A 61,953-nucleotide genomic window follows, 5' to 3' on the forward strand; every position below is an offset into this window, starting at 1 on the left:
GTGTTGGGACAATACAATCTCGATAGCAACTTCATAAGGATATATCATAGACAACAATGTGCCTTTTAGAAATACAATAGCAAATTTATTGTAGTAAATGTCTCAGACTATGACTTGTCCATCAAATGTAAAAAAAACTGTCTATTTAAGGTCACATGTTAATATATTAAGTAAGAGAAGATAATTGAATATTTTGACTTGATTTCATTTTGTACATGTATGTTTACAATATCAAATTGCAATAAACTTAAAAAAATATTTTGAAAGCTGTAACATTAAACTGTGTAAGTTTAGTTTTAAACTCCTTTAATTAAATCATTGCATTATACTTTAATTAAGAATATATTTTGTTACAGTTAGAAGTCAGCTTGATCTGGCCATATAAAATTGATACTCTTCCGTTGAGATGGTCCAATGCCCTTGATATAAGAGGGAACAATGTCAGATATATATGATAGATGATGGATTAGACATTGACAATTATCTACATTGTATTACATTGTATTATAATAAAAAACAACAACATTTATTGAAGATTAAGACAATTGTATGATACATCACGCCCTGCTTTGCAAAAAGGGTAAAAGAATCGTGCATGATTTCTCTCAGTAAGAGTAACAAGCTGCAATATCTGTCAAATCTAAAACATCTTTTATTTAAGTTTTTAAATCTATCTTAACCTAACTTTTGTTCATTTTTTTGTTCAATTTTCTATCAAAATACACAGTCTGATACAATAATTATTTGGTTCCAAAATATTCTGATTTTGTTTAAATCACATAATAAAACTCCATGAAAATGAACAAAGGGCAATAACTATAATATTAGGTAAGGCAGAGTTACAAATCCTGTGCATGACACTTGTACGTAATGAGATATATTTACCTACAAAGTTTCTTGTTGATTACTCTTGTAGTTTCAGAGTTATGTCCCGACAAAGTTCACAGTGTTGAATAGCAAAAGGGCAATAATTCTTAAATAAGGCAAGGCAAAGCGGTTCTTTTACATTGCACATATATCCAATGAGATCTATCTACTTACAAAGTTTCCTGTTGATATGTCTTGTAGTTTCAGAGTTATGTCACTGACATAGTTCAAAGTGTAAAAATGAACAAAGGGCAATAACTCAGATTCTGAGGCGAAATTAACAGTGATATTTAAAAAAAGTCAGGATTTGGTACTCAAATAAAGCTACTCTCTTACTGAAAGTTTTGCCCCTTTATTGTTATTAGATTACAAATTTACTTTGGAATATTCAGTGAAAAACCTGTATTTCACGTACAAGAGAAGCAAAAGTTTTACAAAGCCATGCTCTCGGACGCTATACATGCCATATTTTATTACTATTACATTTTACACCGCAATAAAAAGAATATTGATTCGCAATATTTTACAAAATATCATGCAATTTCTTTCTTAAGTTCAGGGCACAGCTAAGAACTTTCGTTAAATGTACTTACTCTGAGAGATGCATTCATATAACAAATATCCTAGAACGAATATCAGAATTTTTACATGAATTAATATAATATGTAAATTAGGCGGCTTGTTAACTAAAAGGATCAGGATCAAATGATCCTTATCTTATTTTCATTGTTTTTTTTTTAACTAAAATTGATCGTGTTTGTTTCAATAGAAACCAGAGAAACTGCAAATTACTTGACAGCAATATATAACTCAATAAGAATAATTGTTTTTCCAGCAATTCGCACCGGAGATCGAGTTGACTCAAATTATTTTTAACCTTATTTGACAAAAACGTACTTAATGATTAAGCTAACGAACTATCTGATTTAATCTCATTTATATTTCCTTCCTTTCAAAACGGATTAATAAATAAACTTCAAAAGAGCATCCATCCGAAAGTTTAAGTACATATATATATAATTGTTGTGGTGTCATATTAATTATAAACCTTAAACAACTATTATAAAAGAAAAAAAGCATCGTAATTGTCATGTTTCATTCCGAAATCCACATCTACATTTCTTGGATTGATTCTATGAAAATAGTATGCAACCTTTGATGTATAGTCACTTATGTAACGTGTACCGAGCGAATGTACAACGAATATATAACAAATTTTTCTTTGGGCTACCTGCCGTTTGATTAGATACAAATGATTATGAAATAATCGTGTATCATAAACAATTAGCTTGAATTAATACTCAGAAATACACTATTAAATTCTCAAAAGTCACAATATAGTAAATATGTTTACAATACAACACTGAAATAATTCAAAAGCTATAGATATCAAGCTGCAACCCGATAATTTCCTAAAGTCCAGCAGCTACCTCTCTATCTATGAAGCGATGCTTCTATTTAGATAGAAAGATAAGTTGCTGATAGGGATTAACAACACAGTTCCAGCTAGAATATATAAAATATTTATATTGTTTATACATGTCTGGATTTTTAATACTTATACGTTACCAATTCCCTGATAGCGAAGCTTTAAGAAAATGTGGAGGTCTACAAGTACCCAGAGTCAAATGCAATTTCACAAACTTGTATATAACGACACTATATCCATGAAGCGAGGCTTCGATTGGAAATATTTACTTTGGCTAATTATTCTTTTATACCTATATACTATGAAGCTAGGCTTCAATTAGATATATACCTCTATGTATGAAGCGAGGCTTCTGTTACATAGAATAACCTGGTCCCGGTAAATTCCTTTGCAGACTGAATAATTTTGCTCTAATCGTCGTATTAATACCTGCTGAAATGATCGCTCAAGCATGACTTTATTTTCATTGCCTGATTAGAATGATCATAATCATTGAGACGATTATTACATTATATAATATCAAACGTTTATTGAAAATACGTATACCAAACACATATTTTAAAGTACCGTAAACTAAAATATATTGTCGCAATATAAAGAAATAACGTAATAGATAGTTAACACTAAATCAATTCAGTGAGAGATAATCTCCATTTAAAACAAGCTCAGTAAAAATGTCTAAACCTCACACTTAAATATGTTAATTTGTCTCTTAAAACTTAATACATGTAATGTACAAATGAATATTTACCTTTATCCATTAAAGACTGAACAGGATAGGTACATGAATTACATATAGTCAGGCTTTTTCAATATGGGCTTTACATTTATTGCTTTTTTCTGTTAAATTGACAACAACAGTCTCTGTTGCATCAGTCTGATTAAAATGAGCTATTAATTAACGCTTCACGTTAGGATCGGACGAACACAAATAGGTGGTTACCTTCTATTCACATATCAAACAGACAATTATTGGCGAACTTTCTTAATTTTGAAAGCGATGCGATTTCTAATTTTAATAGCTGGAAAACCAGGCTATTTTCACGATTTCGAGAAACAAACCTGGCGTTGTCCATATAGCCGGCAGGTAAACTGGCAAAACAATCTTGCTCGTTAAACATTGAGTGTACTATTTCCAATTTATCAACAATTTGTTTTACTACCATCGATATTTTAATACTTCGTCTAATGCCTATCTGAAAGGACGGTTTGATTGCATGGCTGAAAATAGCTTTCTCGGCTTTCGCGGTAAATTCGAATCACACTGAAAACGAAACAAATACGGTGGTAATCAGATCTATATGCAAGAAATAACTAAAGTAGATCTGAAATTTAGTCATATTGTTATTGCATTTTTTTTAAAGTTGCTGACAATATGGCTTAACCTTTATTAGGCGGTTTAACTAAAATATATACATAAAGCAGACTTAAAAAATAAATATATATAAACATTATTTGAGATAAATCCAAACCTTGCATATGCCAGTTTGAGTGTTGTCATGTTTTTTGTAAAGTAAAAGTTAAACCACAGCGGTGACAAAAACTGTCAAAAAATCCTTTTGATTATCTATTGATCTTTTGGTACAATTAAATTGTGTTACACGGAAATAAAATCAGGTACATGTAATTAATATCAAATTTCTAATTACGGGCGCATCAAACAGTTCGTAAAGTTTAAATAATGAATTGTCTTTAAGATTAAAACTAAGTCTGATATTCTCCTTTTTTAGTTGAATAAACAAGAATCAATTTCACATTTAAATTAAAGTTACAAAATTTTGCATGGACAGATTTATATGTTGGCTGATTTGGTCCACTGCGCGTTGCGTTGATGATAGCGACAACACAACCTATATCGTTATCGCCCTTTCGTCTTGTCGCTAGCGACAACACGACAAAGCGCCAAACGGCGCGTTGTCGCACTGTCGTCCAGTCTCTAGGGAAGTGAGCCAAATGACGCGATGTCGCCTTTCGCTTGGCTTATAAACCAATCCTTCGATTTGAACCGAGCGACAATGTGACATTGCGACAACACGTCGCACGACAACGCGGCGTTTGGCGTTCATCGTTAGCGACTTGACGACAAGACGATAACACATAACAATAGTCAAACATTTCCTGAACAGATGATATCGAGAACAATAACGTTTTTAACAATGACATAAACAACAATTACAGACTAATTATGGCATTCTGGCTTTGTAAATACAAATAAAAAATTTGACTGAAGTATGACAAGTAAGTAATATTCATCGTTGTTCCTATTGAAAACAAAGCAGTCTGAATGACGGGTTATCCCCTTCTGCAGCGGGCATAATGTGTACTTCTTGACCTTTAATTACCAAACCATGACCTTGATGTTGTGACATGTATATCATAAGCACATAGTCTCATGATGGTGATTATTTGTGCCATGTTATTTAAGAGCTTCTATAAAGTCAAAAGTTCTTTAAAAACCTTGGATTGTCAATAAGTTTTAGACAGGGGTCATAGACAGGACATGAAAAATAGATGTTTTATCATTGGACTTTTGAGTACGACCCTGATATTGATGGTATTGTCTTGATTGTTGAGCATTGCACATGGTGTCAAAATGGTGATCATATCTGCCAAGTCAAACATTGCAATAAATGTTATGGAGCGGACACGAAAAGTAGACTCCTTAACACTTGACCTTTAACTGTAACCTTGACTTTAGGGGTTGCAACCAAATTATTGAGATCTGCTCATCTTCTAATAATGGTTATTACTTGTGCAAAGTTATTTAAATAAAATCAGCGTTTTAAAAGTTATGGTGCGGACACGAAAGTGTTACGGTCGGACAGATGGACTGACAATATACGTCAATGTTATGTTTCATTATATAAAATGATATCAATATGAACCAAAGAATTAATCAAAATGTATTGAGCAATATACATGATATACTACTACCATTAATAAGGTCGGAAATACCATTCAAATTAAATGATTATATTACAGCCAACAAAAAATGTGTCCTTTAACGACCAGATTGCGTAACAAGTGAGAAAAACATTTAGCGGGCACACACATAATGACATGTCTATCGATATGAACATGTCCAACAAGTGTGGTTTAGTTTAATTTTTTATTTAAGTCTCATCAGATACAATTCATAACATCAATACATAAAATTTATACATATACATTGCACATAGCCATTCTAAAATAGAATTGTTAGAGACTATTAAGCACTATTTACGGATTTTTAAAATATTTCTACACCAAATCTTTAAAATGAAGGCTAAATATTCCTTGTTAATCTCGTAGCCACTATATTACATTACCAGTTTGGAATGTTATTAATTGTTGCGTTAAATTTTGTGTAAAAAAATCCTATCACCACATGAAACTTTGAGTCTAGTAGCAAACAGATTAGCAAGCAATTTCTAACACAAAGTAAAACCTTATTTAGCATATAGACAAAATCAAAACGTTAAGTAAGACTTATACTTTACAGGGCATACAATACAATTGTGACAATGATAAAATTCAGCATATAATGTACATAAATAATTTAAACATTACGTAATAGTTAAAGACTTACTGTATAGAGGATTGGTTTTTACTTTTCAACATATTATAACAGGTTTTTGCAGTTGCTCTAACCATATCAGGGTAGGAGAACTTAAGTTTTATTTTTTCTGAATCATTTAACACATTAAAATTATAGTGAATATTACAGGTTTTATCAAACATTATTTGTCACTCCCTTACAGACATTGGGCATTTTAGCAAAACAAGGAGCCCTGATTCAATACAATTATTACACAACTGACATATTTTTTTTTGATTTCTGAAAGATTTTCATAACGACTTGTCTATACCCTTATTGGTGACACACCGCACCTAAATTTAGAGAAGCCAGATCTAAGAAGCAATGGTAAATTAATTTTACAATAGTGTTCAACAGTGTATTGGCATATTAATAACATTTTCTTTTTAAATATTGTCACAAATGCAAATACATGTCATATATGTTTTTACCAAATATAGAAATTATTCCATTCAGTATCAAGACTGTCAGAATGTATATATATGATAACATTCTTAAGACTGTAAATTAACTTCGATACAAGGTATCAACATTGTGTCGTATATAACTGGTGTGCATTTATATACATATACCTTGAATCGAAGTTAATGTACAGTCTTAAGAATGTTATCATATGAAGTGATTTGGAATTTGTGAAATTCTAATAGAGGTATTCTATTTTTCAAATGGTCAATTATGAATTATTTGACAACAATGCCATTCGGTTAACTCATGCTGTTGTTAATTCCTTTGTTAATATAAAACGCTAAGATGTGAATAAAAAGATGGAAACGAATTTCTTTTCCTCCTGTATTAATTTTGTCTTTTGTCCTCTAAGCATATATATCAAGTTGAACGGTTCTCACACACACAAAGCATTCAATTGGGGAATTTCTTGGATTACAGAGAAGGCGTGATTGATCATTTCAATTGAGATTATGGACAACCAAATAATGTCAAATCTCAATTGCAAATTATTAAGCAAATTGAAATCTGATCCTTTAACGGCTCTTAACTTTTTAAAGACGGAAATATTTAGTACACAGTGCAATATTATAAATGTGTACAGCCGGTGAATGTGCCAAAAATTTTGATTTCTAAAACGATCGCAGGCTAGCGTTTATATTTCTGTTGGTCCATCTATTAAAATATGTCTTCTAACTGTGAACAAGATTTAGATTTTTTATTTTTAGAGAAACGAATTAATTGGAAGAAAAGAGGAGAAATTGGTTAAATTAAATCATTCACTTTGCATACCATGGTGTGTATTATGTCATGACTAGATTGCCATTTCAAAGATATATGATAGTAAAATTCACTTTCAGATTTTTCTTTGGTATGAAATGAGTTATAAAAAACTTACTAAAATCAGTTTTACTACTGTCTTTATTGTTCAATCGCTAATGGGGCTTTACATTTTGACACCTGTGAGAGATTTGTACTGATCAGAATGAGATTGGGCTCGAAAATTTGTACAATTTTCTTATTAAATGCTAGGTAATTAGGTGAATTTTGAAAGCAAGCATGCATTCATAAACCGCTTCCCCCGGTCTTCTGTCCCCTTCCCCTTTGTGGGCCTATTATTCAAACATTTATTTGTTTTCTTTGAATTCCTAATCAGTTACAAATTATTTATGATTTAGTGATTAACCTGTCCGTGCTCTGTCTTTGCCCTGTCCTGTTTTTGTTTGGGGTCCGCCTGGGCTCCGTGCCACTGGTTCTTGTTGCTGGGTCATATGGGGGTTGCATTCATTAAACGCCGCCTTTCCTTGTTGATCTTGTTTATCATATTTTAACACCATATGCAATAAATAATTATGCAATTCAGTTAAATGTATGTTCAAACTGATTTCTACAGTGAAGATAATTATGCATCATAACAAAAACAGGAAAACTATGCAAAATAATTTCACTAAAACATCAACGTCCAGTGACCTACGCATACGCACTTGCTCAATGGAGCTACCTGCACGATATATTGATACACTTGCTTTGTCTTTTAAAACATTTTTATCCGTAAAGCCCATCTCACACAGAACACGGTGGGCACACGGTATCCATACTCGGTTATACACGGATTGACTGGTACGACTATTTATCTGGATTAGTTGGCACGAGTTAGACTCGAATGTAGCACGAGCATGTACGAATAAAGGACGGAGCAAGGTTTGAACACGATTTGCATACGAATTCATACGATTGTTGTACGGTTCCAAGTACGGTCTAGTACGGTCTTGTACGATTAAACACGACATTTACTCGATTTATTCGACTTTCACAGGGTTTACATAAGGTCCCGCCGACTTTTGTTCTGATGGCTTGGCTTCATAAATTATCGAACTTCGAACAAAGAACATCTATAAATGTGAATATTGTTTATATAAATCAATGACAGATGCAACAGATGACAGGAGAATGGAATTAGAAATCATGATAAGACTGATACACTGTCGGGTACGTGAAACGGTGCAGATTTACCGTGATACGGTGCTTCCATCCAAGATGGAGGAATGTAAACAACAAGAAGGTACGTGTCATTTTATTTCTATATATTTATACAAATCTGTTTAATGTTGTAAAAGAACAATATTTGCATGTAACGTAAAACTAAATTCACTATAAGATCGATAAGTTCACAATGTATATTACATATGATATATATATAATTTTTACTAAAAACTTTTGTAAATAAATGTACATGAAATTTGAACCGATAGAACTGGTAAATTTTTTACAAGAGGCACTTGTATTGAAGTGAATACTCTTATTTATTACAGTATATATGTAAAATCATCTGTGCAATTTCAACATTTGTTCTGTCAATTTGTAATGCCGAACTTTGTCTACTTTCTGTTTCGTCTCGACAACGGTGCAGACACCTAGCAACAGTTACGGAAAGTCCGTTGTCGGGTCCCCCAGTTCATCAGGCTCAGAGTCAGCAGGTTGGAGTAGTCTGCGTGCCTTGAAGGCTCTTCTTGTATTCTGTGCGTGAGAACCTACTTCTTTTGATGTATTCTAGTATGATGCAGCAAGCACTCTGGGTAGATCTAGCAGTTGAGGGTGGCAGCAGGTAGTTGTGGTTTTCGTTGTACAGTTCGTGCTGACGAAGAAGCCGTGTAAGACCGTACGAGGCCGAGTAAGACCTTGTACGTGTATACCCGTTTCATACCGTGCCTGCCATGTATGATTCGTACTTGAACCGTATTGGTCTTATGGCGATCGTATGAAACCGTGTGTGCACTCGTGTGAATCGTACTGTGATCCTGTGAGATTCAGGTGTTAATGGGATGTTTGATGTAGGTCTTGGGGACGGTCTCGAACGATTCCATACGATTTATATACGATCTTTGCACGGTTGGGTTCACTCGTGGAGTGGTTTTCAAATACGGTTATATATACGGTCTCACACCGTCTCTTACGGTATTGTACGGTCGTTTTTACGATTTTACACGGACAATAAATCCGTACCAGTTTTTTTAAAGTTTTAAAAATCATACACGGATACACTCGAATGGCCCAAGTGTAACTTGGATTAACTCACGGTTGGTTCGGTTGATTGTACGGTTTACACGGGTGGCTAACCCTTTAAGCCATGTGTTCTGTGTTTAAGAAAGACGCTTTTGGGCTTTGTAGCGCCATATATATTGAGATATTTCATTAAAATTAACAATAAAATTGGAGAAGATAGATAGATAGATAGATATTCTTTATTTCCTCCATTTAGAAGAGCATATCATAATTATGTACAAATATAATATAATCGTGACATATTTACAAATATTGCAGTTACATATATAACAGTTTTATATGATATTAACATTGTTTCAAACATATTCATACATCCTGTAATGGTATAAGGTTTAAGAAGCGGATATTTACAACCATTATGAACAAATGATAGACGTAATTACTACACGTAATTCATATTTGTAATCTTTACAAAATGAGTTTTAACATGCTTAGCAAAGATAATCACCACATTCGTAATTCTACCAAACGCAAAACGTTAACAATTGTTATCTACAAAAAGATTGTTTTGTTGCATTTATATAACAAAACATAACATAACATATTTATTGCGCATAAAACTCTTTTACAGGTTTATAGCAAAAAAGATATAATTGTAGCATGTACATGAAAACGTATTTTCAGAAGAGAAAAGAAAACGTGTTTTCAGAAGAGAAAAAAACCCATAGAAATAGTTAAATAGATTTTATGAATAATTTTAAAAAAGTTCAGTGTATTTATTCTATCATGTCAGTTTTACATATTCTTTTGAACATTCGTCATCTGATGGTGTATAAGAAAATAAATAAGACAGTGATGAAGTCAATTCTTTTCATTTTAAATACAATTTAAAAAAAAACATATATTTTTTTAGTAATTATTTCACGCATTTTGTTTGTGTTCGACCATTTATGATGATATCATGACGAAATAGATTTACAGGAATTAAAGGCAACTTAACAAACCGACCGCTATCACATTTTCTCCTAAATAACTGAAGAGTTCTTTATGATGACATACTTCACTATAATGTCGTTATTTGTCCTCGAATTTCTAAAATATGTAGAGAACAATGTAATTTGACTCGGATCTATATACGGTAGCAGTAACTGTTCATTTTTGGGGATATATTTGTTTGTTTGTTTGTTTTTCATTTGTGCATCCCTGGATTAAAATACAGGGAGAACAAATCAGACAAAAATGCTACACATTTGCTTTTTAGTGTTAAAAGTGCAATAATATGAAAACTTGCATGTTTGAAAAAGTTGGACGTTTTTGTGTATACATTCTACCGATTTAGGAAAATTGTTCACAATAAAGTATTACGTTCAAAATACTGATTCTTATATGAAACCTTTACAGGCATTATTCTACCAGGAATAATTGGTGGAATTATCTGAACTTTTTTTTTGATAGATCAGTCTCCTTCACGAGTAATTCCCCAGGCCGTGTTTTATGAGACTTATCAATACAAAACCTCCACACACAGCCACAAAAACACGCAAATAAATCGGCTTAATAGAGTTATTTCAGACACCATTTGTAATAAATATAATGTAAATTACATACGCCGCACAAATAAAAAATAATATAATTTACCGTAGGTGATTTAGATATTTGTATCAAATACATTGATTCTTACTCAATTTTAATGTGTTTATGTCAATGTTCAGCAAAGTTGTATATTTAATATTTTAAGCAGCGGTTAAAATACATAAAGATATACAATAAAATCAACTAAATCGGGACAGGAATTTATAATTTTAAAATAAGCACGCCTGCAGAAGATAACATGAAGGTTAACGATATACTTTTCTTCAAACCGTCTCTTCAAATACGTAAATGAATCAAGAGAAATAAAAAATTGGCTTCGACTTCAATTTCCTGCAATCTGGACCGAGCTTCTCTTATTATGTAACGTCATTCAATTCGATTATATATCATCCTGACTGATGACATGTATGACAATAGAAGACTTTCTCTCAAATATTGTAATAGTACACACTTACCATTATATACAGGCAATTTGATTATCACACCAAACGATGTCTGTGATATTGTAAGATTGATTAAACTATGAAATTTATTGTCCGTGAGTAACAATGTCTGCGCATCCATATGATTCATGAAGTTCATAAATCAATCGAGAGAGAAATATAAAGAAAATTCAACATAAAAATTGCTGGCAATCAAACGATTTATCATGTTTCTGGTGCGCCGAATCCATTTTTATTTTGCTTTACAACGGATGTTCAAGAAAGTCACTGACCTTGAAGCAGTTCAAGTTTTATGATATTTATGGCATATATGAATATACGTCACTTTTACATAAACATTTCTACACAATAAGGTTGTGCAACATTATTTTGCAGTCTTGAATTCGGTTAACATACGTATGTGCATGATAATAAGTTCTTAACATGCCAACAATACAAATAGGTTAAACCAAGGATGCGAAATTCTTTCATTTTCGTTATGTTCACGATCTTGCCAGTTTACCATTTTTACCAAATTTAGTGTTTTCCATTTTAGAATGTTGTATTTTACCAAATATTATGCAATGAATAGCTCTTTTATTCTCATCAATTTCTAGTGCAATGAATTATCAATTTATTAGAATGCTGTTAATCGCAATACAAAGGAAGTCAAATTTTGTAATACAACAACAACAACAACAACATAAACGTTTATTCATGTCAGGCTCATATACAGAACAACATGACAGAAAATAAAGTTTTAAACATTGTACTGGTAATTTACATGGGGACAGTGATGAAACATCTAAATGTGCTCATGTAAATGTAAAACAAACAAAAAAAGACAAACAAATAAAAAATACACATTGACAAAGTTAACATAATAGTTTACTGTGAGTGAGAAAACGTTAGCGTTATGATTTGAATCCGATTTGCATGACAGAAACATAAATGCTATATTGAAGGTAATGAAAGTAAATATTTGTCAACACAGGTTAAATCAGTCAATGTTGATTGGCAGACAGTATGTTTACATACGCTATATATAGTAATATAAAAACTACTTAATTTAGTGCACTGAAATAGTAAATAAACAATGAAACGTCAAATTCGTATGTGACAATTTAACAAGATCAATATGTAAATGTAGTAGTGAGGTTGTTTTTCTAGATAAATAAAGTATCTTTGTATATAAAAACAAATTGAATAGGTAAATTCAAATCTAACGGGACAAACTGAAAATAATACACCGTTGAGAAGTAATTTTTATAATTTTTACTATAAATGTCCTTGGCGCACGGGAAGCACGATTTTTCATTCATAGAAAGTTCATTCATTCTAAAGTAGGCGTGGCCAGGACTGAAGGTCTTTCGGCGTAACCAAGCAACGGTGTGGTCGAAAATCGAGCTATAAATCAAAATGCTTGCGTACTAGTCAGAGTGAAAATTAATGAATGGATTTATTGTTCATAGGAATATTTTGTAATAAGTGGATGTGTTTGCATCGGTGAGTAATAATGATTTACAAAAATAATAATAATAAAATAATAGTAAATAGTAAAGCTCAACGAATAGCAATTTTATCAGTGAAATTTACTGAAATGTTTTTAGAATTATTGTAAAAAACTTAGCGATTTGTTTAAGGATATTATATGAATTAGTATTTAGTAATTCTTTGAAAAGTAATGTATTTGGTCTTGAATAAAATCGACGAGGTATAAATAGTTGCCTGGATTGAGAGAAAAAAGGGCAGACTAGGGTATAGTGATATTCGTCTCCTAGATCATTTAAAGAGCATAACGTGCATTTCCTAGACTCGAGCGGAACAAAAGATTGCCTCCATCTCCCCACTTCGACCGGTAACCGGTTGTTCCCTGTCCGAAATTTAAACATTGATATTCTTAATTTTATTGGGAGTATGGTAAGGTATTTTTCTAATTCAATGTTATTTTTAAAAAGCCGATAATTTTTTCCTTTCGAGGATATATTCATTTTGCTGTTCCAATCTTGTAAGAATTGATCAGTTAGTGTTTTATTAATTAAAATATGAATATTTTTTAAGTCTAAGATTTTTTGATTGTTCCAAATAAAAGTATTTCCCGTCTGATCTAATATTTTCTTTACATAGTTTATCCATTTGAAGTTTGGAACTGAAAGTAACATATTTTCGTAGCATATTCTTGTTAGTTTAGAGTCATCACTTCTTAAAATTTTGGCCCAATACTTTATCATTCTAGTTTTAATTATGATATCTAACGGATGGCGGCCTAATTCACCGTATAACATATAAATGGGTGTACTTTTTTTTGAATTAGTTATTTTTCTTAGAAAATCTGTATGAACCCCTTCTATAATATCATTATTTTCAAAGCCCCATGATTCACAGTTATATGTTAAAATTGGCAAGATAGTTTGATCAAAAAGTTTCAGTTGAATGTCTATTGGTAGGTCCAAATTAAAAATTTTTGCGTACAGAGCATTCATTGCTTTATTTGCTAGTTCGACTAGATGTTTTTTTGCATTGATGAAGCTTCCAGACGAGTAAAATAGTAAACCTAAGTATTTGTATTCTTTGACCGTTTCAATAGGTTTATTGTTCAATGTAAAAGAGTAATGTTCGGGGCGATTTGAACCAAATACAATAACCTTTGTTTTACTCATGTTAATTTGCAGTTTCCACTTAGAACAGTAGCTATAAAAATCATTGAGCATATTTTGAAATGAGACAGGATTGTCACTGATGACAACTGTATCATCTGCATAAAGAAGGATAAAATTTTTTAGATATGTTTCTGTGTCAATATGGGGTTGATTGAGTTCAAGACCCGGGTTTCTTTCTTCTAAGTAAGACTCTAGATCGTTCAGATAAATAGAAAAAGTATCGGCGAAAGATTTTCGCCTTGACGGACGCCACAGTTACTTTTGAAAAATTGCGACATTGTGCCATTTGCAGAGTAACAGAGCACATGTAATAGATACGACGTAATTTGTATTTTCGTGGTTTCGTGATTTTATCTGGCGGAATTAAAGGCGAAAACACGAAAATACCACAAAGTAACGTACAAATTTTTGCAAGGCCGTTACTGTAAATACTTATGTGTTAATATATTATACTTGTTCGTTCTTTTCGAAATGAGATTCCTATCTAGGTGTATTTAACATATTAAGAAAGATGTGTGTAAAGTATTATTTTGACTGTCAATTTAATAGTTGCTTTTATTTGTTTAATATCATTATGTTCTGGCTCTTTGAAGTCATTGATTCCAACATGTCCAATAATTGGTAGTTATTAATTAAGATTAAATTTTCTTAAGCAAAACGGTCGTGACAGATGCTACATGTTCCATATATCTCATCAAAATGATTAAATTCTGTGATGTTCATTTATCATCATTTTTACTTGCTCTGAACTGACATATCCTTTTTACAGTGTTTAGTTTGACTATCATGCATATTTGTATGCAATTCATTTTGTTAAAAATGAATACCTGAGGACCAGTAGGGAACGCAATTCTGCGTTAAAGATTTTCAAATATCACATTTTTTAGACGGCATTTATGAACAACCTTGTTTCTATTGTTTGACAAATGTAAAATGTCACCTGAAGAAAACAAGCTTACAGGAATTCGTTCATTTAAAAGCGCCCTTTATGGTTGATCTTTGTTCTAAAGAGAGCGCTGGCCTAGCGGTTAAGGTGTCTGCCTCTCAACCCTGGGTTCATGGGTCCGAGCCCTAAATGGATCACGACCATCTTTCTTCATATGGAACCAGTACTGGCTTCTTCCAGGAAACGGACTTGAAAACTATTAATATGCAAGAACTTTTTTCGCAACTGAGCTTAAATAAATGTGTTTAAACGATCTTTGCTCTCATATTTTATTACTCCGCGCGGAGCTGTTTGTGTTTACTATTTTTTTGTCCATGGACCCGAATTTTATGAATTAATCCCTTCGATATACTGCTAAAAATAAATTCGGAATCAAGAATTTCTTCCGATTCCTATTATGTAAAGTCATATATTGCTTTCCGCAGCATGTTATATTAATAAATGAGAACGGGAACAAATTTCCCACTGTAGTACATAGTGGGTTATGTATGTATTTTAATTCGAAAGCTATAAATAGGTGACCTAAAAATTGTGAAAGTCCGAAAATCTATTTATAGAAGTACAAAATTTAATGTAGTTTTAGTCTGAACGAAACGGTCATTCGTGTCGCACTATGGTAATAAATAACGAACTGGAGAATATTTTGCAGGAAATGAACTGCAAACATATTCAACAATAAATTGCACTCTTTAAAAATTTATCGAAAAAAATTAAGTAGGCAATTTTTTACGAATTGTTATATCATTTTGAAGTTGTCTTTACCGTAGGTTCTTTTCGGTAAATTAATAGCTTTTTTTCTTTTTTACGGCCCTGATTGCACTTCTGACAATTTTTACCGTGAATATTTAAATCGACCCTGATTTCATAAATTTTTGCTGTAAGAGTTGATTCTATTTTGTTTGAAGGCAATCGGTTTTATGATGATTTGAGTGGAATGTTGATTTGCCGAATATTGTGACATTTGAAGAACAGAAACTTTCGTCTGCAGTTTGAACATGAGGTGTTATTGTTTTATTGATAGGAATGTAAACACATTGAAATAATTCAACAAAATAGTAGATTGATCTCCCAATAAATCAATTAACAATAATTTGATGCTTCGCATCAATGCTTTACTTGTTATACCATGATATATCATTTGCCGCGAAACATGTTAAGGACATTTTGAAAATAAAGTCGATGAAAGTTTTTGTTTTGGCTTATTTACATATGAATTTTTATATATCATACCATGAGTAGTTGTTATAGAAAATGAGAAACATTATAGGTGAAAAAAGAAAATGTACATGCTTTGATATTTTTATCATGTTATATTACAGAGCAGACTACAGTAGTGACACAACAGAAATGTTGCACTACTGTCACGCCACATTTCATTTACAAGTCTAAGTCTTACCAGGTAAGCATTAGTGAAAGCACATTTTTTTATATTTCATATCTGGCCCCTCTCTCATGGACAGTGCATACGATAAGTATAATTATGCAAAAACTCATTTACAAAACATCCGGAATAATGTACAATTGTACTTAATCTGAATATGACATGACCTGTGCGTAGGAATGATGTGATGAGCGCATTTCTTTGCGCGGAACTTCTCAATTGATGCACTGCAGCAACATTTGCACTTGCACGAAGATAAGTTTTATGTAAAAAAATTCAAAATACAAAGAGGTTGATTGCAACAAGTACGAATTTTAAGATTAAACAAAATGTTGTGATTGTCAAAAAGTGCATATAGGCAAATATAATGATAAATAGCCCACAACTTGTTGATATCTCTTAAACTATAATATTTTTCGAAAGAAGTCCGGCTAAAACAGTTTGACTTCTTGTAAAATATACATCAAGGTAGGGTTTTCATTTACAAACTGTAATTAAGGAATCCCATTGGTCATTTCGAAAGAAATGGTAACATAATCTAAACGATTTTTCGGAAACGAGTTTAGTTTCGAAAACAAAGTTTCTATATTTAAATTACTTGAATATTTAAGAACTGTGAACCGTGCTTCATTTACACTGCTTTTAAAAATCTCATTAAATCTATAGTGAAGAGCTTATTATTCAATTAACTGTGATATAAATGACATTTTATAAGTTTTGTCTAAAATAACGAGAAACCAATAATGCACATGATCACGGAAATTCGTGTGCATGGATGTACCGAAAGAAGACCCTCATAAACAAAATTCCAACTATTCTGGTACTCTCAGAAGATTACGTTTAGTGTTCATCATGATATAATATGATTTGGACGTCAATGATGTGTTCAATTAATTATAATTTAATGTTTTCATACATGTATATTTGCATATTTATAAAGCACATATCAATGTGTACATGAATACATCAGTGTAAGGTACACATTCTGAAATAAGACAGTTTCATTTAGAAATATATTTACAGTGTTACCTACATACTGGGAAGACTTCCAACTGGATCAAACTGTTAAATGCTATGCCAATTTGCAGTAAAATTATTTTCAGCAAACGAGAATCTGTACACGTAATAACTGTCATTAAACAAGCGCCTAGCTGTAGTAAAAAATCCCAATTTACCCTTGCATGTAAAAGCAGGTTTTTTCGATAGATATCGAAAGTACCGATGATACTTCTTGATTTATGTCTTCTACGAGAAAGGGTCTGCGTGTACTTGTTGGCCTGTCATTATTTTCACAAAATCAGTAAGGAAAGTTTATGGAGCTCTCTATGAAATTATAAGTCATCTAAGATTGAATGAAAATATCAAAAGCTACAATGATTGAATGTGTTGTATCTCATCTTAAACGTAAATTGCTTTTTGAATAGTTGAAAGCGCTTGAAGCCATAAAAGAAATTGAATATTTCGTAGCGTCTCTTCAATATCGTTGAGTATCATATTTATGATTGAATCAAATACTGACCGCGCAATGGGGTTATACATATGTTACTTATGAAGTTGAATAGGAAGAGGCGTTTGAAGAACGTAAAATGCATTCACCGTTGTTTAATTTATGATTTTTTAACTATTATTATTATTATTATTATTATTTAAGAATGTTAATATAGATGTAGCAGTAACAGAAGTATATAAAAATGCTGCACTATTCAATCAAACCGAGTCTTCTAAACAATTTATATGTTTAATGTCCTGTCAAAGCTCTCTTTGTGTGCTATTTTATTGATATCGTAAAAGTACAGTTTACGTATATAGAGAAGAACCATTCATGTCGCCTTGCAATATCTCTCAAAGTTTTACCGCTTTAGATAAATCCAAATATAAAATTATACTGAAAACTTCTATGTGTAGTTTTGAGTTATATCTTTTATAATGATAGTTATAAAATATTTGGCTGTTAACTAATAATTACTAAATAACATTACAATATCAAAATACGTTTGTTTCATTCGAACGTTTATCTTGCTGGAGACTATCCCAGCTTGAGGGTCAATTCACTTTACCAGAGAGAGTTTCTTCATTCATAAACAAATAATGAGTAAAGACGTTCTACGGTAGTATAGAATTTCCTTTTACCCGTGATAAATCGGGATATGATTAGCTACATATTTTCATCTACTTTAGTTCTCCTTATTTCCTTACCTTATTACAGGCTATATTGCAATAAACACATTGTGTAGCATTTAAAAATCTTCAGATTAAGATGACATTAAATTCAAACTCATTGAATTACATTCTTTCACTGACCTGTTTATAAAAAAAGATATTAATAGACAATTTACAACAGAACATACATCATATTATTGAGGCAATATAGGAATATGTTCAAAGAATATTTTTCATAAAAAATAATTATGTGTTCATATGTCTAGCAAAAAATGGGATATCCCTGGCTAAAATAATTATGAGGAAAATTTAAACATAACATGTTGTTCAGGGTTAAAATTCCTTTATGTGAATGAATGTGTAATCTCTTTTACGTTATTAATTCTGTATCAATAGATTACAATCTGATCTGATACAAGTCAAAGCTTATTTGATAAAAATATATTTATTTAATTGTCGTATCACAGCTACAAAAACAATTTCACAAAACTATAACTTGACAAGATAAAGTATAAGTTAAGATAAAAACAACCTATTCAAATTAATATTATGTTCTTTTGAAACGCTGTAAATTTTATATGACGTCACAGTGTAACTTGTGGTAAGAGACATTCGTGCACCTGTATAATATCACAATCCTTCTATAGCCTAATTGAATATTTTTTGACAGAAATAATTCGAGAGCCACTGACGAGATTCCACCTTATAGTTTTTCAGATGTGATATTCAAGTAAATATTACAAAATTATATCTTTTAAAACTTTCTCGTCTGATTAGTAATAAATATAATACCTAACTCTGAAAATTACAAAATCGAAATTCTCCCAATTCGAAGATTTTCTTTAAATGCAATTGAATTAAACCACATGCAGTTCATATATCTAGGTTCATTTTTAGGCTCAGAATAAAATACATTAACAATTTTTTTTTCCGGTATATAGTCTAGAACATTTGCCAATTGAAGAGTAATTGATTTATTTATGTCTTGTCTACCGGTCTTGATGAGATAAACCCAGCATGAACTTTATAAAACCAATCTGAAATATAGGAAATGGTGTGCGAAAAGATAGATATCATCTTTGTACGTATTTGTGATGATAAATCTGAAAAAAGCACGAATTGTTTAAAGTATGTCTTATGGTTCTAGAAACAATTCAGAGGTAGCATAATATTATATGATATTACATTTTGCTCTAATCATGTTACCTTGTACTGGATCTTCATGGTTTTACCGTTTATTATCGGTTTATGCATTTTTTTTCCACTCACAAGCCTAGACAATTTCAATTTAATATTAATTTGCACGTATGATACATACAAAATTCTTGCCGAAAATAATTAATTCGTTCAGTTAAATAGGCGATAATGACCTTATTAAGTTGACGTTATATGAGCAGAACAGAATATTTATTTTTATTTCACTTGTACAACATGTACATCGTGCACATAAATAACATATTTACACTCACATGATCTATATTAAACAAAACAAATGTTATATTAACCAATGAGTAATTAAGAGGATGATTATGATTATATATATCTTGACTCATTTGTTTATTTCTACGATTAAAGGCAATCTTAATGAATTAACAAAGATAACCAAGTGTATCTTTTTCCCTGCCATTTATTAATTCGATAAGTTTTTTTGCATGATTGGTCTAATATAATAATATCGATCAATATATAACCGTCGGATATCATTAAAACAATGAGGTTGAAGATTAGGGTTAAAGGAATTAGTAAAAGAAAAAGATTTAGTTTACTTTTACTTAGGGACCATTCAATTGCTATAACGTGTCACATTGAAGGTTCTGGAATCACCGCTGCAATAACACATCTCATAACATGTTAAAATGTTGAATACTACGGTGCTAGGCGGGGGTTGGGATGTGGACGATATCTTTCACTTTCCTTGCCGTCCATGAATAAGCACAATTAAATTGAGCATGCAATATTTTCAATTTCGCCGTTTTTGGCGTTCCTTAGGGATCTTGTTTTTATAGATTTTTGTACTGTGTACTTGCAATAAAAGTTTGCCCTATCCTATAAAACAATGTTGTTACATTTGTCAGGTTTTTTGGGCTCGTGGATTCTGAATATTTAAATACATTACTGTATAATGCAAAGTGAAGAAGCAATTGTAAATGATTTTGCTTCTGCTGTAATCAGAACAGACTCAATAATAATTGATTATTGCTTCCATTTCTCTGACAGGATCTCCCTTTTTTCATTTTTTTCCAAACTGTTCTCTTAGAAAACAAATCACTTAATGTATTCCTGTGGGTACATGTCTCAAAGTTACGGCAGCTATCGTGTATAAAATAATGAAAAGTATTTTTCAAAAAAGAAGATAAATTTATTTCATTAAAAATCATTTATTCACAACTAATCATAAAATGATGTTGTCTTCACTTAATTTCGACTCAAACTTTAACATAAGATAGATAACAATAACTCGTTAACTCGAATTAGCGTGTATAGTTACTAAGACATTATACTTCAAACCTCATCAAAAATATTTCCATGAAGTTGTTAATTTCAAGATCATTCGTGAAAATAACGACCTGACTAGCGTGTAGATAGTTCCCTTGACATATTTAATAATAATTACATACATAATACTTTATGATTCTTTATATTCCGTGTACCTGTGTTACACCGCACTTTGGGGTCAAACGCACTTTGGGGTCAATTTCTCGATTTTGACCCAAAAGTGCGTTGGACCCCAAAGTGCGATGCGAAGTATAACGCACTTTGGGGTCGGACCCAAAAGTGCGTTTGACCCCAAAGTGCGGTGTTACAGTGTTACTACATTTAATAATTTCACCACTGAAAATCAAAATATAACACATTGTCATATTGTCATATTTTAGTAGCCTACTGAAAACACGCAAAAAAATAATCGTTCTGAAATGTACCTTTTAATACAAGTTATGTAGGCTGCCGGCGCGCTGTCAGCTCTTGATTGCATGACTGTTAAGAAAAATCAAACAATATTTGAAATAAAACGGCACTCTTAAATATTTTGAATTCTCAGTTTGCAGGTATTATAAAGAACGTAGTAAGTGAACCGTTCTTTAGTTTGGATATTAAAATTTTAAAGCGAGGCTACCAGGAGCTGAAGGCAGCTTAAAATGTACAGCATGATTGTGGTTATCGTACTATTTTAAACAAGTATTAATCTTGAAAAAGATTCTTATCTTTTTTCTCATAATGGAAATATTTGTTGTCTTGACATTGCTTTCTTGCTTTGCTATTTAGGACAATAGCTAATAAATATATATCACATCCCTCAATTACCAATTTAATATTGCTTACTTGTTAGATTATATGTAAATAAGTTATTTAAAGTCAAACATTACGTAATACAAAAAATAAGGTTACTGCATATTTTCTACAATATGTTCTTCCATCATAGCTCAAATGTCAAGACATTGATAGCAAAGTTTTGTTTTATTATCTACTGTTTGTACAGTATTGACATAAATGAAAATGAATTAAAATCTACTTGCTGATGATTCCTTATCAACAGTAAACGATTCAATAACCCTGTCTTTTACATAGATATATATTTAGATTACAACGTTGAAGAAAGATGCTGATTTTTTATGGAACAAATGCATATTTGTTTTCACCAGATGGACAATGAAATAATAGAAAAACAAGGACATGTTCATTAGCCCACTACGAGAGCAAAGACCTCCTAGCACATTTAGACGTTACAGGCTAAAAAAATTGAAATAAGCTATTATCATTCTGTAAAAATGCCTGAAGCAAATGCACCCACTTGACTGTTTTTGACAATCGGAACGTCCTCGGCTATTATCTATAATAACCTCGGTAACAATACGAAGTAGAAGTAGTTCTACCACGTGGTTTCAGATGTAAACATGAAGAGAGAGAATAAAAAACGAATGTACATATAATTGACATCCAAAAGAAAATTAAGTCTGCTTCGGTACAATTATCATTGAAAATATGTTTGACAACCAATTTTAATTTGAATATGCCCACTGATATACAATTTTAAACAAATGCTACTAAATGTCAACGGATTGGCATTTTGTACTTTCGGTCTCTACAACCATAATGTATTTTTTGCTTTTGTTTCTTTGTATTCACTGATTTAAGGTGGACATTTACTTGATATATTGGAAATAGACTTATCAACAACTCCCAGCATTAAATTATCTAGTTTCTTAGCATAGGTTAGACCGAAATATCGTATCCTTTCTGTGTATTCATACTGAATTGTGTTCCATGTCCTTATCCGAAGACTGGCGGGAAGGGCCGAAAAGTTGCGGATTGGTAGCACAGCAAAATACTAGAATACACTTATTTTTTTAATCAGGTCTGGAGCAAAAAAATCTCAATATGGACCTGTTAAGAAAGACGATTCGATCATACTTACAATGAAACAATTTAAACCGTTTTAAATTCGTGTTATTGCTTATCGTATGTGTAATCATATAGCTCTTTCATATTTCTGCAATTATAATCATTATAACAATACTTTGAGGATCTAAACAACACTTGAAATAAAAAATGCACCTAGCTAGTTCTTTATTAATTAAACATAAGAATTTATAACATCCATATTCATCAAAATTTTTGGCAAAGTCGGTTAAAATCATGACCTGTTTGCTTCGAATTATGAAATTAAACAGTTGAACTGATCATAGTTAGGTTATATATGACTATGTTATGATCGGACACAAATTATCTTCATGACAAGATCAACATTTTGGCCGGCTGTATTCCTGAAAAAGTTACTCTATTGATGCAGACCCATTATTCAAAAACAATTTTTGAATTGTGTGATTGTACACAGCTATCATCAATATGCAAATTAAATTCAGCTTACAGGCCAATTGAAAGAATGGTTCCACTGATATTGTTATATTATTCTAAAGATTTCGTATTCTATACTCTGGTTTCGTTTAATTGAGCAGTATATATTTTAAGCAGACGAAAGAGATAGGAGTATCGTTCTGTTTATTTTCATTGAGACTGAATTAAACAAAGAACTATATATTAAAGGTGATTGATTTTAATTTAATTTAAGCTTTATATAAAAAGTTATCATGTTATTATAAAAATCATGATAAATAACATGATAATAAATTCAGATAAAGTACTTCCTTACATTAGTGTACAAATAGTTTAATGGAACTTCAAAATGTTCCCATTTTCTTCATTCTGTGGTTTCTGATAAGTTTGTATATCAATCGAAGAATTAATTAAACGAAGAGTTCACTGAAGATTCTAGGTAAGCCTTTTCATAGTTTTATCTTTGTGACAGTTACTCAAAACACCTTGTGAATATGACATGATTTTTAAAAATTGGCTGAAACCGCGACCAAATAATTACAAAAAAGAAAGAAAAACATAAATCAATGCGTTTTTCATGCATGAGTTTTAATTCAGGTTATATAAAGCTTAATCATTAAATGAATGTAGATTTGTTTTCAATCTAAAGTTACGTAAACAAGCCATTAACAACTTTGATGAATCATAAGCAGCGCTTTTGTATGGCTTTGCGTCTGGGAGCGCCGTTTTTGAACAACGTAAGTGGTCAAAGGTGTTTCTTAAGATGGCATGTGAATGGTTTCTGTTAAAACAATAAGTAGTTCTAATACATATACTTTCCTTGTTTACACTAATTGATCACCTTGGTGCATACAAAGTATCATTTTGGCGAGACTGAAATACTATCAAAAATGGTTTTGGATAGACTGTCTAAATATTTTTATGATATACGAGTACTAGTGCAGTTTTAAAGTACAAATATAAAAGGTCTATCCTCCTACTCAGGATACCATTTAAGCATATTATAGATAAATTATGAATTTCATAATCTCTTTGCAAGATTTATTATGGGTTCAAAGTATGCATGCATATGTTATTACTGAAATATTCTTCCAGAATTTATTTCAAGACTATGAACTTGTCCAGAGTTTTATAATATAAAATAATAAAAAAATGCGGATAAGAACATCTTTAAGTTCTTTTTATAACATTATCATAGTAGTTACTATTAATCTACTGAATATTCAAATAATATTTAAGTCAATCAGAAGAGTTGCTTAAAATAAATATAGACAATATGTTTCTGTTTCACAATTGAAAAACTGTTTTTTTAAGTTCGTCAAAGGAGCATTCTAGATAATTTAAATACTAGTAACCAATTGTCATCAAACAGCGCCAGCCTGCTTTATTTCCAACCAGATGTCCAATAGTTACTATTTATATTAAGTTACTTGCTTAAACTCATACAACAAATGACCAATAATTAGTCTTTATTTCGTATAACTTAAATACTGTCTGAAAAACCTTTTTCTTTTCTTTCTTCGAAAACAACAAGAAGTATTTATTACTTTGCTTTCCTATACGACATCACATTAACATATGAAAAATATTAAAACATTTCGTAACGGTACTAAAAAGAAAACATTCTTTGCAATTTTCTTGCCTGTTAAAAGGCATCCGTACACCGACATTCTATATCATTTAGGAAAGAACAAATATCGGTCAGGTTATTGAAAGAAACATAATAGACATTAAACATGCTTATTATGGAAATGATTATGAATGACGTCACCATGAGCTCAGTTCACAATATTGATAGTTGCTTTGACCGCGGCTTCTATGTTTCCTTATTTTTGCAACATGTAAATTAGACAAAACAACTCAAACAAATGAGTGAAATATTTTAAAGCGTGTTCATTTCATTCTCCAGTTTTGAACCTTTAGATATATAAGATAATCTATAAGATAAACATATTGTATTAATGATTACCATAACATTGCAACAACTTACTTTAAAGGGCAGAAATTGTACCTCATCCGTATGAAAAGATTTATTTTATATCGACGTTTTGTGCATCTGTTTTTTTAAATAAATTGTTTGTTTTTTTTCTCAACTTTTGAATGACGATATAAATAAACTGTTTCAGGTGAGCATTTTTTATTATTAATTGCTGTACACATTTTCTCGAAATAAATAACTTTTAAAATAAATTAAATATAAAAAAAAATCATCACGTTTTCAGAACGGTGGCTATGTCGTGATTAGATATTAATTTAATTCAAATTCGTAATTTCTTAGGAAGCTATCAAACTTTTCCGACATTCCGAATTTCGAAAAAAAATATAGGAAATAAACTTGTTCAGTTGGTGATTTCTTTCTGCACGCAAGTACTTAATTATCCATAAAATGAGCTGCGCCGGTGCTCGTATGTCATGTTTGTTAAATGTGCGTTATTTGTAAAATGGTATTAAATTTTAAATATTAAATTTCGATATCAAATAATATCATGTTATCATTGTCAGATATGTTGAATTGTTTTGAGATCTCCACTTTATGACAGTTATGAGTTACTTACTTTTTCAAACAAATCATTATTTTGCAGCAAGCTTATGTTTCATTTCTATAAAAAAAGAAACTGAGTAAACCTTCAGTATAAACCAATCTTAGATCTCATGAAATTTTAAAGGAACCATCACTATAATTTACTGTAGACAAAAAAGACTTTTTTTTTAAAGTATCTTACTAAATGGTATTTCAACAGACAAACTAAATAGTATTTATCAAACGTGATGCAAAGAAATGCTATTTGTAAAACTTAAAAATATAAGCGAATAAGTAAAGTAAAAACACATAACCTCTCTACTATCCAAGATAATTAGTATGTATTCAAAACATTTTCAAATAATAATAATCATAAATAGAATTTGTTTATTTGTTAATTTTTTCTTATATTCCTATAGCAAATTTTGAACATTATTTTTGTAGAAACTATTCATTTTAGCATGCTCTTCATCTCCTTTTAAGCTTACTTAACGTTCTTCTCTTGACAATTCTTTATGGCCTTTCGGTCAATTCTGTTTCTCTAGAGTGCTTACCAGGTATATATTGGCAATTAATATAAAAAATGTTGTAATTTGTTCCTTGCAAAAACATTTAGTGACATGATTATATGGATAATAATTTTCTAAAACTTTTAAAATAAATTAAATATAAAAAAAAATCATCACGTTTTCAGAACGGTGGCTATGTCGTGATTAGATATTAATTTAATTCAAATTCGTATTTCTTAGGAAGCTATCAAACTTTTCCGACATTCACTTTGCTGAATTTCGAAAAAAAATATAGGAAATAAACTTGTTCAGTTGGTGATTTCTTTCTGCACGCAAGTACTTAATTATCCTGTTTAATAAAATGAGCTGCGCAGGTGCTCGTATGTCATGTTTGTTAAATGTGCGTTATTTGTAAAATGGTATCAAATTTTAAATATTAAATTTCGATATCAAATAATATCATGTTATCATTGTCAGATATGTTGAATTGTTTTGAGATCTCCACTTTATGACAGTTATGAGTTACTTACTTTTTCAAACAAATCATTATTTTGCAGCAAGCTTATGTTTCATTTCTATAAAAAAAGAAACTGAGTAAACCTTCAGTATAAACCAATCTTAGATCTCATGAAATTTTAAAGGAACCATCACTATAATTTACTGTAGACAAAAAAGACTTTTTTTAAAGTATCTTACTAAATGGTATTTCCACAGACAAACTAAATAGTATTTATCAAACGTGATGCAAAGAAATGCTATTTGTAAAACTTAAACATATAAGCGAATAAGTAAAGTAAAAACACATAACCTCTCTACTATCCAAGATAATTAGTATGTATTCAAAACATTTTCAAATAATAATAATCATAAATAGAATTTGTTTATTTGTTAATTTTTTCTTATATTCCTATAGCAAATTTTGAACATTATTTTTGTAGAAACTATTCATTTTAGCATGCTCTTCATCTCCTTTTATAGCAATCTGCTTTGTTGCATAGCAGTTATGTGTTATACTTTCTACTCCGCTTCCTTCACGTTAAATTTTGATTCTTCCCTTTAGGTATTGTTTGGTATTATAAGCCTATGGTAAAACTCAAACTTTTTACTTTATTAACAGTTTTACTTAAACGTTAAGCTTACTTAACGTTCTTCTCTTGACAATTCTTTATGGCCTTTCGGTTAATTCTGTTTCTCTAGAGTGCTTACCAGGTATATATTGGCAATTAATATAAAAAATGTTGTAATTTGTTCCTTGCAAAAACATTTAGTGACATGATTATATGGATAATAATTTTCTTTTTAGATAAAATATCAACATCAAAATAAAAAGTATATTGAAAGCTGTTTTATTGCTGAATAAGCTATTTATTTTGAAAGGATGACTATCAAAGTGGTAATTAACCAATAATTGATAATGAAAATTGTTTAGGATAAAATATAAAAACTGTCTAAAATATAAAAAGACTGACCCCACATATTTAATCACTTGAACATTACATGATAACTTCGAAAGAATACTTGTTTTGATTGAAATTTCAGTGTGTCACATAGGTTATTGTTTATTTTTATGAAGCATCATATAAAATCTTAGACATAACGTACTTACACACTCACTATTTACGCGTGTGTGTTATTTCACTTTAATATTATAAATACAAAACAACATTTCACGCCACGAAACAAACTGCAATTCTAAATAAAGTGATTTTTGCTCTCATTATATTGAAAATTGAATGCCATATATTCTGTCAGATAGAAACCTTATTCCAATTACCTTGTTGAATAACACTTAGATGGTTTTATGCAATCATATATATATTGGCGAATTCATTTATAATTTGAGATATTACCAAATGTCATCTTTTATCTATGTACATGTTTCCATGTTATATACCTTTTTCGCCTACAGTCTTAACAAAATGTCACACAAAAGTCTTCATCAGGTATAGTTGTTTAATGAAAATTGCGTCAACGCCATACCATGTCAAGAAAAACGACGTCAATATGTAATACATAACTTGGCTTACTAATAAGTTATAAAAAAGAGTTAAAATGATCAGATACTTTGGTACTAGTGTCATCAAAGAGTTCTTTATCAATTGTGTGCTTATTCATAATTTTACTACATTGCTTGACCAACATATTATTTTATTTTTACTTTGTTACACTAAAACAACAGTTACTGTTAATATTTGCACTAGAATGCGAAGCTCACATGTAAATATGGCACACTATTCAAGACAAGTACAAATGTTACTGCAATATGCAGCAATTGAGAAGCTCCGCGCAATAAAATGCTCTCATTACAGATACCTTACCAAATCATTCCTACGCACAGGCCATTTTTATTTAGATTAAGTACTGTTGTACATTAGTTCGGATGTTTTGTAAATCATTTAAATTTGCACATTTATACTTATCGTGTGCACTTGTTCATGAGAGAGTGCCCAAGTACTAAATTTATAAAATGCTTTCACTGATGCCTACCTCGTAAGATAAGTAATTCCAATACAAAACAAGACTTACAAGACTTGTAATGTGACATGACAGTAGTGCAACATTGTTCTGTTTGTATCACTACTGTAGTCAGTAATTAAGGGTTATAAAATTATCAAAGCATGTACATTTTGCATTACAAATATCAACAACTAATCATGGTACAAATATCGATATGTAAATAAGCCAAAACAAACACTTTCATCGACTTCATTTTTCAAAATGTCCGTTACATGTTTCGTGGCAAATGGTATATCATGATCAAAGGGCGTCCAAGCAAGAAATGTAGCAAGTGAAGATGAACTTATAGACATCTGATGACCAGATATTCTTATAAACTATTCAATGGTTAGTTGGGGTTTATCAGAATTGTGTATCATTTATGAATGGGAGGACGAAAGACATTGTTCATCCTGAACGTTGGTAGGCATGCTAAGGTGAGAATATTAAATTTATTTTCCACAGGAACTTGAAATTCGATCAATATTAACGATAATAATAATATCCAAAATGTACCTATAATATCCAAAATATACCCTCTATATAGTATATATTGTATAAGTTTATTTATACAATAAAAGAGGTATTTTTGGATATTATCATTAATGTTGGTTCAAGTTCCTGTGGTATTTTCTTTGGAACATACAAAATAGTAGTCAAAATGAACAAAGTCTGTTAATTGATTTATTGGAGTAAATGGCCGCCATATATGGTCTATGTTTGGTCCATTAAAATAGACTTTGACCGAATATATTGTTGTTTCATACAACAGAAAATACCTATATGTTACAATATTTCTGCAAAGCCGAAACTCTTTTCAAAAAGCCGAAAGACAATTAAAAAAGAACAACATTGTTTTAACAAAACAAATTACACATACAAGAAAAATCACACAAACAAGAACACACTCCAACATACATACAGACTGAAATAACACAAAAGCGTGGCACGTATATCAAAGTATTTAATGTAACTGGATTTTGACCTCCTGACTAATTTGTAACGCCACATTACAAGCACGTATTGACCGAGTCCTATGACAATTAACAGAGAAACATCGATAATATAAATACATACCACTAATTGTCCAATTAAGGATATACCTAACACAATCTATTAATAACATTTCATACAAAACTAATTGCATATCTTAACGATTGATATTGAATTTTAGGATACCTTCTACTTTTTGAATTACATTTTAAGATTTTTTTTACAAAGTTGGGTACTGTATATATGAAAATGATAATTTTTAATTTCTTAAAAAACTTTTCAAATTGTATAGATAATCTTTAGACATAAAAAAGGCGATGTTATGTTGGTAACGATAATTATGGTAATTAAAGATATCAAAAAGACATTATATGGAGTATATTAGAAAAGTTATATTTCAACAACAAAGCAGAACATACTTCGATCTTGCCACTGATTCCATAATCCCTATATATCCCCACTTATTTAAACATTAAAATGTATAAATTATGTAGGCGTTAGTATATAACTGATATGCTCATCAATATCAAAACGTCTGCAACAAACATGCCAGACATAGATGACAGACATACTGAAGGAAATTAAGCGCATACTTGTGTTGCATCTTTCATATATCATTATATATTTCATTAAAACTTTCTGGCAGAGTAATACTTGTAAACATTTGTTTTATATCTAAAATGAGCACACGAACGTTATTACTCACTTTTGTGTAATTGTCTTCTAAATAGAAATTATTTAAATGTAACGGTTGCAAATTTACGAAATATAATCATATGAATTCAATGGATACTTTTAGAGACATAAAAGCGTAGTTATTTTACGCACGCTATCATTTCTATACTTATAAATCAAATGTTCATAAAAAAAATAGTTTGAAGCAGTGCAGATTCTATCAATATATCTGTATTGAAAACTCTAGCATCAAACATTACATCGTAGTTATGTTGTATGGCCTGTTGTTAGTAAGGTTATTGTTAATATCGCATTCGGCGATGCAAGTCGTCATTATTTGAAAATCGGAAAAACAGAGCAAACAGACGTTCGTTTTCAGAAGTATAGGAAAAAGCAAGAAAAGTGTTTGGTGGAGGCGGTGTTAACAAGAAAGTGTGTAACTGTGAAAAAATATTTTCAATAAAATGTTAAAGTGAAATTATCGTGCCTTCCCTTCTGATATATTTGAATTCTTTGTAATCCATTCATAGCTCTTTAACAAAAAGAGATTCTTTTCGATGGAATAGAAAAAATGGAAATGATTTGAATTTAAAAAAGAATAATATGCAAAATGATTTCAAATACAAGCAATATTTCATTTGACAATTTAACAGATAAACTATTTCAACAGGAAACTGAATTTCAGCATACCCCGGATTACATGACAGTGTATTTGACGATAGTAAATGTGTTGATTTTATGCGTTGGCTTGTTTGGAAATACCATGGTTATAATGGTTGTATGTCGCGTCCGGGAAATGAGAAATCCAACAAACTACTTTCTTTTCACGTTAAGTATTGCTGACTTTTGCGTTCTGCTTGTATGCCAACCTGTTGCAGTGATGGAGTTCTATGCCAAGGAGATATGGTACCTTGGTCATTTTATGTGTAAGTTTCCTGTTTTACGTTTCAAATAATATTCTTTTAACCCTTGAAATAAACATTTCTTTAACTTTAATACACTTTACAGTAATGCGTATAGTGTGTTTGATAGAACTTTACTAGAAATTTGAATAAAGCTTTTAGTTATTTTTGTAATTATTTTAGATTTCTGGCAAAATAGAATTTTCAGTTAACTGTCAGTGTTTTTTTTACTTTGAATAAGTGCGTTTTATTCCGAAGAACAATCAGGAATAAAGTTGCTGAATTACATGGCTGGTTGTAAAAACGCTTCTATGTGGATATTGTTACTTATCTGAATAACATTAGCTTTAATTACACTGCTTTTAATGCCGACATGTAACTGTAACCGACTCTAAATTCATTTTCGACATCATACTGTTGTAAAATAGAATTAACTGACTATAGTTATTGTCTTTATTGTCGACATGTTACAATATCTAAATAACATTTACGGGTTCTAAAAGAATTGTCGTTATTGTCATATGTACAAAGTTGTTTGTTTGGAACTTATGAATAACATTCCAAAAATTAGAACTAGATATAGATAAATAATTGAGGAAGTCAGAATTTCTTTTATACAACAGTGTTTAGGGACTAAACTAAAATCGTGCAATATGGTTCGTATAAAGTATTTTTGTATAAGACTGATTAAAACATTATGCTATTTTTAGAATATTTTGTGTGTATTGTTTACTCTGTAATCAAAAAAGTTATACAATCAACATTGCAGGTTAGGAAAATAGAGATTTAAAATTATGGAAAATATAAAGAAAAACAAACTGAACCTGTCATGCGAAAATCTGCTATGAACATGAACTTATTATATATTTTGATTTTCATTCGTGTCATTAAGAGTTGTGTTTGTATTCCTTCCTGTAAAATTTCAAACTCCTAGAAATGTTGATGATACACAAGATATGATCCTTTGAGACACCATTAAAAATGTAATTATTTATGATAAGAGAGGATAATATAAATTAACCGTAAACGAGCTTGAGATCAAATAGTATAATGTTGAACATTATTTCTTATCTACACTAATTTATACTTTTTGATATAGCCCTACTAATAACAGCATATAGCATAACGATAAAGTGTTGCTAGTCAACTTTTGAAGGTAGATCAATCAAATTTTTGATGATATGTTTGTTTAACATGTTCAGTCACATTTATATAACGTTTTATTTTCATTGACTTAAAAGATATGATTTCTATTTTAGTTAGAAAAATACGCAAATGCTATTGCATACATTAGTGTGTCATATGTTTTCATTGATTCTTTTTTCTTGTTGGGTTTCACGCCACACCAACACTGTAAAGGTCATATGGCGACTGTCCGGCTTCATATTGGTGGTGGAGGGAGAGCTCCTCAGTAGCCGCTCCATGCACTATTTCAGACACGAACGGGCACCTGACTGGAACTACCAATGTTCTGTATTTTTACCGTATAGCATCCTCACATGAAAGAATCCAAAGTGCCTGTGTGATTCGAATCAATATTGATGAGGGTCAAGCTTTTTTATGTTAATGGCCTCAACCAATGGCCCACGATTTTCACTTCATGATAAAAGAAATCAAATCAAAATAACAACATAAATAGGAGGGGAGTGGGGGACTGGGTAATGATAACCATTAAATGTCCAACTCAAAGAAACTACATACATAGTACATGTTTACCCAAATAAAATCGTGGAACATGTATTTGGAATATGTAAAGTGAATGTCAAGCGTTTAACTAACAATATAACTAATTTAGCAACATTGAGATAAAGTATATAGATATATGTAGCAACCTATTAAAACATGTGTCATCAGTCAATATCCTATACAATCTGATTTTAGAGTCATGTTATAGTCTTAGTGCCCTCCGGACGAACTGCAGCTGGTGTCAAATGAATCTTGATAGCATTGTTGCAGTGGGAACAAAATCTATGTTAGAGATTATATAATCAGTAATAAAGACATTTAAGTATCAAAGTAACACTGGCTTATACTAATGTAGGCGTCTTACGTAATATATAATAGATCAGAATAATCATTATTCGAAGTAATTATTCCCCGTATTAATTTTTTTGTATTGAGTTTTTTTATTAAAATTAACAACCAATGAGAAACTTTGTAGACAAAATTTTCAGCATAACCTCTTGTATTTCTACCCTATAATAATAACAACGCTGGAATATTTCAGCAATGACGAACATACAATAAAGTACAATTTATTTAGATAAATTACATCTATTACATTTCAAATTTTTTTGTTTTACAATACTTTGTTCGCCATTATCAGCATCATTTATTTCCCAAATCCTCTTTAAAGTACATAAAATCAAACATTTTTTTGCATAAATAATTAAGAATCAAATTCGTATAATAATGTTTGTTCCTTTGCTTTGTGTGTTCTCTTTTCGGCAATCTCTTACCACATGAAAAAGATTTACAAATATTTGCACATGTACGATTTCATTTATTAAATCATTTTTTTTTTCACATCGTTAAGATGGATTATGCAGTTTTACTTTTTACGACTTTTCTTTCGGAATGTTTATCTAACAATAAATGTTTTTTTATTTATTTAGAGGTACTTTATGCTGTTAAAAATATCATGAGGTGGTTTTCACTCAAAGCAGCAATTCTTTGATAAAAAAGTGGAAAAATCTTACCGATGATCAAGTCATAATTTTGGTTTGATTAAAAAATCTAGTTATATTGTCTCAGATGCCCAGTCGATTACAGGAAAGGCAGCTCTACTACTGATGTAATTTTGTTTAGTCTAGATGCTATGATACAAAATGTGCTTAATGATAGTAAAAAGTTTTTTTTATTAATATGAGTTTACACATGTTTCGATTGTGTATAAGGGAACGCATGATTGTATAAAATGTTAAAACAAGGACTATCAGGGTATTTGCTACACATTATGAAATCTATGTTGAATATGTTGAATCGAAAACTTAATATATAAAGTATTAGTAACGATGTAATACTTTATTTAAGGAACAGTTTAATAGAATTATAACATCACACCATGTTGACGTTAACACTGCATTAATTTTAAGCTCATTATAATTTACCAGTGTTAACAATGTTGATAAATATTCCTTGTTTACACAACTACTCAACTTTTACCCACATTGGAAATAACTGTTACCTTACCTGCATTACAATGTTGCATTACATAAAATGCGTGTAAATACGTAGTGATATAATATGATGCTTTACAACCCAAAATAACAATGCTTTTACATGTATTGTTACCTGTTATACTCTTTAAAAAAACTTTGTTACTCTGAAAACTAGTGCTACATGAGATTTTTCCTCTTATTTGCATTTAATTACTCGTGCATATAAACAAGGAGAACTAATGTTATCAACTTTTTAATAGCCTCACAAGAAATGAGTTTTGCTTCTTGCTATCATAATATATTAAAATATTTTTCTGCTTGCATTGTATGACAATTATTATCTGCTGTAAATAAAGGAAGATCGTGTCGTTAGACTACTAATTCTTTGAGTATTGTAAATAAATCATTTATCATAACCAAGGCCAGCATTTGAATAAGTTCATATGGGAAATAATAACGTATACAAAATCATGGTAAAATATGAACAGGCGGAATAATTCGTAGACGTGGTAAATGAATTTAGTTCGCGAGCAAAATCAATGTATAATGTGTTTGCAGCTTTTTATTAGAACTACCTAATCATACTGTCTTAAACAATCGATATTATCGTTGTTTTTTATCTTTCATTATAGAGACTGTTGTATTAAGCAGCGATTACGCAAAGGCAAGGTTGCTTAATTAATTCACATATCCCCCTTGTCCAGTTATCCAATTATATATAGGAGGATACACAATCAATCGTCGCATAACATATCTAATTATTCCCAGCGATCGATGGTTTATCAGTGATAGAATAAGCTAGATTACAAGAGGAGTTATGTTAAATATATAATAGATAAAAACTCTACAGCTCTATGATACTATTATTTATAAGTGAAGTCAATCAAATGAATATAAGCATATATCTAATGTTTGTTGGTTAACAGTTTAAAGACAAACCGAAGTATTGTACTCAATTGAGATATGTAACACATGTCCGTCAAGACATCTTTATATGTGCAAGGTATAAAAGTGGTGATCTCTTCCCCAAACCTGTTTTGTGACTACCACGTCTCTATTTTTGATTCGTTGCTCCCTTATAAAAATCTTAGATATTTACAATGGCAAGTTTTATGTGTTGTACGCCACTTGTTGACACGTGTTCCGTAATTCATTGTAGTTTTGTGATATATTTTTTCTAGTTCGTCGGTTTTATTGACTTCCACTGCCTATAGACGCCGCTTTAGCCGGTGCTAGGGGCTTGAGAGATTTTGTTGTTTTCTCTCATGAACAGACAAAACCATGTATCTAGTGTTCACCAATCTATGTTTGTGTCAAAGCTGTTTTGGATGCTTTTTAAAATATTTTTAAATAATTCTTAAACAACATTTCGACATATTCTATTACTGAAATAATGACTAAGGCGAGAACTGATATTTTTCAAATATGGTAATTTTTTAAAACTGAGATCTTTGAAAGGAAAGAATTGGAATTCAATAATAAAATGACAAAATTTTGTCCGATGTGCAATTTACAATCATAAATCTTTTCAGACCGTATTTATTGATCTTGGAACATAACAACTTCTTAAAAAAAGTAGAGAAAAAAATTAACCTCAATTTTGAAAAAAAGTTCTTCATACAAACGATCAACAAAAGACGATATAAAGATTTCGTAAAGAACATAATAAAAGTTAATTGTAACAGTTTTAGTGGAATTCAATTCCCATACAGCAATTATGTATATATTCTTTAACGACAAAATATTACATTGAAAAGGTATTCTTTCGACAGGAATTAAAACCCGAACAGATATAAATCACTAACTTCAAAATTTACAAAAAATGATCATATGAAAGACAAATTAAAATGAAGTATTCGTCACGTAACCGCTGCCAGGAGTTACAAAAATGTTCAAATGAAAAAAAAAAACAAAACAAAAAAAACAAGTTGTAAACTTTTCTAAGGATAGTTAAAACATAGCAAAATAGATGCAACTGTTATATATTTTACAACCGCATTACAACACGTACAATATAAACAATCACATTAACGTTACAATATTCATTAAGCAGGTGACAGTTTATTGTTATGTTGCCCTATATACACCAGCATGTCAAATTAACCTTACTAATGACATTAAAGTTACACAACACAATGCAGATATAGCACAACACGTGTATATATAGAAAATATGCAAATTACAGACAACTGTTGAATAAATCTGCTTATCCAATGTCCAGTATACATTCACAAGTTTGTATATTAGACATTCCCGACAATATTGATCACTAATTGGTGATAAGAATCATCATTTGCTTAAAATATTTACAATTACTGTTATTAGATTTTTACTTTTCTTTTAAACATAACAAGTGTGTTTATTACTTTTGATGTTATCAAACATACATTTAAATCAAAGGTTGCTGTCGGCATAAAAATGTCTTCATAACATATACAACAAAACAAAAATTAAAAACTGTATGCAAATTCATATATACATAATATCAAGATAAATAATGAAATATTCAGCAGTTATATTTTCCAGAGTATTGTGTCTTAACATAAAATATTTTTAATACATTTATAATATTTTTTAATACATTTCAATAATTCGTATACTTCATCAAGCTGTTTTTGGTATTTTGAATAAGTACAGGAATTTAAATTTCTTTTCTTATTACATTATCCATGATCAATTTTGATCAGAATCAAACAATGACGTTAAAATTGAAAATATAGTTATAATGAGTATAACTCACCTAGAACAGTATCAGCTAGAACACAGGAATAACATTGATTAGATATTATAAACTCGACCTTCTACACGATCTGTCAAAAGCAATATAAATAATTTTTTGACTAAGCATATTTTTAAAGAGATATTATGTTGTATCGAAACTAGTACAAATGATCCGTTAATATATAATATTACCTTAGAATTTTTACTGTATGATTGGTTACATGTTCTGAACGTTACACACGTAAAGCCCTAGTAGGTTTTCGTTTTATTTATGACCATATATTTCTCAAGGGGTCATACCATGCGCGAGCATCCCCAAAATTCTGATACCGAGAACACTTTTTCATCCGGTATTTTGAACAAAAGCGAGTCATGTAAAGCAATCGGAATAGATTTGCATTTAATTTCTTTTGCAAAGAAGATGCCCTTACTTCTAGTTTTAATGTTCCAAATATCTTGCCACAAGTCTTTGTAACACCGCACTTTGGGGTCAAACGCACTTTGGGGTCCGACCCCAAAGTGCGTTACGTACTTTGGGGTTCGACCCCAAAGTGCGTTACGCACTTTGGGGTCCAATTTTAACCCCAAAGTGCGTTAAACAGGTACATATGCAATTTTTAACATCATGCAAACGTCCGCACTTTGGGGTCTTAGAAAATTAATGTTCATTATGTTTTAAATAATATATTGTAGTCAAAGTCAGTGGTAAACAAAAAATCAAGGTATTAAATAGACCCAAACATGTGCCCTGAATTATAGTAGAATCAATAGGGATTTAAATGATCTTGATTAGTAAGTGAAGAACTTTCACCAAATATATCACCAAATAAAGAATTTGTATCAATTATTAAGTTTAAAATATTTTTTTTTTCAAATTTTCCATTTATTTTAAAAGAATTTACACCTTTCATTAATTCCATTGTTTTTAGCTAAATGCATTATTTTCCCGTTTTTTATTTACACATTTTATAGAAATATGATATAAAGGTATAAATTCTGGGAAATCTTAGTAAGACATTTCAGTAAAAAATGTGCCTGATAATATGTTGAAAGAGCCATTTATTTAGCTAAATGTGACATCTAAGAAACTTGACTAGGTGTAGACGCGGCTTAAGAAGTAGTCAGTACAGGCAGTGCTAAAATATCAACTATTTAAGTAGTCGCACATTAAGAGCGGAGCTTCAGAATAATGAAAATTCTCACTGGGGGTATAGAGGGGATTGTGGCGTATCGACCCCCCCGAGGGTTAAAAATAACGTTTTAAAGGCCCATTATGCTTTTATTTGTTTTTCTTAAAAGCTATTTCATTTTGATGTTCTTCTATATTATTAAAAAAATTCACATTGGCCAATTACCTGAACCATCTTTTTCATTTGTTGCTTTTTGGCAATGATGAGTACAGTTATAGTGAATTAGTATTTTATAGGGAAGTCAAATACTACAGTGTTTTGACTTCTTTTATGAATAATAATTTTACATTTATCGCTACTTCATTCAGGTAACAAGCATCTTACATTTCTCAAATACCATTATTTTAACATTATAAAATTCATGTTTGCCCTTTCTAAAGAAGTATGCAAGATTTACCATAAAAAAGCCTCTGATAAGCTTAATGTTTTTGTAAAAATCACTATTTATAGTCCGATCGAAAAACTTGATGTTTCACCAGAACATTGCAATAGAGTATTTTTATAGTTCTTTGGAAAAAAAAGTATTAACTGCAATTTATTTCATTCCTAACATATTTAAAATGGGGCTCAATATGGCACCAAAAGTTATCATGTAAATGACCGACAGAACGGGACATTTTTTGCAGCATCTCTTCATGGAATAATAACTGATCACCAATCAACAGCCCTTTCCAAATAGACACTAATATAAAAGTTTATAATAATAAAAAACAATAATTATATAAAATGCATATAATATAAAAAATGGGCCGAAAAGGGTCGGCAGAAACCAGACTTGCCCGGCCGAAAACGACTGGGCCGATTCCAAAAGTGGGCCGAAATGGACCAAACCACTGTGCTAGTTTTATACTGTTATGAGATTTGAAAGCTGTTTTGATTGGCAAAAATATGTACGAAAAACAAAAATAAAATATGAATGCAAAACTAAAAAAATATGTATGCAAAACTAAAATAAAATATGTATACAAAACTAAAAACAAAAAATGCAAATGTCACTTTTATGCCACCGTAATTTTGTTTTGTTATATGAACACAATTTTTAGATATTTCAAGTGGTAAAATTAATGAAACTTTTATCACTTAAGCATCATAAAGTATTGACCGCCATCTTGAATTCCACCTCAAATATTCCAATGTCGCAGATAGAAAATAAGTCAGTACTCAGTATTTAAGCAGAACTCAGATGACACTTTTAGACCTCTTGAACCCAAAGTGCGTTGATATGTAGCATATTAACGCACTTTGGGGTCAATTTCTCGATTTCAACCCCAAAGTGCGTTTGACCCCAAAGTGCGGTGCGAAGTTTAACGCACTTTGGGGTTGGACCCCAAAGTGCGTTTGACCCCAAAGTGCGGTGTTACAAGTCTTCCCTTTCTCGTCAGTATTTCGTGTTGAATACTATTTTGAGTACACCCGGCGTTAAAATGTTACAGATATTGAGAAATTGTCGATAAAACTGAAAGTTTTACACAACTGGAAGGTATATTTATTGTAGAATCTATTTCACAAATATATTTTCAATCTTTGCAATTTTTCCTTTGTACGAAAAATGTCTGAAAACGAACTATTTACAGGAAATAGACATTATGATACTGCGTACACTCTCAAAAAATCAAGACACTGCGTACACATTCATATGTCATTTATTCTGCCTACACTTTCTTCAAAGCAGTATAAGTTCATTATGGAATAAAGTGGATAACACTGGCGAAAAAGAATTATGAAAAGATAATTAAGATAAAAAATAAGATTCAAATCCTGTGATAAAGTATGCTCCCTTAAAATGTTTAAAATGTACATCCTAAAAAAGGTTAAGTTTAATATTTTTCATTAGATTTGTTTACTAATTTATGTTACCCTCTAAACTGATAATTTTTTTCGTACACTGCATTTTAAAATAACTAACTTTTTACAGTCAAATTTATAGCTCATTTAAAGAAATAAATGTATGCCGATTTTGTTGCGAATTCTTCTCCAGACAACTAAAAGGACGATCGACATCGTTAAGATGGTCCTTACAAATGTGACCTTTGAATAGGCATGTTTTTTTTCTCTTTTCTGAGTATAATTATTTGACATATACGAAACGCTTTGCCTCTGAACGCAAGTTTGAATGCCATTGTGGAAAATGAGAATAGAAAGAGAAATATTGTCCATAAATTTCGTATTCACGATCTCTTAATTAGGAGTCCAGTACTTTAATATGCACTAGCAAACCTTCGTGCATCTACTATTTATCAAAATAAACTTTTCTAAACTAATGGTTAATCTTTCACATTACATCAAGTTGTTTATGAAGTTGTTGAATACCGATATTATATATTCTTTCTTTGTAACTTTTGCCTACGCAGAATGCGCACGCACGAAATGCATCCGTTTCTATGGAAAATTCGTATCGTAAAACGGTCTTAATGCCCTTAGGCTCACAAATTGTTAACACTCGTATGATAAGAATCTTGTATAAAGTAGGGTTTCAGGGTGGTTAAACAAGAAAATATGTATTGATTTTGAGTGAACTGTGCTATAATATATCACGGTATGGAGTAGATGTGCAGTAATAAAATCACAAAGGCCGTAGGCCTACGAACATCTAAACGACATATCGTGCTATTATGTTTATCACAGAGCAAACAGAATCACGATGTGTTTCCATTCTAACACGTCAAGGAAAGAAAAACTATAGTAGGACTATATTGGTGGTGGTTAAATTTGTTATCGCCTCAGTGTTTTCTAATATAAACTCATAATTTCTTTTTTTCCCCCCCCCTTGTTTTTGCCCCCCGTAAAAGTATTGGGGGGAATTTTTTATGGACGAATACTTTTCACCAAACGCCCGAGAAACCTTTTTAGGGGAAAAGGGAAGATTTTAAACCAAAAAAATTTTTGGGGGGGGTTAATTTTTAAATTAATTTTTTTAAAAAAATTTTTTTAAAAAAAATTTTTAAAAAAATTTTTCAGGGGGCATAAAATTTTTAAAATTTAAAAACGTAAGTTTTAAAAATTTTCTGTAACCAAAAAAAAAGCCCTGAATTTTAAAAAAAACCCTCCCAAAAAATTTTCCCTGAAAATTAAGGCATTCTTTCCAAAATAAAAACTTTTAAAAACCTTTTATACTTGGGTTCTACTAACGATAATTTTAAAATCTATTAATTTTGGGGTTTAATACTGCACTTATTAAAAATTTTTATTATTTGAAAAATGGTTGCCCAACTTAGTTAAAAAACTTTTTTTAAAAATTACCCTATTTTAAAACCCAATTTCCTTTAATTTAAGGGGAAAAACTTTTAAAAAGATTTTCAACCTTAGGGAATTATAGAAAAAAAAAATTTGGGGCGGACCAAATTTTAAAAAAAAATTTTTAAAGAAGGGTAACCTTGGGAAAAAATTTTAAAATTTTTTAAAACTTTACATCATTATTTGAAATTTATTTTTTTAAAATTTTAAAACGGATATTAAGTATCAAAATTGGAAATAGTGAAAAAAAAAGTTAAAATCAAATAATAAACAAAAATTGAAAAAAATTTTGGGGTTTTTAAAAAATCCCCCAAAAATTTCTTTTCAATGATGGGGTTTGGGACCCCGGCAAACCCTTTAGGATACTTTTTTTTCCTTCCCTAAAAACAAAAGGGAAAGGATTTTGGCAAACACGAAAAAAAATCCTTTTGCCTTTTCAAAAACTTTTTGGTTTTTTTTTAAAAAAAAAAATTTCATGATTATTCCGTTTTAAAAAAAAGGAATTTGCCCATTTAATTTTAAAATTTTCTTTTTTTCAATTTTTTACCTCCTTGGAGGTTTTTTTTAGTATTGGAATTTTTTAGCCTTTTATTTTTTAACTTTTGGCGGCTGGGTTTAAGGATTTTTTTTAAATTTTTAATAAATAAAAACCCAAAAAAATTTTAAAAAATTTCCCATTATTTATATTTTTGTTTTTTGGGTTTAGAAAAAAAAAGGGAAATATTTATTAATAAAATTTACACAAAATTTTTTAATTTTTTTTTAAAAAACCAAGGAAAAAAAAAAGGTAAATAAAGTATCAAACATACTTTTTCCTTTTAAAAATTTACTTTTAAAAAAAAGGGAAAAAGGGGGGAAAAATTGGTAAAATAAAAATTATAGAAAGGGGACAAAAAATTTTGGTTTTTTTTAATTATTTTTTAAAATTTTTTTACTTTCAATTTTTAAATTAATTTTAAAAAAAGGGGTTACGGGGAAAGCCCCAGGAAAATTGGTTTATAAAAAAATTTTTTTAGCAAAAATTTTCTTTTTTTTAAAAAAAAATTAAAGTAAGGGCCCCTTTTTTAAAAGTTTTATCTTCAAATTGGTACCACAAAAAATTTTTTGCTTAAAAATTTCTTTTAAAAGTTTTATTTTGAAAAATTTTTTAACCTAGAAATAAACCCCTTTTTTTTTTGGTTTTTTAAGTTTTTTCAAAAAAGTTTTTTAAAATTTAAAATTTAATTGATATTTTTAAAACCCGTATTTTTTTTGGGGGAAAGGGAATTTTTAATTTAAAAAAAACCCCTAAAAAGGTTTTTTATCAAAACTTTTTTCCCCCCGGGTTAAAAAAAAAGGGAAAATATTTTTTTTTTTTTTAATTTTGGGGGGGAAAGGGGGAAAGCTTATTTTTTTCCCCCTTAAAAAAAAATTTAAAGCTGGTTTTTTAAAATCGAACCAAGATGTCAAAATTTTAAAAAAAAAATAATTTGTTTTTAAAATTTTCCCCAAAAAACTTGTTTTTTGGAAAAATTTTTTTTTTTTCCCCTTTTTTTTTTTTTTTTTTTTTTTTTTTTTTTTTTTTCTTTTTTTTTTTTCCCCTTCCTTTTTCCTTTTTTTTTTTCCCCCTCTTTTTTTATTAAACCTTTTTCCCCCTCCCTTTTTTGAGTAAAATAGAAATTTATATTATGCGAGACTCTGACGAGCATTATAGATCTATTATCTGATTCAACGAGTTCAATAAATTTAGTATTTAACTTACATGAATTTAATATTTTATTTATCACTTACCAAAAATTAAGACCCATTGAAGTGAATGGGTATGTGATTAAGTATAATAAATTATCTAGAATGATAGAAAGTTGTCTAACTCAAAAAATAAATACGAACACCAATATCTTTTTATCAGTCATTTAAGCAGTACAGACGTTTGTAGTGTTGTTTACCTGACATAACAATGCAGCACCAAAACAGCGCGTGCAAAAACCATCAAAAAGAAAACTATTTCGCTGTTGCTTTTATTTTACTATGAATAATTCATATTTCGCTTGTAAAATACATGTATATAAAGAAATAAAATAAGAACACAAACAATGTTTCCAATATTTGTTACTCTTAAATTGATATGCATCAACCGACTAAACGTCTTTAAGTATAGGCTATGAATTTGAATATTAAAAGTTAGTTTTGCGGTGTACGAAAATATTTATCAGTTTAGAGTGTAACATTAACGAGTAGATATATATTAAACTCAGACCTTGTTTAGGATGTACATTTTGAACATTTTAAGGGAGAATACTTGATCACAGGATTTAATTTTTTTTTCGCCAGTGTTATCAATTTGATCCCATTATGAACTGAGACTGCTTCAAAGAAAGTGTAGGCAGAATCAATAACATATAAATATTTACGCAGTGTCTTGATTTTTTTTAGAGTGTACGCAGTATTATAATGTCTATTTTCTGTAAAAAGTTTGTTTTAAGACATTTTTTTGTACAAAGGAAAGTAAAACAAAGATTGAAAATATATTAATGAAACAGGTTCTACAATAAAAAAAACTTTCAGTTGTGTGAAACTTTCAGTTTTATCGACAATTTCTCAATTTCTGTAACATTTCAACGCCACTATCCAGAATCAAAATCGCATTCAACGCGAAATACTGACAAGAAAGGGAAGACTTGTCTCAAGATATTTAGAATATTAAAACTAGAAGTAAAGACATCTTCTTTGCAAAAGAAATTAAATTCAAATCTAATCTGATTGCTTTACATGACTCGTTTTTGTTCAAAAGTGTTCGCGGTATCAGAATTTTGAGGATGCGCGCGCATGGTACGACCCCCTTGTTTCTCTTAGGTGTATTTGTCTATAGTTATCATAAAAGCAAAACTTCTTTACTAATCTATGAATTCAGTTATAAACAGGAGTAAAACACCCGCCGTTGCTTAGTAATGCAATCTAAACTTTTTACAAAATCAGTTATAAAATACGTTTTTTTATAATTATCCCCTACTTAACGGTACTAAAGAATAGCTAAGTCTTAAAAAACAAAACAACAACAAAACTAACAAACGAAAAAAGCCACGCCACGAAGAACAATTTTGTATCATTTTGGATGCAATGTCGATACGAAACACGTTAATACAACTTTTATCAAACATCAACACTTGTGTTAAAAAGAGACATATCTTGAGTGATTTCTCTACTGTGAAGTTAATTTTGACCCACTTAATCGTGCATGTATTAATGTCCTCACCCCTCTTTGGCTCAACACAAATCAAATAGTTCTTCGAACTTAAACTTGTGAAGACTAATACCAGAAACTGCAATTATGATCGCTACTTTGTAACAAAAGGTATTTTTGCAAGGCAGAACTAAAATAAATAAATGGTTTAAAATCAGTAACGAGTCAGCGATAAGTACAATGACCCATAATATCATTTCAAAATCATACTCTGTCATTTAATTACTTTTGTCTTGATAATTTTTCTAATCGAGAAATGTATCTATAGGCTTCGGATGTCCCCACATTTCACTATTTTGTCAGTCTACTGGCGTATAGCAGGACAGTATGACGGACGGTCAGACAAAGGAAAATTTACTCCCCCTTACCCTAAATGGCTGTGGAATAAAAATGACATCAAATTTTTCTAATAACGGCTTCTGGATTTATCAACATTGAGCTGTTTTACACCGCACTTTGGTCCAACGCTCTTTGGGGTCTGACCCCAAAGTGTTTCACTTCACATCGCACTTTGGGTTCAAAATCGAGAAATTGACCTTTGGGTTCCAGAGTTCTGAAGGTGTCAACTGAGTTCTGCATAAATACTAAATACTGACTTATTTTCGATCTGTGACACTAAAATATTTGTGGCGGAGTCCAAGATGACGGTTCATTTTACAGACTTCAAGACTTTCTAAGTATCATTTAAATTCTGATGTAGCAGTAATGAAAATATATAATTGATGTTTAACCTTTTCCCTTATATAAGCGTGTTTCGACGGCTTTTTGCCCCCCCCCCCCCTTTTGAAGCCTCAAACAGTGAAAAAATGCCCTATTTAGGCCCCAAACACTGTTTTTCGTTTGAGAAATGTTGTTAAAAAAGTGACCACTTTTTCGGCGCCGTCCCCCATCTAAATATTACATCAGGGGGTTGCCAGAAGGGGGATGTGCCCCCTTCTGTTTGGGGGGTTTGAAGGGGGCGGAGTCACCCTCATCTCCAAGAAAATTTTGGACATGTGACAGGCTAAAAATGGCCTCAGGTCGATCTTAGGGTAACAAGTAACCGACGCTGAAAAGCCTTTTACTCTATCTCAATTCATTGAGAAGTTGCAGCACTTTGAAATCAGTTTTGATGGAAAAAAACAAAGCAAAATAGTGATTTTTGGTAATTTTGAGACGTCCCCTCGTTGCCATGGTAACAGGCAATTTACCATTGAGCATGCTGATACAGAGGCTATGGTGTAGTCAACATTTATGCCAAGTTTCATTAGTATTGAAGCATTTTTCACAGTTTCATAGCAGTTTGAACTTGTTACAGGAGGCTTTTCAATGAAAACGGCCATTTTTCGCAATATGCTCATGGGGTAAAACGTTAAGTGGTAAGTGTTTTATTAATTTTATCAATTGCAGTATCTAAAACTTGTGCTATAGTACATGAATTGTGAAATTCAATGTATTCCTAAAAATAAAAGATGCTTCGAAAAAGATCCTGATCAGTCAGCCATTTACGTGATAACTTTAAGTACCATTTTGAAGCCCATTTAAAATATTATGGGGATGTATAAATTGCAGACAATATTTCTTTCCAAACAACTATAAATATACATTATTGTAATTTTCTGGTTAAATATCAAATTTTTTCTCGATCGGACTATAAATATTGATCTTTGTAAATACATTATTAAGCTTATCAACAAACTAAAATCTTTTTATAAGCTCCATAATAACCGTTCGCCTGAGGGTTTTTAAAAGGGAAACCATATTACAGAGGGTGTCCGCTTTGATTTTCAGGGGTGGTAGAGAGTCAATTTTTATTGAGTTTTCACTTAAAGGCACATTATGCCTCAGAAACATATAAAAAGTTACTTCTTTAGAAAGGGCAAACATGAATTTTATAATGTTTAAATAATGGTATCAGAGAAATGTAAGATGCTTGTTACCTGAAAAATGTATCGACAAATGTGAAATAATTTGTCATGAATGTAGCAAAATATAAACAATGAGGTATTGACTTCTATATAAAATACTTATTCACTATAACTGTACTTATTGCCAAAAAGCAACAGATGAAAAAGGTGGTTCAGGTAATTGACCAATGCGTATCGTTTTGGATACTATAGAAGTACGCAAAAATTAAAAAGCTTTTGAGAAATACAACTAAAACTTTGTCTATGCTAAGACTTTCATGTTTCTATAAAATGTGTCAACAAAAAAGCGGGAACATTATGTAATTAGCTAAAAACAATGGAGTTCATGAATTGTGTACATTCTTTAAAAAAATCGAATAATGTTGGAAATTTTTTTTAGCTTATTAATTGATACAATTTTTTTATTTGATGAAATTCTTCACTTACTGGACAAGATCATTTAAAATCCCTATTGATTCTTCTATAATTCAGGGCACATTATTCTTTAAGGCACATTGTTGAATATTAAGATATAATAAATTTTTACCGTTAGATTTAACAAAATAAAATTAACTATTATCTGCTATTGTTAACCAATTTTAAGCAATTCGTCTTTTTGATACCTTGATTTTTGTTTACCATTGGCTTTGACTGTAAAACATCATAAACATTCATTTTTGTTAATTAAATTCTTATGACCCCAAAGTGAGGCCCTTTGTATGATGTTAAAAAATGCATATGTACCTGTGTAACTCACTTTAGGATCAAAATTGGACCACAAAGTACGTAACGCACTTTGGAGTCTGACCTCAAAGTGCGTTGGACCCCAAAGTGCGATATATCAGAGTTGTATACTTAAAAAGGAATAATATCAAGCGAATAATATCACACTTAAGTGAAATTATATATATATACATGTATATAATTATGCTTATAAAACAATTTCAAACATCGCAGACTATGTAAAATATGTATATAATTATGCTTATAAAACAATTTTCAAACATCGCAGAATATGTAAAATATGTACTGCAAATATTTGTACATATTATATGTATTCATTCATTTTCTATTGAAAAATTTGACTTAGAATTTATATACAAAAAACTTTTTATTACGTCCCTTTATTTACATGTTATGTAAAATTCGGTAATATTTATAAATAATGCTTTTTGGAACTTGCAAAATTGATAAATCCTGTAACACATTTTTATGGTTTTATATAATAGAAATGATGCTCAGATTAACAAATCATAAATATGATGCTCAAATTAACATTTATCAATTTCCAAAAAGCATTATTTATAAAGATATTACCGAATTTAAAATTTCATGTAAATAAAGAGAGGTAATAAAAAGTTTATTTTCTAAATTTTGAACTGGAAATACAACCATTTTTACATTTCATTTCACGACTGTGGATTATGTGGATTATTGAAATAACAGGCAAAAGAACTGTACAAACGCATATTTGAAACATTAAAGCTTTGTAACACCGCACTTTGGGGTCAAACGCACTTTGGGGTCCGACCCCAAAGTGCGTTACGTACTTTGGGGTCCGACCCCAGAGTGCGTTACGCACTTTGGGGTCCAATTTTAACACCCAAAGTGCGTTAAACATATGCATTTTTTAACATCAGGCAAACTACCGCACTTTGGTGTCATAGAAAATTAATGTTCAATATGTTTTAAATAATATATTGTAGTCAAAGACAATGGTAAACAAAAAATCAAGGTATTAAATAGACACAAACATGTGCCCTGAATTATAGTAGAATCAATACGGATTTAAATGATCTTGATTAGTAAGTGAAGAACTTCTACCAAATAAATCACCAAATAAAGAATTTGTATCAATAATTAAGCTTAAAATAATTTTTTCTCAAATTTTCCATTTATTTTAAAAGAATGTACACCTTTCATTAACTCCATTGTTTTTAGCTAAATGCATTATTTTCCCGTTTTTTATTTACACATTTTAGCATAGACAAAGGTGTAAATTCTGGATAATCTTAGTAAGACATTTCAGTAAAAAATGTGCCTGATAATATGTTGAAAAAGCCATTTATTTAGCTAAATGTGACATATAAGAAACTTGACGAGGTGTAGATGCGGTTTTAAGTAGTAGTCAGTACAGGCAGTACTAAAGATATCAAGATATCGCACATTAAGAGCGGAGAAAATTCTCACTGGGGGTATAGAGGGGATTGTGGCGTATCGATCCCCCCGAGGGTTAAAAATAACGTTTTAAAGGCCCATTATGCTTTTATTTGTTTTTCTTAAAAGCTTTTTCATTTTGATGTTCTTCTATATTATCCAAAAAATACACATTGGCCAATTACCTGAACCATCTTTTTCATTTGTTGCTTTTTGGAAATGATGAGTACAGTTATAGTGAATTAGTATTATATATGGAAGTCAAATACTACAGTGTTTTGACTTCTTTTATGACAAAAAATTTCACATTTATCGCTTCTTTATTCAGGTAACATGCATCTTACATTTCTCAGATACAATTATTTTAACATTATAAAATTCGTGTTTGCTCTTTCTAAAGAAGTATGTAAGATTTACCATAAAAAAGCCTCTGGCGAACGGTTGTTACGGAGCTTACAAAAACCCTTAAGTTTATTGATAAGCTTAATAATGTTTTTGTAAAAATCACTATTTAAAGTCCGATTGAAAAAACTTGATGTTTCACCAGAACATTGCAATAGAGTATATTTATAGTTCTTTGGAAAAAAAAATTATTTCATTCCCAACATATTTAAAATGGGGCTCAATATGGCACCAAAAGTTATCAAGTAAATGACCGACAGAACGGGATATTTTTCGCAGCATCTTTTAATTCTAGGAATACACAATTTCTGTACTAGAGTATTTTGAACGGTGGCATAAAAGTGACATTTGTATTTTTTTTTTTTGATACTTTTTTTTTTTGTTTTTCGTACATATTTTTTGTTTTGTTTGTCGAACATATTTTTTTTTAGTTTTTGAATACAGACATTTTTTAGTTTTGCATACATATTCTTTTTTTGTTTGCTTACATATCTTATTTTAGTTTTGCATACATATTCTTTTTTTAGTTTGTATACATATTTTATTTTAGTTTTTTTTTGTACATATCTTATTCTTGTTTTTTTCGTACATATTTTTACATGACGCCATTTGCAAAGTAGAGGTTTGGGTAATTACACCATTTGTAAAACACCATTTTCAAACACTTCGCCATCTGTAAATTACAGTACCGCTCATTTGCAAATGCCATTTGCAAATACCAATATTTTCATTATTGGAGGTATAAAAATTTTAACAACACTTTTTAGTATATATATATAAATATATAGTGCCGCGTTTAAACACCAAAGAATGGTTCTGCATAAAGGGGTTCCCGATGTGGTTAACATTTGGCACAAGGTGCTTTAAAAAAATCCTTTCATGGGGGTTTCGGAAAGATAAAGGAGGGGACATGAAACCCAAAGTCTTTATCCTTTGACCTGGAAAGGTGTGACCCTGACCCTTAGCCGGCACACCTGGCATAATAAGTTTTTGGCACATTTCTGGATGTGCCTTAACGAAATTGACCTAAGTTTTCATAATTCTCAAGGGGGTGGGGTTGAGTGGTGGCATATTGCCATGGAATAATAACTGATTCAACCAATCAACAGCCCTTTCCAAAATAGACACTCAATATAATAGTATTATAAATAATAAAAAACAATAATTACTGTATGTAAATGCATATAATATAAAAAATGGGCCAAAAGGGTCGGCCCGAAACCAGACTTGTCCGGCCGAAAACCACTGGGCCCCGAATTCCAAAAATGGGCGAAATGGGAAACCAAATTGGGTGCTAGTTTTGACTGTTTTTATTGGCATAAAATTGTATGAAAAACAAAAATAAGATAATGTAAGAAAAACAAAAAAAAATATGAATGCAAAACTAAAAAAATATGTATATGCAAAACTCAAAAAAAATATGTATGGCAAAACTAAAAAAAAAATATGTATACAAAACTAAAAAAAAAAAAAATGCAAATGTCATTTTTTATGCCACCGTAATTTTGTTTTATGAACACAATTTATGATATATCAAGCCGGCAAAATTTAGAATGAAACTTTATCACTTAAGCATCATTTAAAGTATTGACCGCCATCTTGAACTTTCACCTCAAATATTCCAATGTCGCAGATAGAAAATAAGTCAGGCACTCAGTTTTTAAAAGCAGAACTCATATGACACCTTTAGCCTTTCGGGAAAACCCAAATTTGCTTTTGATATGTAGAATTTTAAAAGCACTTTGGGGTCAATTTCTCGATTTTAACCCCAAACTGCGTTGGACCCCAAAGTGCGGTGCGAAGTTTAACGCATTATGGGGTCGGACCCCAAAGTGCGTTTGACCCCAAAGTGCGGTGTTACAAAGCTTTAAGTATGACAAATATGACCTGATATGATATCTGATCGAAAAAGTGGAATGTATTTTTCCGGGAAATAAATCTGTTTTCACTTTCACCTAAAGTACTAAACATTAGATATTTTATAAAATACACTAGACTTATTGGTGCACACTACTTTTGACCACTAAATATCATACATTAAACATGGCTTAAAATAATGAGACAATATAAGAAACAGTTTCATATCAGTTGATACTTGCCATTAGTCTCTATTTCAAAGAATTTAAAACAGCATTCTCTCCGTACATGATATTGTAAATAATTAATGATGCTCATGATGATGTTTTCTATTTCGGATTAATATAAAAAATAAATATATACATGTACGGGTAACTGATTCATTTATCAAAATGAATATAATTAAACAAATTTTCTTATTAAATCTTTAACGAAAGGCATAATCAAAATTATATTTCAAACACAACACATCATTAAGGGAAGTGACAAATTATGTCCAAACGCAAGGTGTTATAAAGTGAGTGACTAGGGAGAAATCAAAACAAGTTTTTACAACTTTGTCCCGGTAATTTCTTTTCAAATTTTAAATATCGAACGACAATAACTCAAGTTTGGTCAAAAATTTCTGTAAATATCCATCAGAATTTACGTGCAACGTTTAATTTTATAAAAATGAGAGTGGGAACAGTCCGTTTTTATATTTTTTATCCTAATTTTTTTTTTAAAAAAAAAAATCCATATAAAGTCAAATTTTCCGAAATATACTGGTCATTCAGCGTCACTTTAATAATGGAAAATAGTTAGAATTATTGTCAGCTTCAAAGAAAATTTTAGTTATCTTTTAATTTCCCAAACGAAACATTACAGTTAATAATAGGGTATGTAAGAGATCATTTTATTTTAATATCAATTTGATTTAAGAGTGGCCCGGTTTAAATCTATATCAAATGAAATATGTTTTAGAAATTTTATAAAACTGTAAAATTATGTTGTGAAGATTCTCAAAATTGTTACTATTTAACACATGTATTAATTTGTACCTAAATCATAGTAATGTTAAGGAACTGCTGTATTATATAGTGGCTGATTTACGCCACGTCGTATTTTCGCTTCTTCGCCTCAAAATGCGAAAATGCGAAAACACGAAGGAACGACAAAGTCTGACTTTGTCGTCTCTTCGTGTATTCGCTTTTTCGCATTTTCGAGGCAACAAAGCGGAAATACGACATGGCGTAAATCAAGCACCATAGATTTGCGAGGCAACAAAGCGAAAATACGACAGAAAGAGGGCGAAAATACGACACATAAAAACTGTCGTATATTCCCATTCCATTTGTCGTATATTTGCATTTTCGCTCTTTCGCATTGTTACATTTTCGCATTGTTGCATTTTCGTTTTTTCGCATTGTTACATTTCGCATTTTCGCGTTTCGGTTGCACTTACGCATGGAGACATCAATAAATTATTATCATAATTATCATTATTATTAAGTTTTGTAATGTCTAAACACAATGATATATTATTTAATAAAAAATTATATAATATATATAAATAGTTATATAAGATAATTAATATTATGTTGTTTTCACGTAGATGTATAATTTAAAAGTATAATCCCACTCCTTACACATGTAAAACAATTGAATAATATAACGGTAAGATTTTCAGACTGTTTTGAATCAATTAATGCAACAATTATTATAACAAATTCATACATTAATATGTTCCTACCATCTTCAGATTATCAGTTTATTTAAATATTTTACCGCTGACGGGTGTGACATGAGAATTAACGATTGCTAAAGTCACTGCCCACACACATCTTAAAATAGATATTTACTCTTTGACTGAAGTGTATTTTCACTGGATAACATTTTATAATGTTTGTTAATTCAAGTACAGGACTATTGTAAGACACACTTCATTTGATTATGAAAAGTGCATGTTGGATTAAGTTTGATTAAAAATTTTGATGGTTTAATTTAATGATAAAAGCACACATATGAAAACATTTGGTTGCCATACTTCCTGGTCATTCAGCATTCTACACTGACTTTATTGCATTTTAAAATCTTACTAACAATTATGCCCCCGAAGGGAGGCATATTAAAATCGCACCGTCTGTCTGTCCGTCTATCCGTCTCCACTTCATTCGTGTCCAGACTGTAATTTTGTCATACATTGAGGGATTTTAAAATAACTTGGAACAAATATCTACCACATCAAGACGATGTGTCGCGTCCAATAATCACGTCCCTACCTCAAAGGTCAAGATCACACTACTATTTTGAAGTTCACTTTATCACAATTAGAGTTTATTGGTACACACATTCGTGTCCGGACTGTAACTTTGTCATGCATCAAAGGATTTTAAAATAACTAGGCATAAATGACTACCACATCAAGACGACATGTCGCAACTAAGACACATGCCCCTACCTTCAAAGTCACACTAATAGTTTGAATGTACTCATTCTCAGGAGAAGAGTTTGAATAGACACATTCATGTCCGAACTGTAACTTTGTCATTCATGGAAGGATTCTAAACTTGGCACAAATGTCTACAACATCAAGACAATGTGTCGTGGCTAAGGCTCATGTCCGTCCTGTGTCCCCACTTACACAACAATCATGTTCAAACTGTAACTTTGTCATGCATTGAGGAATTTTGAAATAACTTGGCACAAATTTTATAACTACATTATGTCATGTTGGCAGGCGTTCCCCATGTTTTTAAAACAAAGCTCTCATGATGGTCATTCTATCTGCCATCTTCCCCATATTGCACGATATCAATAAAAGGAGTCCAATTCAAATTCATAAAAAAAATTCAATAGGTATATTGTATTTAGATCATATTGTATTATATTGTGCTTCTCTTAGTTCACGGTACTTAATGCTTTCAAACAAGAAGGGAAACAATAAACTAATGGTACAAACATGTCAATACCTGTAACATTTAGTTATTTTCAGATTGATGTATCCGTGCGCATGAAAAACCGAAACGCGAACATGTCGTATTTTCGCCCTCCTGTCGTATTTCCGCTTTGTTGCCTCGAAAATCCGAAAAAGCGAAAACACGAAAGGACGACAAAGTCTAGCTTTGCCGTCCCTTCGTGTGTTCGTATTTTCGCATTTTGAGGCGAAGAAACGAAAATACGACATGGCGTAAATCAGCCACCATAGTATTAAAAAGGGAATTTACCTGTTTTAGCCATGAGCTCGTGCAGCCAGCATTCACTGTAAAAGAAAATTACAAGCATATAGTACTCAACTTTTCCTAAGCTCATAATGAGTATGATGAATTACGGCAAACACAGACAAAGCAGTATGTATGATTTCCGGACCTACCCGATCTTTACATCTAGCATTAAGGTTTTTGCGATCTGAAAACATTGCTGAATCGTGTAAACTATGTAAATTCAATTATTCAATATTATTTTTTTTTATACTTTTCATAATATAGTGGGAAACTTTTGGTGCTAACTAGAATTTTAGTAGTGTACTATTTTCATACAAGTATATTGAAATTATTCTTTTTCTTCAAACTATAATCATTAAATTACGTCAGCAGATAAACATGCATAGCACATGCACAAACACGTTTAACATCTAGAAGAGGACGATATGATGATGTGTTTCCTTGTTCATCCAATGAGTTTCAAGCATTTCACAGACTTTATACAGTCAACATAACTAAAGTAAACTAGTATTAATTTGCTGTAGTTTTTAAATAAGATAATTTAATAACAAACATAAAACTGTTTCTAAGAAGTTTGTAACTGAACGCATAAGGGCCAACAATTGATTTCGTGACAAATAAAATGATTTTCTTTCTTTTACAAATTAGATTGAAATAGGCAATTTGCCAGCGCAAATCAAAATATTTCTCACGGTTACTAAACGTTCAAAAGTCCCTATGGAGATTTTCTTAAATTAAGAAAAAAATTAGGGAAGAATTTTACTACTATTTCTGTTAATCAGATTTTGTTTTGCTCGTGCGCTTATTGTTTCTTTCTTTCATAGTTTCCTTGATTTTATGTCTTTAAAGAGTTGTGCAAAATGTATATTTTGTTCGATTGCATGTGGCCTTCAAAGTAAAGTCGTTTTGTCAATTCGTGCAAATGGGAATAAAAAGAATAATTCTGAAAAATCAAACCGTGAAGACATCAACAAATTGTTTTATTGTTTTAGTAAAAAGGTACGCTTTCATTTTCATATTTGCACAATAAAGGAATGTGTGTGAAAAATATGGAGTATGAGTGAGCAACTGGTCTGTAAGTGTTAAACATCTCCTCTTGGTATCAATGGTTCTCGAATTCCAGACAGTAGTTGCGAAATAGTACGGAAACGATTATTGCTCTATATGTAAGGGTCATAACTCTGTCTTGGAGGGTCTGACCGGAACGAGGTGATGATATGCACATCTTATTTTGGAATTGATTGTTCCCACAAATTATTTTTTTGAATTCCACGGAAACGATTATTGCTCTATATGCATACAGCATAACTAATCAAGGCTCAAAAAATGTGTTGAATGGGGCTAACCCGGAAATCAATCCCAATCACATCTCCTATGGTTTGATGGTCCCAAAAATTTTTTTGGGAAATCCAGGCCCCTAGTTGCAGAGAAATGCGCGGAAACGATTTTTGCCATATGCATATTTGGACCTATCCCCTTTTGTTTAAGGGGTTGACCCCCAAACAAGGGAAAGATAAAGCAAATTCCCCTTAGATTTTATGTTCCCCTAAAGTTTCGTTGAATTCCAACTGGTAGTTGCAGAGAAATAGCACAGAAACGAAATTCGGACTTTTTGCATACTGTATAAAATATCAAAGGCCACAACACTGTGTTAAAAAGATCTGACCCACACAAGGCGAGGATATGCGCATATCCTCTTAGTATTGACGGTTTCAATAAAGTTTCGTACAATTCCAGCCTGTAGTTGCAGAGAAATAGCGAGAAACGAAATTCGGACCATATGCATATTGCAGAACTAATCAAAGGCCACAACACTCTCTAAAAGGTCTGACTAGAACAAGGCGACGATGTGCGCATCTCCTTTTTGTATTGATGGTTCCAATAAAGCACGGAAAACGAGATTCAGACTATTTGCATGCTGTATACTAATCAAAGGCCATAACAACTATATGCATACTGCATAACTTATCAAGGGCCATAACTCTGTGTTAAAAGGGCTGACCCAAACAAGGCGACGATATGCGCATTTCCTCTCAGCATTGATGGTTCCCATAAAGTTTCGTTAAATTTCAGCCAGTAGTCGCAGAATAATAGCAAGAAACGAAATCCGGACCGTATGCATACAACTTTACTAATCAAGGGCCATAACTGTATATAACAAGGTCTGACCCAAACAAGGCATTGATGGTTCCCATAAAGTTTCGTTAAATTCCAGCCAGTTGTGGCATAGATAGTAAGAAACGAAATCCGGACCATGTGCATATACAATTACTAATCAAGGGCCATAACTCTGTGCTAAAAGGTCTGAACTAAACAATGCGACGATATGCGCATCTCCTCTTGGTATTGATGATTCTCATAAAGTTTTATTGCATTCCAGCCATTAGTTGCCAAAAAATAGCGAAAAACAAAATTCGAGCTTTTTGCATACTGTATAACTACTATCAAGGGCCATATTTAAATTTAAGCCAGTAGTGACAGAGAAATAGCAAGAAACGAATTCCAGACCATATGCAAACAACATTACTAATCAAGGGCCATAACTCTGTGCTAAAAGGTCTGACCCAAACAAGGCGACGATATGCGCATCTCCTCTTGGTATTTATGGATCACATAAAGTTTTGTTGAATTCCAGCCAGTAGTTGCCGAGAAATAGCGAGAAACATATTTCGGACTTTTTGTATACTGTATAACTACTAATCAAGGGCCATAACACTGTGTTAATAGGTTTGACCTAAACAAGGCTAAGATATGCGCATCTCCTCTTGGTATACAGTTTCGTTGAATTCCAGTTGTAGTTGCAGAGAAATAGCGCAGAAGCAAAATTCGGACGGACGAACAATGCCAAAACAATATCCTTCTCCCGATTCCATTTATTATTATTATTATTATTATTACTATTATCATTATAATTATTATTATTATTATTATTATTATTATTATTATTATTATTATTATTATTATTATTATTATTATTATTATAAAATAATCAAGTTAGATTAAATTTAAATGACAATACTGTTCATTTCCAAATTTAAAAGTAGAATCAAAGTTAAATCTCAAACCTAATTGTATTTCGCCAGAGACAATTATTACCGGTGATGGTAATATTAAGAATAGAGCTAATTTCAATATTAACAAACTATAAATAGATCTATACAGATTTGTTTTACTTAATTTTAATAAAACATGTTGTACTAACATCTCTAATTATGCCATTACTTATATCGTAAATACTTTGACTCGTATTACATTTAGCAAAATCTGAACAACTAATCTGACTTGTAGATTTCCCCTTTGTTTATCTTCAGGTAAATTGGTTCCTCTGCTTGAAAATGGAATGCTTCATGTTTCAATACTGACGATGATTGCTATGACGACGGAACGTTTCTACTCCATTATCTACCCGTTTAGAAATCTCTCCAATTGCTCCGAGACCTCCACAGTTAAAATCATTTTTGCTCTGTGGATTATAGCGTTTATCTGTACCTCGCCTTTCTTGCTGATAACAACATTAGAAGATGCTACATTTTATGACGGAACTCACGTGAAAGTTTGTCGAACTATAGTTCGTTTACTGTGGCATAAAGTCTTTATTGTAGCAAACAATATAGCGTTTTTCGTTATCCCGTTTTTTGTTCTGATATATATGTATTCGAGAATTATCAAGAGACTTATGTCTGATAGGCTTTCAATAATAATGTCAAACGACATAAGTGCCAGAATAACACTTCAAGCCCGGAAACAAGTAGTAAGGACTTTGATTCTCATAATGATTTTGTTCTTTGTATCGATGTGTCCTTTAAGAGTAGTGACTCTTTGGCAAATCTTCACACCAGTGTCAGAACTTGATAACATTGGAATAGAAGCATACTATAACATCATGTGGTTTGCAAGATGTATGATGTACCTCAACAGTGCTGGAAACCCTGTCATCTATAGTTTATCATCAACAAAATTCAAGATGGCTTTTCGTAGGGTTTTAAGTCAATGCAGACCTTGCACATTAACAACACGTCCTTCTCCACCAACAACAAAGGTTCTATACAGGGCATCAAAAACGAAGCAAGGCTCCAGTAATGACGGTCATGAATATATTCACCGTGAAACAAATGGAACTAATTATACACGGAATGGTGATCTAGAGCTCAGATTGTTATCTTAATAATAGCAGTTAAAACAGTGTGATCATAAAAGTGGTTTTAAATGAGCCATAACGGAAAGCCACAATAAAAATAATCATAATACATAAAAGGGATTGATGGGTTAGATCACTGTAAAGTTCATCTTGTTCCGTTTATAAATAGAAAGAAATATAAGAATAACTTCAAACAAATATTTTTGGCAAATAAAATCATGTTACTGCATCTGCGTACGGCTAGCTGTTGTGTCATACTTATGCGGACGTTTTTTGTGTCGTTAGTAGTAAATTCACACACACACGCACGCACGCACACGCACACACACACACAACTTTAAAACAGAAAACTGTGTAAATATGTATATTCCAGAAACTGCAGAAATCACTATTAGGCCGTGGGTCAGTGCACCCAAAGAAATTCTGTACACTATGATTTTCTAAAATCATTTCTTGTGGGGTACATGCTCTTGTTTTCTGCTATCTGACTAATTGGCATTAGAAAGATATGACGAAAAAAAAATTACATGCACCTACCTTTTTATACAAAATATTGACAAAGGGAAAATGACAAAGTTTCACTGACCATATATCTTCAGGTATTGCTGTAAATTATCAGATAAAAAGACATTTATTAAAAATTAATTCATACTGTCGATATTTTTGCGTGACATGACATTCAATAAGCTCCCAATATTCAATTTTATTTTTCAATTTTCCAATACAACAGTGTTTTGTGTTTATTGCAAAAACAAAATGATATTTATACAAAATCTCTTTTGTTTGTTTTGGCAAATTTAATGATATTAAATATTTAAATATGTAAATGTGTTCTCGAAATTGTTCTCGAAATATTAATGTCATTTGCCTGCCTATATATAAATATATATATAGACCTTTTTACAATACGATTTTCCATAGCAACGGATGTTGCATTTCGCGCATGCGCATTCTGTGTAGGGCAAAACGCAATAACGATGTCTACGTACAGTCTATCATACGTTTAAGGCTTTAATAGATGCGATTTCTGTTTATGTCACCCAAAATCATTAATTTTGGGATGACTTAAGGCGGTAAGTTACTGAAACCTGAATTTATTTTTTTAAAGAATTCTTCTTTACGAAATGTGCGGGGACTAATAATCACAATGGTCAAAAAGGGCACACACATGTCGTCTTTTTAAGGTATCATTAGACGACTTTTCCATCAGTACTTTAAATTGAAACGAGCAGGGTGTTATAGATAAAACTTTATTACCCCTGTATTAAAAATATTACAACAATTGTATTGTACACTTCCTTATTGAATAACTGGATTGGTCAGGCGGCAAGTGTCAGACAGATTGGAAGCATCACCGGACTTTTAAATACCATAACAAAGTTAATTTAGTTACGCTTATTGAATTGGTAATTTAATAAGTAATAATAATGGTAACTTTTAAATATACGCCGATCAATTGTTAATGGATTTAGAGAAGAGAAAAAATGTGTTTGACTTGCATTATTATTAAAATATCATGTTTACGAAGAGTGGAATAAAATGTGTGTTATATCTCTTCCAAACAACCCATCTTTTGAAGAAAAAAAATAATTGAAATCTATTTATGTGACTTTTTTTTCTGTTTGCATCACATGCAAATCGGATAAAGGATATATATAAGATACATTTCCACATCTTTAAAAATATGATCTCAGTGTCAGGTCCGTGATCGTAAATTCTTAAACAAGTATCTTTTCCATGCCTTTTTATGACATTCTTCGCCACAAAGCGTTAAGTGTGTGTAAGTCATCTTTTCTATATTTGTTAAAAGCTATTTCATATAATTTTCTACCGTTTATCTTGAACTAACTCGGTATTGTCTATGAACGTCTACTATATTTCTATGTAGGGCGAAGTATTTTCTGCCCTACGCAGATTGCGCATGCGCGGAGAAAATTCTAATTCCGGTCGATTTTTTCATAGCAACGGACCGCGTCGTAAAAATGTCTATATATATATATATATATATATATATATATATAGATATATTATATGAAATAAAGAAGTCGATGAGCGAGAAATTATACATGGAAAAATCGGCACCGCCCGCAGCCGGGACTCGAACCACGGGTTCTCTGGATTGCCGGTCAGTATTTTTGCTAAAACCACTACACAACAGCGGCCGTTGACTTTTTCTTTATGTCTTTTTGTTCGAGTCCCGACAGCGTGAAAACTTGAAAATGTGTTGCTAATCGCACAGCTTCTTAAAAAGATTTAATTATCTATTTCCTTTTTTCAGAAGTACTCTTGAGCGATACCGCATTTATTTAAAGAAGAATTAATAAATTATCTCCAAATTGATTAAAAAGTTCATCTTAACTTTAACTATAGATAATATGATGGAGATGTATGGCTTTGCCAAATCTCATTACAAAAACAATAAAATTGTATTAATAAAAATGTTAAAGTGTGAAGTGAATTATTCAAAACTTAATGCTTCTTTTTATGTTATATTATATTACAGCAACGACCAACAAGGAAAGGCGCTTATCACTTAATGCAGCCCCCCCCCCCCACCAATTTTATGTGTTTGACTGAAATACATAACTGAATAGTACAATGTATTTAGTGTAGCATTTTGAGGTTTGAACACAGTTGGGTAATAATTGTTCATGGTCAAAAATATATTTAGTCAGTACAAAAACTTTTTTATGATACAACAACATTTTAATGCAAGCAGAATTTAAAATGCGATAAAAAAACCCTAAAAGAAATGCTGTTTACGTTTTACAAGCAGCAAAAAGGGGTTTTTTACCCCAAGTCCTTAAAATACAGATACTTTAATAATGTATGTTGTGTAGTGTCTAGTTAAGGCAGTCAATGACAATCACCAGCTTTATTTGATATAACATATAAAAGATAATGAATAATAGACATAATAGATATTTACAAAATATGCATATTTTAATTGTGGAGAGAATTAAGCTTAACATTAAAAAAAGGATGCAGGCGGAGCATCGACTTTTAAGATATAGAAAGAACATGGGATTCTTTTATGTGAAGAAGCTATAAAGATAGCCTATTGAAGGTCGGTACATCTACGCAGGTGCCCATTCGTGCCTGAAATAATGCATGATGGGTTATCTGGGGTCTTCCTCCACCGGTAAAGCTAGAAGTCAACGTATACCCTTTACAGTGTCAGTTTGACTAAAAATCTATCAAAAATCCAACAAAACAAAGGGACGAAAAAGTCACCACTGACATCTACGCTAAATATTCCGAGTTTAAAATGAAGCATTTTCAAACCATGTGAACTGGTAAGTGCATAGCCATGATAGATGCGAGGATATTTATAAAAATAACAACAAAAATATAAGTACCAATGAAACAAGAG

General features: G+C 31.0%; 1 protein-coding gene across 1 annotated transcript; it reads left to right on the top strand.

Moving 5' to 3' along the window:
* The first annotated feature begins 30,815 nt into the window (after positions 1-30,815).
* Positions 30,816-59,238, top strand: LOC132714571 (G-protein coupled receptor 54-like). Its single transcript, XM_060697463.1, has 2 exons — positions 30,816-31,435; positions 57,754-59,238. The coding sequence occupies exons 1-2, from the start codon at positions 31,120-31,122 to the stop codon at positions 58,605-58,607; spliced, it is 1,170 nt and encodes a 389-aa protein (XP_060553446.1). The 5' UTR covers positions 30,816-31,119; the 3' UTR covers positions 58,608-59,238.
* The last annotated feature ends 2,715 nt before the right edge of the window (positions 59,239-61,953 follow it).

This window comes from Ruditapes philippinarum, unplaced genomic scaffold (genome assembly GCF_026571515.1).
Source record: "Ruditapes philippinarum isolate M1 unplaced genomic scaffold, ASM2657151v2 ctg18_1_1_1_1, whole genome shotgun sequence".
NCBI lineage: Eukaryota > Metazoa > Mollusca > Bivalvia > Venerida > Veneridae > Ruditapes > Ruditapes philippinarum.

Bases quoted from the DNA above. Each gene is read 5' to 3' on its own strand.
- LOC132714571 (XM_060697463.1), top strand. From the start codon at position 31,120: ATGATTTCAAATACAAGCAATATTTCATTTGACAATTTAACAGATAAA. The intron at 31,436-57,753 runs GTAAGTTTCCTG...GTTTATCTTCAG, and splicing joins GTACCTTGGTCATTTTATGT to GTAAATTGGTTCCTCTGCTT.